General features: G+C 45.8%; 1 protein-coding gene and 1 long non-coding RNA gene across 2 annotated transcripts; one reads left to right on the top strand and one right to left on the bottom strand.

Annotated features, from left to right (window-relative positions):
• The first annotated feature begins 19,131 nt into the window (after positions 1 to 19,131).
• LOC127340452 (uncharacterized) lies at positions 19,132 to 41,926 on the top strand. Its single transcript, XM_071827688.1, has 2 exons — positions 19,132 to 19,402; positions 40,836 to 41,926. The coding sequence occupies exons 1-2, from the start codon at positions 19,132 to 19,134 to the stop codon at positions 41,924 to 41,926; spliced, it is 1,362 nt and encodes a 453-aa protein (XP_071683789.1).
• A 19,582-nt stretch (positions 41,927 to 61,508) lies between these two features.
• On the bottom strand, positions 61,509 to 62,068 carry LOC127338912 (uncharacterized). Its single transcript, XR_007874543.2, has 3 exons — positions 61,979 to 62,068; positions 61,757 to 61,885; positions 61,509 to 61,680 (listed from the first exon to the last, which is right to left on the bottom strand). It is a non-coding gene; the product is annotated as an uncharacterized lncRNA (long non-coding RNA).
• Between the last annotated feature and the right edge of the window lie 10,021 nt (positions 62,069 to 72,089).

Here is a 72,089-nt window from a genome sequence, read left to right as displayed (position 1 = left end):
TGCCCTCTTTATTTGTCAATTGCCCAACTGTAATTTGTTCACCCAACATGCTGTTTATCTTATGGGAGAGACACCTCTAGTGAACTGTGGACCCCGGTCCAATTCTCTTTACTGAAATACAATCTACTGCAATATTGTTCTACTGTTTTCTGCAAACAATCATCTTCCACACAATATGGTTAATCCTTTGTTACAGCAAGCCGGTGAGATTGACAACCTCACTGTTTCGTTGGGGCAAAGTACTTTGGTTGTGTTGTGCAGGTTCCACGTTGGCGCCGGAATCTCTGGTGTTGCGCCGCACTACATCCCGCCGCCATCAACCTTCAACGTGCTTCTTGGCTCCTACTGGTTCGATAACCTTGGTTTCATACTGAGGGAAACTTGCCGCTGTACGCATCACACCTTCCTCTTGGGGTTCCCAACGGACGCGTGTTGAACGCGTATCAAGAGACCTGTACAAATTTCTTACAAAGCAGGAACTCAAAAGTAAAATTCTATTTCCTTACCATTTTGGGTGAGTGTTTCTGTCTTGTGCACATTCTCTTTTGTTTACTCCATGTTATGTCTAATCGATGAGTTATGCATGATTGTGCATGTAACGTGTCCGCAGGTTCCACTGGATTCTGCTAATAATTCAATTTGACAACTCCAGAGTTGAAGTCATGGACTCTCTGAATATGGACCCAAAGCATTGGACCAACATAAGATTAATGCTGCAAAAGTAATTATTTTCAATCATTTGCGCACTATATCGGCCTCTTTCGTTCATTTCCCGATATCAATTAACTAATAACTCCCTTGTTCATTTAATTTCTTTGCCCTGCAGGGTTTGGAAACGGTTCAAAGATAACATAACCGGTGAATTCAAGGATCAGCTAACATTTAGAAGGTTAGCTAATGTTCCAACTCAACCAAAGGGGACCAATCTATGTAGATACTATGTTTGTGAGTTCATCCGGGGACACACCTCTGAGCGGAGGGCTCAGGATATCAACTTGCGGAGGAGTGACTTGCAGGATAAGCTTGATCCAGAAGCTCGCTTCCGACCAATTCAAGAGGAATTAGCAGGATTTTTGATGAGGGAGGTCCTCCATCCTAATGGTCAACACTATTACGAGGACGAAGAACTTCTAATGCATCTGACATCCACTTGAAAATTGTATATGGAAACTTGTTTGAAGTTGTATATGGTCACCGGCCCGAGATTGAATATTATATATTCCTCTTGAATTCTTCTTGTTTGAAATTTCTAACTTGTTTGAAATTGTATATTCATATGCATCAACATGTAACGTGTATATAGTAGCGTAGAATATGTGTACTGAAACTTCTTTGAAACTAAAATAAAACACAAAATAAAATATAAAAGAAATGAAAACACCCTAAAATAAACCCATATTTAGAGGTTTAAACCCTAAACCTGTAGAGACCTTTAGTCCCGGTTGGTCACACCAACCGGAACTAACAGTACTCCGCCCGACGCATGCCTGCAGTCCACGTGGATGGCCCTTTAGTCGCGGTTCGTAAGCAGGGGACTTTTAGTCTCGCATATTTATTCTCGGTTGTGAATCCGGGACTAATGCCCGTTAACAACCGGAACTAATGCCCCTTTTTCTACTAGTGCCTCTCGTATATTTTCTCCATCCGCTTGGGCAGTAGCGAGTTGTAAGCTGACGGTCATATCCCTCGTGTAAGTAACCTACAAGCCATGTCAAGCTAGTGCAATCTTCTTCTCTGGCCGAACACACAGACAAATGAGCATGTGTTGTGTAATGGTACTTCTAATACTAGAGGATACCCCGCGCATTGCTGCGGAAAATTTAGCGCTATACTTCGAAGAAATTATATTTAACTACACATAACTGCGTAGGAAATTTAACACTATACTTTGAAGAGATTATACTTGAGTACACATAACCAATATCAGTTTGAAGAGTTAAATTATTCTTTTGGTTCGCCTTGCATGATAATACGCATCCAGCCTCCGCAAAATGCAGGAATATCTGATAATGATCATAGAAATGTTTGCATTGTTCTAATATTCTTTATTAGGAGAATGGTCACAAAATCCAGGAAATCAACACATCGTGTTCGAAACGTTCGCTTGAGCAATACTTCATATGAGAACATTAGATGCCCTGCTTAGAAGCAAATCGACAGCAAGATGCAAATTAGATATTAGATGTTAGATATTTACGATATCTGAACTATTAACTGTACATCAACACACAAAAGAAAATATAATTGCCAGAATATTAAGGTTGACTTAGAGCGATGCATCCCAAATTGAGGTATATATGTACAAAATGGCAAGTCAATTGTTTGACCCTGCAAAGAGAACATTAATCAGGAAACATAATAGCAAGCGGCTACCTACTAAAAATCAACACGATGCAATGCGAAGCTACCTGGCTTCATGCCTTCACCTCCAACACAATATCAGTAGCAAAGCCAATTGTACCTGGACAGGTTCAGGTTTCTTGTGTGAGATAAATTTCAGGCTAACAGGGGCAAACACAGCAACACTTAAAATCCATATATTGAGGAACGAACATCAGAAATTGGTAGGGAATTATTAGATTTAAGATATCAATCTGTAGGTTTCTCCTTTCCCTCGATAAGAAGTCAGTGGATTTACATCATCTTATTGTACGCGGCGGAGGCTGGAAGACAGAAGCTTCGTTGTCCTTGTAGAGGGAGACTGGCAACTGCTAGGAGAGTGATGAGGATATCCCTACCGAACCACTAACTCCGTCATTGCAAGATGAAGAAGATGTTGCTGTGAAGCTCAAGTCCAATGAAGTCAGATTTGGACCTATGACAAGAGCTCGTGCGAAGCTATTAAAACAACAGGTGAACTTGTTCTTAAACGATACTTTGATTTATGAGAATTTTATACTACCTAAATCCTTTGACTTGTGTATGATCAGGTATGAGGATAAAGGAAGCATCGCACGAGGAGGACGAGAACAGCTGGACATGGTGCTGGACATGAAGACACCTCATGGACGCGCGAGGGAGGAGAGCGAGGCATGCGCGAAGGAGGAAGACGAAGTCCAGGCTGGCGCTACGCCCGACGCGACCGGCCGCCACGCCGGCTGGCCCGGTCCCACGCCCTGTCAGATTGGCTCCTACGCCGGCTGAGCCCAGCGCCCGCCGCCTCCTGGACCGGTGCCATCCGGACGGGTATACTGAGAGCCCCGCCCCTTGGCCCGGTCACAGCCCGGTCCCTGGCCCGGTCCAAACCGGACCGGCCGGTCCATGGCCCGGGCGACCGGCCTCCAGGCCGGCCGTGTCCGAGTCAGTCTCGACCAGATCCCGATCTGGGTCGGTTATTATTGTATTTTCTCGACTTCTGGTCGTCCTGAACCCCTATATAAGTGCCCAGGATGCCCCCAAATTAGGTTTAGACCACGTTTAAGATTAACCCTAGTTCATAGTTGATTGCTTTGCAACTCTATTGAATCTATACACCAATTCGCATCGATCTGGTGTGTTGCTACTGAAAGTCTTGTATGATCTGCTGTTCCATAGGGAATTAGATGGTTGCAATTTACCTCTTCGTGGTTGGCGGATACGTGCGCAAGTGTGTGGAGTTGCGAATATCTTGCAGGGTTGAGAGCTGTTGCATTGGTGGCAGGAATTAATCGAGAGACTTCGTCGGCGTCATACAAGTTATCTCCACCTCCTCATCGTGTTATCTCCGCTGTGTTCATCGTGTGTTCATCACCATCCACCGTGCTTACTGAGAAGATCGGGCAACCCCTTAACAGAGAGGGACATCAGCAGCAGGCAGCAGCACAGGATGGGGGGTCTCGGAGGTGATGTTGTAGACCATAGCCAGGTGGAGGAGAAGGTGTTGGAAAATTAGGCACAGTTTTCATGATTAATTCCAGAATATTAAGCATGATGATAGCAACTACTAACATGTGAAACTCGAACATACTAGATGCATTAATCAATACGAATAGTAGCATGGCAAACGGTACAACATCCATCGCTAAACAGATCGAGATATGTCGCACGTACCGATCTGGTGGAGGTGGCGGTGGCGGTGTAGCAGATGACGTCGCAGCAGTAACGTTGTTGATGACGGGTCGAAGTAGACGGTGTTGAAGATGACGATAGGCAGCACCGCCCAACTTGGACGGAAGGCGGCCCGTGATGAAGAGCTTGAGCAGTCGCGCAGAGCGCTTCCCAAAAACCTAATTCGCCCTCTCCCGTCCAGGATCGCAAAGGCGAGTGGTTCCGGAGACCTGCTCTCCCATTTGCTTGTGCATGCCGGCGGGCGGGATGGAGTAGGGTACAATGGCGGCACAAGCAGAGAGAGGTGAAAACACTAACTCGTGTATTAGATGTGTTTCTGCGGTAGCCGGGCAAGAGATTATATAGGTTCAGGAAACCCTAGGCAATGTGGGCCACGCCCACGTCGCACACATGTTTTCGAGTCGGTTACAGATAGCCCACGGTCCGAGAGTGACCCGAACCGACTACCTGCGACGCGTCCGTCTAGGACTCTGTTCGTTTTCCTGAACTGCAAAAAGAAAGGAAAGTCTCTGCTTGAGGCTCAATCCACTCACCACGATCGTGTCGTGTCGTGTCGAGTCGAGTCAAGTCGAGTCGAGACGAGACGAGACGAGCGAGCGAGGAGGAGGAGGAGCGCGCATGTACCACTCCTCTTCTCACTCACTTACTAGTGGTGGAACAACACACCTTATAAGGTGGTCTAACTTCCTCCCAACTTTCCATGTGGGACTAAACTTCCAACCTCGCCACTCCCTAGTGAGCTGCCACCAACTTGGGCTCAAACTCACAAGGCTGCAACTAAGTGGGCTTTGAGATTTATAGGGAAATCTGAAATCTAGTATGGGCCATTAAATGTGGGCCCAATATTTCAACAATCCCCCACCAGATCTCAAATACCCATTTAAAGATTTACCAATACTCGCTGCTTGTTTATATACCAGTGTTTCAGCAGAGACTGTTAAGTTGAACTTCTGCCTAGAACCTTAAGCTACATCCATTCACACCTGAACAATGGACTAAGCCTTGAATTGCAAGTTTTGCGTGAACGGGTTTCACTCAAAGCCATAACTAGTACATGGCTGCCAGTAGCCTACCCCGCGGGTGAAGCATATGCGTCATACTTCGTGGTCTCTTCATGAGTTTACTAGAGATCACCCAAATCTCATAGATTGCGACGTTTAACAATCGGACTCATATAGGTGTGTTCTTTCAGGAATACTCTGTAGGACATCATCTTTGCTAAAATAGCCAACATAAACACATTAAGGCTTGTTGCCAACCTGCCTTACAACAATTGAGGGTTGTGCATCTTCACATAGAGAGGGTTACATAATACTCTCCTCAATTAAACCACTAGTTTGTTCTTCCCATGTCCTAATTCACGGGATCTCCGATCACAAAGGTTGGGTTACCACTATGGTGTAACATCAATGGGTCTCAAACCATCTCCCTCGATGCACTTTCTATCACATTACGTGATAGTCCCTTTGTAAAGGGATCTGCCAGGTTTTTGTCTGTTTGAATATATGTAACAGTTATTACTCCGGAGTTTCGCAATTTCCTGATAGACTTCAAACGTCTTTTTACGTGTCTTGATGACTTCACGTTATCCTTAGAATTGTTCACCTTGACAATTATAGTTTGATTGTCACAATTCAAAAGGATTGCCAGAACAGGTTTTTCAACCACAGGCAAGTCCATCAAGAGCTCACGCAACCATTCTGATTCAACAGTGGTTGTGTTTAAAGCAGTACGTTATGCTTCCATAGTTGAACTCGTCAATATGGTTTGTTTGCAAGATCTCCATGACATTGCGCCACCTCCAAAGGTAAATACATACCCACTAGTGGCGTAAAGGTCAGCTACATCAGAGATCCAATTTGAATCACTGTCTCCCTCAAGCATAGTTGGGTGCCCTGAATAGTGAATCCAATAACTCATTGTACCACATAGGTAGCGCATGACCCTATCAAGTGCATGCCAATGATCAGTACCCGGGTTTGACATGAACCTACTCAACTTGCTAACAACAAAAGAGATGTCAGATCTAGTCGTGCTCGCTAAGTACATGAGTGAGCCAACGATCTGAGAATATCTCAATTGATCTATGGCAATCCTGCGATTCTTGCGTAGTGTCACACTGGGATCATAAGGTGTTGGAGAAGACTTGCTATCAATATAGCCGAAACGGCTCAAGATCTTCTCAACATAATGGGATTGCGTAAGAGTAATCCCACTCTCGTTCTTAATCAACTTGATGTTCAGGATCACATCAGCTTCTCCCAGATCTTTCATATCAAAGCTATTTGACAAGAAAGACTTGACTTCGTTGATTACTTCCATGTTTGTACCAAAGATCGGAATATCATCCACATACAAACATAATATAACCCCTTCGCCCCCACCATGGCGATATTAAACGCACTTGTCAGCCTCATTGACAACAAAGCCTACAGAAGTTAAAGTTCTGTCAAACTTCTCATGACATTGCTTAGGTGCTTGTTTCAGGCCATATAAAGATTTCAGTAACTTGCACACCTTTCTTTCTTCACCTTTTACTACAAACCCATCAGGCTGATCCATATAGATTTCCTCTTCCAACTCTCCATTAAGAAAAGCTATCTTTACGTCCATTTGATGAACGATAAGACCATAGGAGGCAGCCATGCACAGTAGTACTCGAATAGTGGTAAGTCTAGCGACAGGTGAATAGGTGTCGAAGTAATCTTCGCCTTCTCTCTGTTTGTAGACTTTCGCTACAAGTCGCGCCTTGTACTTCTCAATAGTACCATCAGGCCATAGCTTCTTCTTGAATACCCATTTGCAGCCCTCGGGCTTGCATCCATGGGGTCGTTCTGGTAGTTCCCAAGTTCCATTAGAAAGAATCGAGTCCATCTCATTATGGACAACTTCTTTCCAGTCATCTGCATCTGGAGATGCATATGCCTCTGCAATGGATGTGGGAGTATCATCCACAAGGTACACAATGAAATCATCGCCAAAGAATTTTTCAATCCTTCATCTCTTGCTCCATATAGGAGCTTCATTGTCATCCTTCTCAGTAACATTCTCATGTGATTGCTCAAAATACTCATTAGATGTACTAGATTCAGGAATTATCTCAGTAGAAATTCTAGCAATGCTATGCATATCTTTCATAGGAAACATATTCTCAAAAAATGTTGCATCAAGAGATTTCATAATAGTATCAACATGCATATCAGGTACCTCAGGTTTAACTACTAAAAATCTATAGCCTATACTCCGCCGAGCATAACCTAGAAAGATACAATCCATTGTCTTTGGTCCGAGTTTGCGCTTCTTAGTAATTGAAATATTGACTTTCGCCAAACATCCCCATGTGCGCAAATACGAAAGTGATGGTTTTCTCCCAACCCACTCCTCATAAGGGGTTTTATCTTTATTCTTGTTAGGAACTCTATTCAGAACATGACATGAAGTCAACAAAGCCTCCCCCACCATGTCTTTGATAAACCAGCAGTGGCTAACATTGAATTCACCAAGTCAGTCAGCGTGCGGTTTTTTCCTCTCGGCAAACCCGTTTGATTGGGGCGAATAGGGAGGCGTCCTCTCATGAATAATACCATGCTCCTCACAGAATTCATCAAAGATTTTGGGAAAATATTCACCACCATGATCTGACCTAAGACGCTTGATCTTTCTCTCTAGTTGATTTTCAACTTTGGCCTTATAAATTTTAAAGTAGTCTAAAGCTTCATCTTTAGTTCGCAACAAATAAACATAGCAAAATCTAGTCACATCATCAATCAATGTCATGAAATATCTCTTTCCACCTTTTGTCAACACACCATTCATCTCACATAGATCAGAATGTATGAGTTCTAGAGGTGCCAAGTTTCTCTCCTCAGCCGCCTTGTGAGGCTTCTGAGGTTGCTTTGATTGCACACAACTATGGTACTTATAACCTCTGGCAATGGTGAAATTTGGAATTAAACTTAAACTGGATAGCCGAGACATCAAAACAAAATTAATGTGACATAAACGAGAATGCCAAACACTAGTATCATCACTAACATTGCCACAAATATGGTTCACAGACTTATTACTGAAATCAGAAAGCGAAAAACGGAACAAGCCTCCGCACTCATAGCCTTTACCAATAAATTTTCCAAACTTGGAAACAACTACTTTATTCGACTCTAAAACAACCTTAAACCCATCTCTACATAGAAGGGAGCCGCTAACGAGATTCTTGTTCATAGTAGGGACATGCTGCACGTTCCTCAGCTGCACGATCTTCCCCGAAGTGAACTTCAGATCTACCGTGCCAACACCACGAACAGAAGCATGTGACCCATTCCCCATCAAGATGGAAGAATCCCGGGCGACCTGGTAAGAAGTGAACATGGATATGTCAGCACACACATGAACATTAACACCTGTATCAATCCACCAACATGGAGATTGAAATACCAAAAGAACAGTAAAGAGATTACCGTACCCATCAGCATTGCTAGCGGTCACCGTGTTGACTTGCCTCGCCTTTTTCTTGCGATCTGCCCTCTCTGGAAAGTCCTTAGAAAAGTGGCCAGCCTCTCCACAGGTAAAGCAGCTCAGATCTGCTTTGTTTATCATCTTCTTCTTCTTGAAGGTTGTAGTCTTCATAGGCTTATTGAAGGAGGGCTTGTTATCCCCTTTGTTCTTGCTGTAGGGTTTCTTCTGCACCATGTTGGCGCTAGACTGACCCTCTCCTTTCTCAGTAGTATCCTTATCCCGAGCTTTGTCCTCAACATCAAGAGACGCTATCAGATTTTCAACTGATATCTCCTGTCTCTTGTGTTTGAGAGTTGTGGCAAAGTTCCTCCATGAAGGGGGCAACTTAGCAATACTGCATCCAGCCATAAACTTGTCAGGTAAGGCACACTTAAGGAGTTCAAGCTCTTTCGCAATGCACTGTATCTCATGAGCGTGTTCGACTACAGAACGGTTGTTCACCATCCTGATGTCATGGAAGCTCTCCATGATGTACAGTTCACTGCCTGCATCGGTTGCACCGAATTTAGCATTCAGTGCATCCCAGAGCTCTTTACCGTGTACTATGTGCATATACACATCACATAGACGATCAGCAAGAATACTCAGAACGCATCCGACGAAGAGAGTATTGTCTTCTTTAAATTTTTTCTGACCTTGGTCAGATATAGTTCCTTCAGGTAAGCCATTACTAACTTCGAACACTTTCAGATGAGTAAGCCAGAGCGTGGCCTTAATCTTCCACCTCTTAAAGTGCACACCGGTAAACTTATCCGGCCTCAGTGCATCAACAAAACCAGCCATTGTTAACTCAGAAAATTGCCTACAATTAGGTTTTTGGATTGTTGGAAAATTAGGCACAATTTCCATGATTAATTCCAGAATATTAAGCATGACGATGACAACTACTAACATGTGAAACTCGAACATACTAGATGCATTAATCAACATGAATAGTAGCAGGGCAAACGGTACAACATCCATCGCTAAACAGATCGAGATATGTCGCACGTACCGATCTGGTGGGGGTGGCGGTGGTGGTGTAGCAGATGACGTCACAGCAGTAACGTTGTTGACGACGGGTCAAAGTAGACGGTGTTGAAGACTATCGTGGTATCATCACGGCATATGCCATGGGATGGCTAAAGTCGATGGTTCTGGCCAATGGCCCACGGCGGTTTCCGGATGCGGGTATGAGCACAAGCGACACAGCGACGTACCCAGGTTCGGGGCCCTCGTATGGAGGTAACACCCATACTCCTGCTCTAGAGTGTATATGATGAGTGAGATAATACAATGGTGCTCCTTGAGCTGTATCCGGCTTGAGAGAGGACTGGAGGTAGAAGAAGGCCTCTCTCCCGGGCGGTTCTGAGTATGAATGAGGGTTGGATCGATCGTCCCCCGCACAGGAGGGGTAATGTGGCTTATATAGTGCCAGTAACATTACAAAGAAGTCCCTATAGCCTACTGGCCAGGCCCGCCGGCTCCGGCTCCTCCGCTCCTTCCCGAGGCGCTGGCGTCATCGGCCGTTAGGGCCTGTCCGTTCTTCCTGTCGAGGTCAGCGGGGACACGACGTGCCGAGCGACGTGGGCTGGGCGGCCGTGGCCTGCGCCCGTAGCCTACGGCGCGTGACGTAGCCAGGCCATGATGGCCTGTCCGACGCGGGGCACTGTTGCTCTACAGTGCCCCCGCTTTACGGGATATGAGATCATTAGTGGACTTTTGCACCCGGATGACCTTTTCGGAGCCTTCTCCTGCAAGGATCACCAGCCTCGAGCCAGTCAGGGGAGAGCTAAACCCAGCCGGACATGGAATGTAGAAGCCGGCCCAGCCATAGCACTGCCGGCCATGACTAGACCAGCGTAGACCTGGAGTAAGTCGGCCACAAGGCAGCCGGCCACGGCTCCAGCCGGCTGCTCCTCAGCCGGCCTTTGCCGTGGGCTAGCCGGCCTCGAGCCAACTGTTCCCAGTCTTTTGCCATACCCGGGGTCTTCCCCTCGACATTAGCCCCTGAAGCTGGTGAGGTCCTGCGTAGAGAAGGACCTGGGCAGGTTTTTCCTGGCCGTTCGTGATTGATCCCATGGATCTTGCTGAAAAGCATTTGAGGGGCCGGCTGGGAATTTCTTCCGGCCGGCTGCGCCCTCCTTCGGCTTGCATCGTCCGGCTGTTCCCGAGCCGGATGCCGCTTCGGTTTTGCAAACTTTCTTCACATAAGTGCTGGAGATGTTTCCGCCTTGATGGATTAGGTGGCAGCTGATTCTGAGGAAACATGTCCAGCTTGAGCGGGGACGCTCCGAATTCAACGCCGCCTCGTGGCGCGAGCTGCGACTTGACCGGCTCTGACGGGAATCTCTGCCCCTGGCGCAGTGTACGGTCGCATCAGTGCCGGCCTCCGGATCTTCTGCGGTCGTGGCTGACGTGGCATCGTGCGGTACTGGTAACCGCTGGGGTAGTGGGGATCGTGGGCGCAGTTAATTGAGCGCCCCGTCTCTGCGATCCTCTCCCCGCTAACCATGTCTTCGCCAAAAGAAAACCGTTGCCTCACAGAAAATATCATCGCCGCAGCCGTCGGTCGTACACACTACCCACGACTCTCTCCGCGGGCGTCCGGCTACCCAGCCTCTCCAAAGGCGCGAGTCTCAGTCCTCGCCGGCAGAACGCACCTCTGCACCTTCTGGTCCACGAGCCCCTTCTCCGACGGCATGAGTTGCAGCAGTTACCCTCACGACCGCCGCGCTGACGAGGACTATCCACGCCTTCTCCATTGGCGATGCCCTCCCTCGTGAACCTCCGACCTGAACTTCGCAGGGCATGGAAGATGGAACCTCTTCCCGGCGAGCCGCCAGCGGCTTCCCCACTGGCACCCTGATGGTGGACTCCCCCGCGAAGCATCCTCCTAGGCGAAGCCTGCTCCGGTGGTCCACGCGCCGCCGCCGCCCCTATGCGACTCTGCTGCCCCAGTCCCCATGCCGGGCCAATGCCACTGCCCCATGGTCGCTCCACGAGACATCGACGACACATCGGATCCCCACGGTGAGGAGAATCTCTCTTTGATCATACTGCCAGATACAATTGACATTACTGAAATCACTGAATGCAATATGGACCAATTCGTTAAGTAAATATAATTGCATGTTCCTGCCAATAGCGAACAAGAGATTAGGCTCTCGGTCAAAGGTACATGAATTCATTGACCACCTCTATTTCAGGCTTGTTATACTTAAGGATGTGATTTGAGACAATATAAATTTACTCAAGGTGCAGATAATTGGTATACATTCTGTAACATATTAGAACCGCCAAGCTCACCAACAGTATGCGTGGTGATGACACTAAGAGATTATGAATGTCTGAACACATTATTCAATTTTGAGGTTCGGTGTAGGAGCTTTTCACACATAATTTTGTGCAATGGATACAACAAAAAGTTCAGGGAACTTAGATCATTTCTGAAAGAAGATCGGTACAATAGAAGTGTGTTTGAATACAACAAATATAGCTCAAATAATTAATATATGCATTAGTGCAAATAGGTGAACTTCCAGTCCAATTCAAAGCCTCACTTTTGTACAATAAACTGTAAATATGCAAATTAAACAGGTATTACTAACTATTTGACAAATTAGTCTCTTATATTTCTTTGTATACCCTTTTTATGTTTCTTTCTGAAGAGTTCAGTAGTACTTGCTGGAAGATCTCCGTTTACTAGTAGAAAAAGGGGCAACCGTCTGAGCCTTTAGTACCGGTTCGCTTACGAACCGGTACTAAAGGGGGCATTTATACCGGTTCGTGCGCCCAGGCGGGCGAGGAGCATCTGTACCGGTTCGTGAGGGGCTTTCGTACCGGTTCATGTTACGAACCGGTACGAAAGGTCTTCAGCCGAATTTCAGGTGCGGGTGGGGCCAGGGCTGGACCTTTGGTACCGGTTCATAACACGAACCGGTACTAAAGGGTGCCTCCCTATATGATCACAGCGCCCGGCCCCGATCCTGCTCTCATTTTCTCTTCTTCCTCTCACACTCTAAATATTTTGCACCTCTCACACTCCAATAAATCTCCATTTTTTCTCCACCATTTTAACAAGATTAACGGCATCCATCTATCCAAGGGTTAGCAATATCATCCTTTCTTCCGGCGTTCCTAATTTAGCTCATTTCTTTGCTAGTTTTAACTCGTATTATTTTTCTAGTGCTAGCAAGGTGTTCGATGAAATGCCTAAGTTAGGGATTACATTTTTTTATATGCAATTTGAGCTCAAATTAAAGTATGTTTTGTAGGTTTTAGTATCATTCCCGTCCTCACCGCCGTCGATCGCCAGCGTTGTCCCCTAGCCGGCACCGTACCACCTCGGTGAGCCTCTTCTTTTTTTTATAAAAAAACTTAGTTTTATGTGATGAACTTGAATATTAATTAAGTTGGTCACTAGCTCATATATCCATGATGTTGTGTAATTAATGATTTTTTATATACTTATATAATGCAGATGAATCGACAATGGATGTACGGTGACCGGTGCCATTCCGACTTCATTAATGGCATGCATTATTTTCTAAACGTGGCTGAGGCAAACAGGCGGTCGAATGGTTTCATTTATTGTCCATGTAGTTCCTGTAAGAATATGAAGGATTACTCTACCTCAAAGACCCTTCACGTCCACCTGCTTGAGAACGGTTTCATGCCCAGCTATAATTGTTGGATCAAGCACGGAGAAAGAGGGGTTATATTGGAAGACAACGAAGAAGAAGAGGACAGTGACAACTATCCTATGTTCACTGAAGACGGTGATAGTAGAATGGGGGAAGACGAAGCCGAAGAAGAGCCCATTTTTGATGAGCCGATTTTTGATGACCCCGATGACAATTTGGGTCGGGCCATTCTTGATGCGAAGATAAACTGCGGAAGTGAAAAGGAGAGGTTGAAGTTGGAGAAAATGTTAGAGGATCACAACAAACTGTTGTACCCAAATTGCGAAGATGGCCAGAAAAAGCTGGGTACCACGCTGGAATTGCTGCAATGGAAGGCGAAGAATGGTACTTCTGACAAGGGATTTGAAAAGTTGCTGAAAATAATAAAGAAGATGCTTCCAGGGGAGAACGTATTGCCCTCTAGTACGTACGAAGCAAAGAATGTTGTCTGCCCTCTAGGATTAGAGGTGCAGAAGATACATGCATGCATCAATGACTGCATCCTCTACCGCGAGGAGTACGAGAATTTGAATGCATGCCCGGTATGTAGTGCATTGAGGTATAAGATCAGGCGAGATGACCCTGGCGATGTTGAGGGCGAGTCCACCCCCTGGAAGAGGGTTCCTGCGAAGGTGATGTGGTATGCTCCTATAATACCACAGTTGAAACGTTTGTTCCAAAACAAAGAGCATGCCAAGTTGTTGCGATGTCACAAAGAGGACCGTAAGAAAGATGTGATGCTGAGACACCCCGCTGACGGGCCGCAGTGGAGAAAAATCGACAGAGAGTTCAAGTCATTTTCAGATGATGCAAGGAACTTAAGATTTGGTCTAAGTACAGATGGCTTTAATCCTTTCGGGGAGCAGAGCTCCAGTCATAGCACCTGGCCAGTGACTCTATGTATCTATAACCTTCCTCCTTAGTTGTGCATGAAGCAGAAGTTCATTATGATGCCAGTGCTCATCCAAGGCCCGAGGCAACCCGGCAACGACATTGATGTGTACCCGAGGCCATTGGTTGAAGAACTTTTACAGTTGTGGCGTGAAGAAGGTGTACCTGTGTGGGATGAGCACGAACAAAAGGAATTTAACCTACGAGCATTGTTGTTTGTAACCATCGATGATTGGCCTGCTCTTAGTAACATTTCAGGACAGTCAAACAAGGGATATAATGCATGCACACACTGTTTAGGTGAGACTGACAGTACATATTTGGGAAACAAGAATGTGTACCTGGGGCATCGTCAATTTCTTCCAAAACAACATCACGTAAGAAAGAGAGGAAAGCATTTCAGAGGTGAGGCAGATAACCGAACGAAGCCTACCCGCCCTACTGGGGATGTTATATATGATATGGTCAAGGATTTAAAAGTGATCTTTGGAAAGGGTCCTGGCGGACAATCTGTTCCGCATGATGTTGACGGACACGTACCCATGTGGAAGAAGAAGTCTATATTTTGGGAGCTACCCTACTGGAAAATCCTAGAGGTTCACTCTGCAATTGATGTGATGCACGTGACGAAAAATCTTTGCGTGAACCTGCTAAACTTCTTGGGCGTGTATGGGAAGACAAAAGATACACCGGATGCACGGCAGGACCAGCAAAGTATCCACGATGGAAACAACCTGAATCCAGAGAAGTATCAAGGTACTGCCAGCTACGCTCTTACCAAAGAAGAGAAGGAGATCTTTTTTGAAGTCCTGAGTAGCATCAAGGTCCCGTCTGGCTTCTCGTCGAATATAAAGAAAATAAAAAACATGTCAGAGAAAATTTTTCAAAACCTAAAGTCTCATGACTGCCACGTGATTATGACACAATTACTTCCGGTTGCATTGAGGGGGCTTCTGCCGGAAAATTCTCGAGTAGCCATTGTGAAGCTATGTGCGTTCCTCAATGCAATTTCTCAGAAGGTGACCAATCCACTAACTCTACAAAATTTACAGAAGGATGTGGTGCAATGTCTAGTTAGCTTCGAGTTGGTGTTCCCACCATCCTTCTTCAATATTATGACGCATCTCCTCGTTCACCTGGTCGAAGAGATTGGCGTTCTCGGTCCTGTATTTCTACACAACATGTTCCCCTTTGAGAGATTCATGGGAGTCTTAAAGAAGTATGTTCATAACCGTGCTAGGCCAGAAGGAAGCATCTCCAAGGGCTATGGAACAGAGAAGGTCATTGAGTTTTGTGTTGACTTTATTCCTGACCTTAAGCCGATCGGTGTTCCTGAATCGCGCTATGAGGGGAGACTGCATGGAAAAGGCACGCTAGGAAAGAAAGCAACAACGTGTATGGACGGACATTCTTTCACTCAAGACACTACACAGTTCTACATAATTCCAGCTTGGTGGCTCCGTACATAGAGGAACACAAGGATATCTTACGCTCTGAATACCTGGAGCAACGTGAAGATTGGATTGATGGAGAACACATGAAGACTTTCGACGGTTGGTTGCAAACACGTCTCATGAATGTCACTGATGAAGAACAGCTATACTTGTTGGCCAAGCAACCATCTTCGACTATATCGACTTTTCAAGGGTACGAGATTAATGGGAATACATTTTACACGTTCGCCCAAGATAAAAAGAGCACCAACCAAAACAGTGGTTTCCGCTTTGATGCAGCAGAGGACAATGGGAAGAAGGTCACATATTATGGGTACATAGAGGAGATATGGGAACTTGACTATGGACCTAATTTCAAGGTCCCTTTGTTCCGGTGCAAATGGTTCAACCTGAATGACGGGGTACAGGTAGACCCGTAGTACGGAATGACTACAGTGGATCTCAAGAATCTAGGGTACGACACCGAACCATTCGTCCTAGCCAGTGAAGTGGCTTAGGTTTTTTATGTGAAGGACATGTCTACCAAACCAAAAAAAAAAAAAGGCAAGAGGACACATCATACGATGAGCCAAAGCGCCACATAGTTCTTTCATGAAAAAGAAACATCGTGGGAGTAGAGGACAAGATAGACATGTCAGAAGATTATAATAAGTTTGATGATATTCCACCCTTCAAGGTAAAAACTGACCCAAGCATCATCTTAAATAATGAAGATTGTCCATGGTTGCGTCGCAATCAGAAGAAAGGGAAACACACGAAGAAAACTCAGAAGACTAGATAGGGATCATAACTTGTGTATCTCAATATGGAAATCACTTTTGTGTAATGATGTTACTGTATGTAAGATATTAACAATGGAGATGGTTGGCTTGTTTTACTAGTTAAGTAGCTTTCACGGGCTTCCGAAGATGCCGTAGGGCGTGTGCACCAATGACATCTTTGAGAAGCTCCGTCACGGGAGATTTCCCAACCCTTTCCCCATTACTGTTAGAGGAGATGGAGTCTTTCACGGGCTTGCAGGGAAATTTTTCCGAGGCGCAACTTCCGAATATGCCGTAGGGCGTGTGCACCAACGACATCTTCGAGAAGTTGCGCCATGGGAGATTTCCCAACCCTTTCCCCATTACTGTTAGAGGAGATGGAGTCTTTCACGGGCTTGCAGGGAAATTTTTCCGAGGCGCAACTTCCGAAGATGCCGTAGGGCGTGTGCACCAACGACATCTTCGAGAAGTTGCGCCACGGGAGATTTCCCAACCCTTTCCCCATTACTGTCAGAGGAGATGGAGTCTTTCACGGGCTTGCAGGGAAATTTTTCCGAGGCGCAACTTCCGAAGATGCCGTAGGGCGTGTGCACCAACGACATCTTCGAGAAGCTGCGCCACGGGAGATTTCCCAACCCTTTCCTCCATCCATGGGGATGAAACTCTCCCTACCTGTTAGGTTGGCTTGTTTATCTGCTTGCCAAGGCGTATCGATGCTCCTTTTATAGGCATGGCACCGCTTCCACTTTGTCTTGTTCCTTCGACAGGGCGTCCACCCACGCGTCCTTATCCTGCCGACAGCTTTAGTCTCGGTTGCACCCACCAGCCGGTACTAAAGGTCACCCACACGTCCTTATCCCACTGACAGTTTTGTTAGATGACACAAAAACCACCTTTAGTCCCGGTTGCACCCACCAGCCGGTACTAAAGGTTACCCACCCCCCAGATAAGGCCCTCCCAGATAAGCCTCCCCCAGATAAGACCCCCTATCTTTTGTCCCGGTTTGAGCCTCCACCCGAGATGAAAGTTTCCCGCGCCATTGCGTTCCCGCCTATTTTCTTCCCGCGCTTTCCACCGGTTTCCGCCTCTGTCTTCCCGCCATTTTTTCACTATATATATGTAGGCTTGGCCTCCATTTACATATCACATCTAGACTCATATCTGCAAACCTCATCATTCTGTCCCATGGCTTCCATCGTATCTCTAATCCCCAGGGAGGCGGAGGCGCTTTGCGCCTCGAACTACTACTTCGAGCTCACGCCAGAGCAGCGGAGGAATCCCCAGTGGCATCCCGACTACAGCCCGACTTGGGACAGCTTCTTCATCAATCGGCGTGAGAGTGCGCTTGCCAGGCACGAGGAGGACGGCCCGCCTCGTTCGAACTTCAACGAGGCCGGCCGTCGGCTGTGGTGGCGCGGCCGGACTCTCCAGAGCGTCATGGCCTACCGTGGCCCCCGCCTGCGCTACCTTCAGTCCCAGCCCACACGTGCTCACCCGCCGAGGTTCGACTACCGCGACCCCGATGCCAGCGACGACGACATCAGTGACTACGACGACTACAGTGGTGACGTTTATAGGGCTAGGCACGACTATGACTGAATGACTCCAACATTCGAATCTGGCCATGTATCTTAATTTTCAGTTGAGCTATGTACTTTAATTCGAGTTCAATCGTAATAAAATTTTATTCCCGCCCATTATTTCCCACCCTTTTCCTCCCGCGCGGCGTCGTGGCGGGAAACTTTCCCGCGCGGACGGCGTCGTGGCGGGAGTAAAGAAAAGAAATAGAAAAAGAAACAGAAAAGAAATAAAAAAAAGAAATAGAAACAGAAACAGAAAAGAAATAGAAAAAGAAATAGAAAAAGAAATAGAAAATAAATAGAAAAAGAAATAAATAGAAAAAGAAATAGAGAAAAAAAGAAATAGAAAAGAAAAGAAACAGAAAAGAAAAAGAAAAAGAAACAGAAAAGAAAAGAAATAGAAAAAGAAACAGAAAAGAAATAGAAAAAAGAAACAGAAAAGAAATAAAAAAACAAACTGAAAAGAAATAGAAAAAGAAACCGAAAAGAAATAGAAAAAGAAATAGAAAAGAAATAGAAAAAGATATAGAAAAAGATATAGAAAATAAATAGAAAAAAAAAGAAATAGAAAAGAAAAGAAACAGAAAAGAAAAAGAAACATAAAAGAAAAAGAAACAGAAAAGAAAAAAGAAACAGAAAAAGAAAAAAAACAGCAAAAGAAGAAGAAAAAAGACCTTTCGTACCGGTTGGTGGAAACAACCGGTACCAAAGGGGTTCGTCCTCGTTTTCCTTGGCCGCGCGTGGCCAATCGAACAGAACAGCGCCCGCGCCCATAGAACAGAGCCATCACAGAACAGCGCCCGCGCCCACGCCGTCGCCGTCTTCACCGCACAGCCGACGCGCCGTCGCCCACGCCGTCGCCTTCGCCATCGCCCGCCGCTCGATCCGGCCCCTCTCCGCGCCGGCAACCCAAGGTGAGCGCGCCCGCCCCTTCTCCCCTCCTCCTCCGGCACCGTCGCGCGGCCTAGCCCCTAGCTGCGCCGCCGCCGCGCTCCACGCCGCGCGCGCGCCACCGCGAGACCAGGCCGGCCAGGGCTCTGCAGGCCACCACTCCGGCCTGCTCCCCTCCGCGCGCGGGACCTCGCCCCTAGCCTATTCGACCAAATGCCAGAGCGGCGTCCGACGCGATGCCGAGTGCTGGTGGTGTGCTGCTGCGTGCGCCGCGTCCTGGAACGTCGTCATGGCGCTGCACGCGCGGCGCAAGGACTGACGCGAGTGTATGGAGGCCGGTGTTCGACGCGATGGTGGTTGCGGGGGATGCCGCGCTGAACGAGAAGACGTTCGTGAGCGTTGGCCTGCTGCTGCGTGCGCCGCGTCCTGGAACATCATCCTGGCGCTGCACGTGCGGCGCAAGGACTGGCGCGAGTGTATGGAGGTGTTCGACGCGATGGTGGCTGCGGGGGATGCCGCGCCGAACGAGAAGACGTTCGTGAGCGTCGGCCTGCGGTGGCCTGGACGACCTCGAGAAGGGGAAGTGGGTAGCAGGAAAGGTCAGCGGCGGCGTAGGTGGCGGGAGTGGTGGAGCCATGGCAGGAGTTGCCCATGCATCATCGATCGACGAGGTCATCAGTGGTGGGAGTGGTGGAGCCATGACACGGTCAGGGAGTGATGGTAGGTCTAGCTTTGGTAAGACGTGCGAGGAAATTGTGGTTACGGCGCGTAGGGCCCGTAGAGGCTGAGGGGACAGGGTTGCTGGCAGGCGAGTCGTAGACGTCGGCGTTAACCGGCACCGTCGCCTTGATCGCCGACCCGTGCTTGATGTTGACGCCGCTGTCGAAGTTAGGGTTAGGGTTAGGGTTAGAGTTTGGGTTATGGTTAGGGTTTAGGGTTTGTCCTTGAGCAGCTGGCGCCCGAGTACCTACAGTCCGGAAATGCCGCCGAGTGTTTGCGCGAGAGTAGACGAGGGAGGTAGCGGAGAGAGGGGAACAACGGCGTTTGGAAAGAAAGAAAAAAAGGCAGGAGGATCTGGGGAGCCGGGATTGTTGAGGGTCGATGGGCGCCACCCTCAGCACCTCGCACACTCTCTTATTCTTGTGTTTGGTTATTGCTTTCTTCACTTGAATTGTTATCCATCTAGCAATCTGTTATGATCATGACATGATGAATGAAATAATTGCTTTCTTAATTTTGTAGTGACATTGAGCTATGGAGGACGGCACCTTCGTCCGAGATGAGGATCAAGAAGAAATTGTGCAGAAAATGATATATGAGAGTGCCCGTGCACCGGAACCCGATAGAGAACCCGTTGTGGATGAATATGAGTTCTCACAATTTCTGAACGATGTCGGTGAGGGACTTGAGTCTGAAGAAATTAGAAGAGACAACGAAGTGTCCATAACAAACTCCGGTGAGGTGTATATTTATATATCAAGTCTATGTTCATCACTAGATGCATTCATTTATTTGTACTTGCACTTATTAATGAATCATTTTCTTTTAGCCTTCTGGATCATCGAGCAAATCTGTTAAAAAACAACGAGGCCTGACGCAACGTCTAAAGGGCGAGGGTAGGTTAGCCCTCACCGCATTTAAGGATAGTGGTGAACCGGTGGATCCCAAAGAGCACTACCGCAAATTTACAAATCAAGCTGGAGTTTTTGTTAGGGACCATGTACCGATCAGCATTCAAGAGTGGCATAAGCCGAAGAACGCGGGCCCTGAAGCTAGTTATGTCAACGATACTCTGAAAAAATTTCTTTGGGACAGTATACTGACACACTTCAGCCTACCGGAAGACATGATGGAAGGCCTGAAGAAGAAAGTAAAGGAATGGACTGTGAAGAAGATGGCCACACAATTCCAGACCTGGAAGAAAAATTTATAGGACAAATATAAGCATGAAGATCCAGTATTCAATGAATGTCTAGTGAAGATAAAAGATCACTGGCCCGCATTTAAGAGGTATAAGCAATCGTCTACTGCTGTGTCCCGATTAGTGATAAATATGAAAAATGCTTCAAAGAAGGTACATTTCCATCATCTGGGGTCAGGTGGCTACAAGACTGCCATTCCGAAGTGGACATCATTTGAAAATAAACTGATGAGGGTAGGAATCACTCCACAGACATGGGACTGGCCCGAACGGTCCAAGTTCTGGTTGTTCGCGCATGGGGCAGGGTTGGACCCAAAGACAGGGCTGATCGTTGCGCAGGGAAAATGGAAGGAAAAAATTGAAGCAATCACGACGCAGCTTATAGATGCAATTGAAAAGGTTAGAAAGGGAGAGTACATTCCCGATAGAGAGAATGACGAGCTGACACTCGCTCTGGGGAATCCTGAACACGTTGGATGGGTACGAGCCCTCCCAGGTGTCACCATGAAGGAAGCGTGGCCGGAGTGCGCTGACACTTATAGAAGCCGTTTGAGAAAGAAGAAGAAGGAGTCAGACATGTTAACGGAATTGTTAAATAGGGTGGAGGCGCTTGAGAACAATTAGAGGGCACCTGATCAGCCGCTGTTTCTACAGGATCCTCAAGCCGATGCCGCCCCATCTCAGCGAAGAAGCAGTGTGGGTTCCTCGCATCTTGACGGATGTGGAGGAAGCTACCCCATGGATTATGTCACGGAGAAGATAGATTGCGAGCTACATATGTTATTCAGGAACGCATCCGTTAAGGTGGCGGTCGGCTATGTTTACCCAAATGAAGATGGAGCAACGCACCATCATATGCCCATTCCACCTGGCTATGTTCGTGTCGGGGTGGATGAAGTTGTTCCGGCTTTTGAAACAGTGGAGCTTGATTTTCCTGGAGGTGACGATGAGAAGACACTTGCCGATGTCAAGCACGATTTTCCTGGAGGTGACGATGAGAAGACACTTGCCCAAGAAATACATCGTCCTTTTGCAAAGGCCACCAACTCCTTCTGGTAGCAGTCCACATGAGCAGCAAAGTCCACACCTACCTGAGAGGGACCCCAGCGTGAGTCCACCATCTCGAGATCCTCCGCGTAAGACATCGCCCGTTAAGCGGAACGGTACGCCGCCTAGGAAGAGATCTAGAAAGGAGAAACCACTGCCGCCTATTGAGAAGTTACCTTGGGAAAAAACTATCGAGGAAAACAAGGAAACCTGTGAGTCCGAGCTGAAAGCCTTTTTTGCTAAGAAAGTGCCAGAGATACCTTTTGAGAAGACACCTAGATCCGGTGAAAGTTGTGCGCACCGTTGAGAATCTATATGACCATGTACCATCGCCGCCATCTGACTATAGGCGTTCTATTGAAAGGTCGTATGACGAGATGATGGAGGCGAAAAAACCCAATCAATCGGGTGTCACGGCGAAAAAAAGGAAACAACAAGTCTACCAGCTCGGAGAACAATCCGTTCAATCGCCCCCCCCCCCTCTCAAGGTGTTTGACGAGAAGGCCGTTGAAAGTTCTCGACAAAACACAACCGATTACCCCATCGCTGAAGTAGCATATAAATTTGTTCAAGGGAAAGATTTGGTCGAGAATCTCAGGAAGCTACCAACAAGTATGCGTAACTTGCATACGTGGTGCAGTAATGCCACAAAGAAAGGGATCGAGACTATCATGGTGCGAGTTAAGGAAGAGCACTACTTCCAAGAATACTCTGTGAGCGTTGACTTCTGCGAGCTTTTCCAGTTATACAATCTCCGGGCCCTCGACAAATCTATCGTCAGTTGCTATTGTCTGTAAGTGATTTATTTATGTAATTTGAGAAGTCTTTAGCTCAGCTCGTTCATTGTCTGCAAATTATAATCTTTTGTGCGCTATATTATGCAGATCGAAGATGCTCGAATGCAAAAGGGATGAAATCACGGACATTGGGTTCATTGACCCGGACACAATGCATGTTAGAACCATAGAAGAACCCGTCTATAACAGGGATACACCGGAGACTTTGCTAAGGTTTTTGAAGCGACAACGTGACTAAAGGACAATACTTTGGCCTTACAACTTCCAGTGAGTGTTACTGTCTTATAACACATTCTATTTTGCTCACCATATGTTAAAATTTTAACTGATGACTTATATATATGACACTGCATATTTAAACGTGCGCAGGTTTCACTTTATTCTTATCGTCATTAAAATGTACGATGGAGAAGTTGAAGTCTTTGACTCACTAACAAAAGAGCCTATACTATACAAGTATTGTTTTCTTATGCTCAAAAGGTAATTTTAATTCTTATCGGTTTTTTTCGTTAATTTCCTGATATCAACTAATTGATAACTCTTTTATGCATTTTCTTTTGTTGGGCAGCGTATGGGAAACTTTCATCAAGGAAGATCAGTCCCGTGAATGGCCACCGAAGCTGACATGGCGTGCGAACAAAGTAAGTAGTACTACCTAGGTCCACACACCTTTATCATACTTGATTATTGTTTGATTGAATTATATTCTTGTACAGAAATGACTGAAACAACCACTGGGGACTGATCTATGTGGATACTACGTTTGCGAGTACATCCACAGAATTGTCAGCGAGAGAACGAATAATCAAAGAAATAAAGAGGTACGAAAACAATATTCACAAATTTATTTTGTTACCATAAGTTGTGCTGAGTTTCAGTAATAATTGTTTGATTGTGATTTGATATATATATATACACATACACATAGCTCATGTATTCATTTGTATCTTATTCTTTTACAGTTGGCAATAAAGCGGGACAAGCTCTCAATCGAGGACCGCTTCAAAGCAATTGGCAAGGAATTGGTGGAATTTTTCCTTCGGGATGTCATACCACCATTCGGAGAGTACCACTATGCATGAAGATCTACATGTAACATATAGTTTGACTCGGAGAGTACCACTATGCTACATGTAATAGATATATAGTATGCCTTGGAGAGTACCACTATATATGCATGAAGATCGATCTTCATATGCATGTACTACTTAATTTGCGATCTTATGCAATTACATGTGTTATATTATATGCACCAAGTTGATATGCATCACCTTGATCTTCATGTACTACCTAAACCCAAACGCGTTTCTGGTGCATCGACGAAATGGTCCGATACCCCTAAACCCCTCGAAAAACCCTAAACCCTGAATTCTCTGCCGCGGCAGAGATTTATGCATTTTCTCTGCCGCGGCTGCCAACCTTTGGTACCGGTTCGTATTACAAACCGGTACCAAAGTTCGCTCGCCCTGCGCTCTCCTGGTGGCCCACGTGGACCCCCCCTTTTGTACCGGTTCGGGGAACCGGTACAAAAGGGGGGGGGGGCTTTTGTACCGAAGCTTTTGTATCGGTTAAGCAACCGGTACAAAAGCCCCTCTGGAACCGGTATTGTTGCCCCTTTTTCTACTAGTGGTTTGTATCAACTGTGAGATTCATGGTCCTACATGCCCGCATGACAAAATTCTTTACGGAACCATCAATCCAGATATCATACATTGCATGGCAACTAAGTAACCAGTGCACCAATAATTTTGCACCTAGAACATTGGCAGAGTGTATACATTCTTTTCATGATTGGCAACCACTGCTCCGATGGTTAGGGAGCCCCAGAGTTTTTGAACTAGACTATAAACCATATACTGCTTCTTGATACTGTTTTGCAACATTACCATATTTTTATTCTCTTTTGCAACAGATACTGGTACACGAAGGCTCAAGATACTTTGTGCAGGATATTCGATGGAAATTAATTCACTTGGAATATCATACTCTATTGGGTTTGTACTACACTTGTGTAAGTGCCCTTTTCATCTAAAACTATGCATATTTCTTATTTTGTTGGACGGGCCGCCAAATATGGATCATTAGTAATGTTTCACACATCTATAATGTTTAGCCATGGTAGAAAATGAATCTTGTAGTGAATCTTTTGAGGAAGGTATGTATTTAATCGACAGTTGTTGCAGTCCATATTTGGTAGTAGAGCCTACACCATTGTATTAATTATTGTTGTTCTTCAATATATTGGCTCAGAATGATGTCTAAGTCAGAGCTGCCGAAGCAACTGAATGTACAAGGATGTCGCCTAGAGGGGGGGGGTGAATAGGCGGGTTATAAAAACTTCTACTTGAGGGCTTAACAAGGCGGAATAAAACTAAGGTTTACTTGTTAAGCACAAAGCCTATCAACTAGGGTTTGCCTATGTGCACCAACAACCTATGCTAAGCATGATGAGCAACAAGGTGATAGCAAACTAGATATAGAACATCAAGCACGAAGGCTATCACAATGAAAAGCGCATAGGTAAAGGAGCTCGGGTTGAGAAGTAACCGGTGCACGAGGAGACGACGATGTATCCCGAAGTTCACACCCTTGGGTGCTACGTCTCCGTTGGAGCGGTGTGGAGGCACGAGGCACTCCAATGAGCCGCTAGGGCCACTGTATTCTCCTCGAGCCTTTCCACCAAAGGGAAAGCCTCGATCCACTAAGGGACCCTTGAGGGCGGTCACCGAACCCGTACAAGCTTGGGGCAAACACCCAAGTATCAAGCTTGAGGCAACTCCACAACACGGAGGCTCTCAAGTACAAGACCACAAGGGCTACAACACGCCACACCGGCAACAAGGCCACAAAGACTCCAACGCACCACAACCGGCTCCATAACCACAAAGGCTACCACACTCCACAAAGGCAACAACGCCGCAAAGGCTACTACGCCACAAAAGCAACAGGGCCACAAAGGCTACAACACCACAAAGGTGACAAGGCCACGAAGGCAACAACACCACTAAGGTCAACAAGCCCTCTAGGGTTCCAAGAACCCTAGAGGGAACTCACACGAGACCGAAACCCCGGAGAGAACCCAAACCGATGCACCTAATGCAATGGCTAAGAACACCACTAAGATTCCCAAGTCTTTCTCTCCCAAATTCCAAAAAAGCTACAAAAGCTATTGGAGGAATAAGGGAGGAAGAACAAAAAAGGAGGAGGAACACCAAATTACTCCAAGATCTAGATCTAGCAAGATCCCCTCACTTGGAGAGGGATTCACTTGGTGGAGCACTAGATCTAGATCTCCTCTCTCCTTTCCCCCAAAAAGATGCAAGAAATAGTGGGGGGATCAAGAGGAGGAACAAGCTCTTCAAGGTCAACAATGGAGGAGAGAGAATAGATGGGAAGAGCTAGTGTGGACGGAGGTGGGAGAGAGGTATATATAGGGGCCCCAGAAATATGACTGTTGGGGCTGGAAAACGGTCAGATTCGTGCCCGAACCGGTACTACCGCTTGTCGAAGCGGTACTACCGCTCGCGCACAAAAATGTGCAGAAAACAGGTAAAAAGCGGCCCAAACCGGTAGTACCGCTGTGCAGAGTGGTACTACCGCTTGTGCCAAAAATCAGAGCAAAACTATCTGCAAATGAGAGAGAGAGAGAAAGCTGGCAGAAGAGAGAGAATGGGGAGCAGCTAGCGCGCGCAGCAAGCAGGTTGGCAGGCAGCATGCAGGGCAGAACGGCACGGGCGGGAGCCTGCGCGGGGCCAGCTACCCGACAGTCGAGGCGCGGGCGGGAGACCCGTACGGGTCAACGCTTCCACGCTCGAACGAGCGGGAGCGTGCGCGAGCAGGGGGCGAGCCGCTGGTGGGCCGACTGGGCGGCGGCCCAGTGCGGGCGAGGAAGGGCGGCTGGCTGGGTGCGGGCTGGAGTGGTAGTTGGGCCGCGGCCTGGTGGCGGCCTGGTTCACTGTGGAGGACTGTGGAGGTGGAAGAAAGGATGGGCTGGTATTTCTGGACCCGGTACCAGTTCGGTACCGGTCCGGATCCAGGGGCTCGCAGAGGCCTGTGCGGTACTGGGCCGGTACCCACACAGAAGTACCAGCCGGCCCAAAAACCTTTTTTTCTTTTCTTTTTCAAATATGATGCAACTATAAAATCCATAACTTGAGCTAGGAAACTCCAAATGAGATGAAACCAATTTTACTGGAAAGAGGGTGACAAGAGCTACCTCCACACATGGTGAAAACAGGGAAAAGAGTGAGGGATGATTTTCTCATGAGAATAGAGGTGTAACCTCTCAATATGGTAAACCGGGAAAATCACCCAACTCGAACATGCAACATGCGAGGCATCCGGAATCCGTTTCCGATGAGTTAGAGCTTGTCATGAGAATGAACACAAGCTCAAAAACATCTCATGGATAAGAACCAATAAAAACCAAGAAACACGATGCAATGCATGCAAGGTTTGAGCTCTCTCCGATGATGCGACCCACTATCCTATCGAGCACAAACCTTGTCCTTGCGCGTGTTGGAGATATGCCCAAGAGGCAATAATAAAGTGGTTATTATTATATCTTTGTGTTTATGATAAATGTTTCCATCCATGCTATAATTGTATTAACCGGAAACATTGATACATGTGTGTTATGTAAACAGAAAAGAGTCCCTAGTAAGCCTCTTGTATAACTAGCTTGTTGATTAATAGATGATCATGGTTTCCTGATCATGAACATTGGATGTTGTTAATAACAAGGTTATGTCATTGCGTGAATGATATAATGGACACACACCCAAATAAGCGTAGCATAAGATCAAGTCATTAAGTTCATCTTGCTATAAGCTTTCGATACATAGTTACCTAGTCCTTCGACCATGAGATCATGTAAATCACTTACACCGGAAGGGTACATTGATTACATCAAACGCCACTGCGTAAATGTGTGGTTATAAAGATGGGATTGAGTATTCTGAAAGTGTGAGTTGAGGCATATGGATCAAGAGTGGGATTTGTCCATCCAGATGACGGATAGATATACTCTGGGCCCTCTCGGTGGAATGCCATCTAATTAGCTTGCAAGCATGTGACACGGTCACAAGAGACGACATACCACGGTACGAGTAAAGAGTACTTGTCGGTAACGAGGTTGAACTAGGTATGGAGATACCGATGATCGAACCTTGGACAAGTAAAGTATCGCGTGACAAAGGGAATCGGTATCGTATGTTAATGGTTCAATCGATCACTAAGTTATCGTTGAATGTGTGGGAGCCATTATGGATCTCCAGGTCCCACTATTGGTTATTGGTCGGAGAGGAGTCTCGATCATGTCCGCATAGTTCACGAACCATAGGGTGACGCGCTTAAGGTTCGATATCGTATAAGTAGATTCGGAATATGAGATGGATACCGAAGTTTGTTCAGAGTCTCGGATGGGATCCAGGACATCACGAGGAGGTCCGGAATGGTCCGGAGAATAAGATTCATATAAGGGAAGTTGATTTTTAGGTTTCGGAAAAGTTCGGGATTTTTCCGGTGGAAGACCGGGAAGGTTCTAGAAGGTTCCGGGGGGTCCACCATGGGGCCCACGACCCTAGGAGGGCCAACATGGGCCGAGGGGGTGCTGCCTTGCCCTAATGGTCCAGACGCACCAAGCCCTCAAGGCCCAGGCCGGCCACCCTTAGGGTTTCCCCAAACCCTAAGGGGGGATCAACTTGGGATGGAAGAAATTCCCTCCCCCCTCTTGGCCGCCGGCCCTAGATGGGATGGGGGTGGAGGGGGGCCACCCCAACCGACCTCCCCCCCTATATAAAGAGGGGAGGGGGCAGGGGGCGCAGCCACCCCTTCATACCAAACCCTGGCCGCCCCCTCTCTCCTCCACCATAGTGCTGCTCCGGCTTGGCGAAGCCCTGCAGTTTTTATCCTCCACCACCACCACCATGCCGTCGTGCTGCTGGGATTCCGAGGGGATCTACCACACCTCCGCTGCCCGCTGGAACGGGGAGAGGAAGGACATCGTCGACACCGTACGCACGACCGAGTACGGAAGTGCTGCCGAATTGCAGCACCGGACGATCGACTACATCAACAACGAGATCTGATCTCGTAAGGCTTTGGATCTTCGAGGGTTAGTCTCTCATACTTCTCGTTGCTTCGATCTTTGTAGATTAGATCTTGCCTCTTCCTAGATTGGATCTTGGTTTTTGCTCATGTTCACGGTAGAAATTTTTTGTTTTCCATGCAACGAACCCATCAGTGGTATCAGAGCCGTGTCTATGCATAGATCTGTTGCACGAGTAGAACACAATGGATTTGTGGACGTTAATGCTTTTGTTGTCTTTAGTTATGTGTACTTTGCATCTTGCAGGATGGTGGGATGAAGCGGCCCGGGTTAACTTTACATGACCGCGTCTCATGAGACTTGCTCCACGCTTGACATGCAACTTGTATTGCATAAGTGGCTTTGCGGGTGTCTGTCTCTCTCACCATAGTTAAGATTCAATTTACTATTTCTATTGACAACACTAGTATCACCGTTGTGGTTCATGTTTCGTAGGTAGATTGGATCTTACTCGAAAACCCTAAACCACGTAAAATATGCAAACCAAATTAGAGGCGTCTAACTTGTTTTTGCAGGGTTTGGTGATGTGATATGGCTATAATATGATGATGATTATATTTGATGTATGAGATGTTCATTATTGTATTATGGCAACCGGCAGGAGCCTAATGGTTGTCTTTAATTTTGTTAAGACCTGCGTGTCTATTCATCATGTAATATCTTTATTTCAAGTAGTTGTTATAGTAGCTATAAGTGATGGACAACCATGAAGCGGCGCCACTGACCTTGACGCCATGCTGGTGATGATGGAGATCATGTCCGTGCTTTGGAGATGGAGATCAAAAGCACAAGAAGAAAGGCCATGTCATATCACACATTATGAATTGCATGTGATGTTAATCCTTTATGCATCTTATTTTGCTTAGATCGCGACGGTAGCATTATAAGATGATCCCTCTCACTAAATGTCAAGATAATAAAGTGTTCATCCTTAGTATGTACCGTTGCTAAGACTTGTCGTTTCGAAGCATCACGTGATGATCGGGTGTGATAGATTCTACATGTGCATACAACGGGTGCAAGCCAGATTTGCACATGTAGATACTAAGGTAACCTTGACGAGCCTAACATGTACAGACATGGTCTCGGAACAAGGAATACCGTAAGGTAGAGCATGAGTCATATGAATGATATGATGAACACTTTGAGTGTTCGCCTTTGAAACTACATCTTTTCTCGTGAAGATCGGACTTGGTGTAGTGGATTTGGTTCGTGTAATCACTAAGACAACGTGAGGGATGTTGTTTTGAGTGGGAGTTCACCTAGTTAATTTAAGAATTAAATTTGAACTCAATTTATCATAAACTTAGTCTAAACTCTTTGCAAATATGTTGTAGATCATGGCGGCCCCCACCATCAATTTTAACCAGTTCCTAGAGAAAGAGAAACTTAAGAACGATGGAAGCAACTACACGGATTGGATCCGTCATGTGAGGATTGTCCTCACTGCCGGAAGCCTGCAATATGTGCTCGATGCACCGCTGGGTGCCCCACCTGCAGAAAATGCTCCCGATGAGGTGAAAAATGTTTACCAAACTCAGAAACATCACTACTCCCAAGTTCAGTGCGCCATCCTGTACGGCCTAGAGGCAGAGCTTCAAAAGCGTTTTGAAACCCACGACCCCTGTGAGATAGTCCGTGAGCTCAAAGCTATTTTTGAAACTCATGCGGCCGTGGAAAGCTATGAGGCCTCGAAACATTTCTTTGGCTGCATGATGGAAGAGAGTAGCTCCGTTAGCGAGCACGTGCTCAAGATGTCTGGGCACGCGAAGAAGCTCAATGACTTGGGAATTGTGATTCCTAACCAGTTGGGTATTCATCGTGTCCTCCAATCGCTGCCACCTAGTTATAAGAACTTCGTGATGAACTACAACATGCAGAACATGAACAAAGAGTTACCTAAACTCTTCTCCATGCTGAAATCTGCTGAGGTGGAGATACAGAAAAAGCACCAAGTGTTGATGGTCAACAAGACCACCGGTTTCAAGAAGCAGGGCAAGCCTAAGAACAAGGGCAACTTCAAGAAGGGCGACAAGAAAGCTGCTGCGCCTCCTAAGAAGCCCAAGGCTGGCCCTAAGCCTGATACTGTGTGCTTTTACTGCAAGGAAGAAGGGCATTGGAAGCGCAATTGCTCCAAGTACCTGGCTGATCTGAAGAGCGGCCACGTCGAGAAGAAAGGTATATTTGATATACATGTTATTGATGTTTATCTTACTGGTAATCGTAGTAGTGCCTGGGTATTTGATACTGGTTGGGTTGCTCACATTTGTAACTCGAAACGGGAACTGCAGAATAAACGAAGACTAGCAAGGGACGAGGTGATGATGCGCGTTGGAAATGGATCCAAGGTTGATGTGATCGCCGTCGGCACCCTCCCTCTACATCTACCTTCGGGATTAGTTTTAAATCTGAATAATTGTTATTTGGTTCCTGCGTTGAGCATGAACATTATATCTGGATCTTGTTTAATGCAAGACGGTTATTCGTTTAAGTCAGAGAATAATGGTTGTTCTATTTATATGAATAATATATTTTATGGTAATGCACCTGAGATGAATGGTTTATACTTGTTAAATCTCGGTAGTAGTGATACACATGTTCATAACATTGATGCTAAGCGAATTAAATTGAATGATAATTCTACTTATATGTGGCACTGTCGTCTTGGTCATATTGGAGTGAAGCGCATGAAGAAACTCCATTCCGATGGACTTCTTGAATCACTTGACTTTGAGTCACTTGATAGATGCGAAGCATGTCTAATGGGAAAAATGACTAAGACTCCATTCTCTGGTACAATGGAGTGAGCTACGGACTTATTGGAAATCATACATACCGATGTGTGCGGACCAATGAGTGTAGCATCGCGCGGTGGTTATTGTTATGTTGTAACCTTCACGGATGATCTGAGTAGATATGGGTATATTTACTTTATGAAACATAAGTCCGAAACTTTCGAGAAGTTTAAGGAATTCCAAAGTGAAGTAGAAAATCAACGTAACAAGAAGATTAAGTTTCTGCATTCAGATCGCGGAGGCGAATATCTGAGTTATGAGTTTGGCATGCATTTAAAGAAATGCGGAATACTTTCACAGTTGACACCGCCGGGAACACCACATCGCAATGGTGTGTCTGAACGTCGTAATCGAACTCTCTTAGATATGGTTCGATCTATGATGTCTCTTACCGATTTGCCGTTATCGTTTTGGGGCTACGCATTAGAGACAGCCGCATTCACTTTAAATAGGGCACCATCTAAATCCGTTGAAACGACACCGTATGAATTATGGTTTGGTATCCTTAAAGTTTGGGGCTGTGAAGCTTATGTAAAGAAGTTACAACCTGACAAGCTAGAACCCAAAGCGGAGAAATGCATCTTCATTGGATACCCTAAAGAAACAATTGGGTATACCTTCTATCACAGATCCGAAGGCAAAGTTTTCGTTGCTAAGAACGGGTCCTTTCTTGAGAAGGAGTTTCTCACGAAAGAAGTGACTGGAAGGAAAGTAGAACTCGACGAGGTTATTGAACCTTCTCTCGGAGATCAGAGTAGCGCAGCACCGGAAGATGTTCTTGTGCAGCCTGAACCGATAATAGAGGAAGCAAATGATGATGATCATGAAACTTCGAACGAAGAAGCTACTGAACCTCGCAGATCGACGAGGGCTCGTACCACTCCTAGTTGGTATGACCCCTGTCTAAATGTCATGATTGTGGATGACAATGATGAAGACCCTGCGACGTATGAGGAAGCAATGATGAGCCCAGATTCCAACAAATGGCAAGAGGCCATGAAATCCGAAATGGGATCCATGTATGATAACAAAGTGTGGACTTTGGTAGACTTACCTGATAGCCGCAAGGCTGTCGAGAATAAATGGATCTTCAAAAGAAAAACAAATGCTGATGGTAATATTACTGTCTATAAATCTCGACTGGTCGCGAAGGGGTTCCAACAAATTCAAGGAGTTGACTACGATGAGACTTTCTCACCTGTAGCGAAGCTAAAGTCTGTGGGGATTTTGTTAGCAATCGCTGCATTTTTCGATTATGAGATTTGGCAGATGGATGTCAAAACGGCGTTCCTTAATGGTGACATTGAGGAAGAGTTGTATATGGTACAACCCAAAGGTTTTGTCAATCCTAAAAATGCTGACAGGGTATGCAAACTTCAGCGTTCCATTTATGGACTGAAGCAAGCATCCCGGAGTTGGAACCGACGTTTTGATAAGGTGATCAAAGACTTCGGGTTTATATAGACTCATGGTGAGGCGTGTATTTACAAGAAAGTGAGTGGGAGTTCTGTAGCATTCCTAATATTATATGTAGATGACATATTGTTGATTGGGAATGATGTAGAACTTCTAAGCAGTGTTAAAGGTTATTTGAATAAGTGTTTTTCAATGAAAGACCTTGGAGAAGCAGCATATATTTTAGGCATCAAGATTTATAGAGATAGATCAAGACGCCTAATAGCGCTTTCACAAAGTACATACCTGGACAAGATTCTAAAGAAGTTTAGAATGGATGAAAGCAAGAAAGGGTTCTTGCCCATGTTGCCAGGTAAGGTCTTGAGTAAAGCTCAACGTCCGGCTACGGCAGAAGAAAGAGAGAGGATGAACAAGATCCCCTATGCCTCGGCAGTAGGCTCTATCATGTATGCCATGCTGTGTACTAGACCGGATATCGCACATGCTATTAGTTTAATCAGCAGATATCAGAGTGATCCAGGAATGGAACACTGGACATCGGTCAAGAATATCCTGAAGGACTTGAAAAGGACTAAGGATATGTTTCTTTGTTATGGAGGTGACCAAGAGCTCCCTGTAACCAGTTACACCGATGCTAGTTGGAACACTGATCCTGATGACTCCAAGTCACAATCTGGGAACGTGTTTATATTGTATGGTGCTGCAGTAAGCTGGATGAGTGCCAAGCAGAGCGTGGTGGCGAAATCTTCAACTGAATCTGAATACATAGCGGCTTCGGAGGCTTCATCGGAAGCGATATGGATGAAAAGGTTCATTACTGAGCTTGGTATGGTTCCTAGTGCATTGGACCCATTGACCATCGATTGTGATAACATGGGTGCCATAGCCAATGCGCAAGAGCCAAGGTCACACAAGAAGCTGAAGCATATCAAGCTACGTTTTCATGTGATTCGCGAGTATGTCGAAGATGGTGACATAAAGATTTGCAAAGTACACACAGATCTAAATGTGGCAGATCCGTTGACTAAAGCTCTCCCTAGGGCAAAGCATGACCTACACCAGAACGCCATGGGTGTTAGGTATATTACCATGTAATCTAGATTATTGACTCTAGTGCAAGTGGGAGACTGTTGGAGATATGCCCAAGAGGCAATAATAAAGTGGATATTATTATATCTTTGTGTTTATGATAAATGTTTGCATCCATGCTATAATTGTATTAACCAGAAACATTGATACATGTGCGTTATGTAAACAGAAAAGAGTCCCTAGTAAGCCTCTTGTATAACTAGCTTGTTGATTAATAGATGATCATGGTTTCCTGATCATGAACATTGGATGTTGTTAATAACAAGGTTATGTCATTGCGTGAATGATATAATGGACACACACCCAAATAAGCGTAGCATAAGATCAAGTCATTAAGTTCATCTTGCTATAAGCTTTCGATACATAGTTACCTAGTCCTTCGACCATGAGATCATGTAAATCACTTACACCGGAAGGGTACTTTGATTACATCAAACGCCACTGCATAAATGTGTGGTTATAAAGATGGGATTGAGTATTCTGAAAGTGTGAGTTGAGGCATATGGATCAAGAGTGGGATTTGTCCATCCCGATGATGGATAGATATACTCTGGGCCCTCTCGGTGGAATGTCATCTAATTAGCTTGCAAGCATGTGACACGGTCACAAGAGACGACATACCACGGTACGAGTAAAGAGTACTTGTCGGTAACGAGGTTGAACTAGGTATGGAGATACCGATGATCGAACCTCGGACAAGTAAAGTATCGCGTGACAAAGGGAATCGGTATCGTATGTTAATGGTTCAATCGATCACTAAGTTATCCTTGAATGTGTGGGAGCCATTATGGATCTCCAGGTCCCACTATTGGTTATTGGTCGGAGAGGAGTCTCGATCATGTCCGCATAGTTCACGAACCGTAGGGTGACACGCTTAAGGTTCGATGTCGTATAAGTAGATTTGGAATATGAGATGGATACCGAAGTTTGTTCGGAGTCTCGGATGGGGTCCAGGACATCACGAGGAGGTCCAGAATGGTCCGGAGAATAAGATTCATATAAGGGAAGTTGATTTCTAGGTTTCGGAAATGTTCAGGATTTTTCCGGTGGAAGACCGGGAAGGTTCTAGAAGGTTCCGGGGGTCCACCATGGGGCCCACGACCCTAGGAGGGCCAACATGGGCCGAGGGGGTGCTGCCTTGCCCTAATGGGCCAGGCGCACCAAGCCCTCAAGGCCCAGGCCGGCCACCCTTAGGGTTTCCCCAAACCCTAAGGGGGGATCAACTTGGGGGGGGGGGGGGGGGAGAAATTCCCTCCCCTCTCTTGGCCGCCGGCCCTAGATGGGATGGGGGCGCAGGGGTGCCACACCAACTGACCTCCCCCCTATATAAAGAGGGGAGGGGGCAGGGGGCGCAGCCACCCCTTCATACCAAACCCTGGCCGCCCCCTCTCTCCTCCACCATAGTGCTGCTCCGGCTTGGCGAAGCCCTGCAGTTTTTCTCCTCCACCACCACCACCACGCCATCATGCTGCTGGGATTCCGAGGGGATCTACCACACCTCCACTGCCCGCTGGAACGGGGAGAGGAAGGACGTCGTCGACATCGTACGCACGACCGAGTACGGAAGTGCTGCCGGATTGCAGCACCGGACGATCGACTACATCAACAACGAGATCTGATCTCGTAAGGCTTTGGATCTTCGAGGGTTAGTCTCTCATACTTCTCGTTGCTTCGATCTTTGTAGATTAGATCTTGCTTCTTCCTAGATTGGATCTTGGTTTTTGTTCATGTTCACGGTAGAAATTTTTTGTTTTCCATACAACGAACCCATCAGTGGTATCAGAGCCGTGTCTATGCATAGATCTGTTGCACGAGTGGAACACAATGGATTTGTGGGCCTTTTATATTGATATAGAAGGAGCTAACAGAGACATATATCACTAAGATAATTTGTCAACCCATGACATTTTGACGATAAATCACTATTTTCCCCTCATTTAACATGTAACAAGATTATACTATTATACAGTGTGATTTTTGGAGATGCTGAAACAGGTCTGCTTGGTTTAGTTTAGCTGTCCATTTTGAGAAATCTTGACATACAGAGACAAGAGATGAGTAGGTGAACAAAAATGCTATTGTTCATAAGGATAAGATTCAATTTTCTCTCAAAAGATATTACTCATAACAAGATTCTTGGTTCTCTATTGGAGCAGTGGCTAAGATCTCTAACGTCAACGGTGGAGCAAGGGAGCATGAAGGTAGACTGGTTAGGTTTTGGCTGTATTTCTCTTTGCAGTGTTGGCTTTTGAATGTACTTCATGTGTTAATACTAATAAATGCCTCCAGGTTTTCCAATGGTACAGAGATATTTGTTCTACTCTTGCATTCATCCTCTTTGTTGGGCCAACCATTGTACACGCAGATCTAGGATTGCAGCGGTGCCGGATAGGCCTAACTTTACATATTGTGGTGTTCTTGATAAAATGGACCACATAGCTTATGTATCTCTCTCCTGAGTGTTCTGGATTATGGATTGTTTCAGACAAGGCCAGATTATTTGTGCTAGCCTATAAGTGTCCTCTGTAATCACTACAAGCAGTGGCTTTGTTAGTTTCACGTATCACTTTCCTTTAGCTATTTTTGTTCACCCTCCTTAGTCCTTATTAATGCTATACCTTTCAAGCATTTTAGGATTGATGCTACAACTTTAACACGACATTTCATTTTTCCAATATCTGAACTAAGCTCATAGTGGTTGGTGTTCAAAGATTGGTAATCTGAGATTTTGCAGACATAACATATTCTTCCTATATCTTATCAACATATAAACTTACTATCGACATTTAATAAAAATCTGGTACGAACGATCTGCGTCAAGTAGATGTTCATAAGTTCCTTTGCATTTGAGCATTACTATATGCTTGGCTATGTTTTTTTACTTTCCTCATGGATGTGCATTCTTTGTCTCCTTATGATGCCTGTTCTTTTTTCCCTGTAGGTACCCTAAGAGCGTTCGTGGCTCCATCTGTTCCTATATGTTGATGCTATTATGGGTGAATCTCTTCCTTTTTAGGTGCTATTATGGTAATCTCTCAGAATCTACTTTCCTTCGTTATTTCTATTAAGGGGCACAAGTTCAGAGCTGACCACATAGAGCCCAGATACATCATGTCAAGTGCAAGTGTCCGGTAACCTGTTCCTACAGGTTGATGCCATCGGCGGTGAATCTCTTCCTGTTTAAGTGTTGTTATGGCAATCTCTCAGATTCTACTTTCCTTCATTATTTCTATTAAAATGCAGAAATTCAGAGTTGACCAAATAGAGCTAACTGCAGGTTTGAGGTCGTATTCACTCGCTTATGTAAAAAAATGGAGCCCCTGTTGATGGTTATTCGGTTCAAAAGCTATGTGCAGAATTCTGCTGCAAATTATTTTGCAAATAAATATACTCTATTTTTATGCTTCTGTAAATTTAAAATATATTGACCAATGAGGATCTTTAAACAATTGACAAACCAATGCATTCCCATCAATCTTGCTAATGTTGTATTGTTTTATTGTTGATATTTACTTGAGTTCATTTTCTTTTATTTGTTGGTCGATTACCCTTTGGAGTTAAAATATGATAATGTGGCTTCTAGATTCTTGATGATTAGTTCTCTGTATATGCAGATCTAATCAACTGTATAATTATATACATTCTCGACTCGTGTTGGAGCCATTGTCACACCATTGGAAGCTGAGTAAAGATTTGCTTGCCAAAAAATATAAATATAGCTTGTTTTCCTTTTAGCGATGCTCATTGTGTTTCAGGCAAGTTCATTTCAGTTCAAAATCTCATATCAAAGTCTTGGCGTGCCATGATTTTTCATATACTTTTATGTGCCCTTGTTAGTTGTTTTTGAGATCTTTAGATTCCTTAATTAATGTCTAGCATATAGGGATGCCTCAGTTTTTCCTTTCATAATGGTGGCTGCATTGCTGAACATCATCTACGTCTCCGTCGAGGCGAGATAATCTTCTGTGTGGTTTGTATAGCCTGTTACTTTTGTTTGTCTCATATTTTTACAAATTATAGTATTCACAGTAAGGCTCCGTTTGGTAGCGAAGTATATTTGAAGTATCTATGAAATACTGCATTTTTTAAAAATACTGTGGTTTCAAATACTTTGTGGTGTTTGGCTGGAACAGAAAACTGCAGTTTCAATACTTAAGTATTCTCCGAAACAAAGTATTTTTACAGTATTAGAAAAAGAGATCTGCACCTCTTTTTCCCAAAGCTGAGAAACGCTAGCAAAAAAGTCCATCCAATCTGGTCGTAAGCATCTGTAGGGACCTGCTGAAAGCATAATAGCTAGATATGTGGTTCTACAAGATCAAACATTTGGTCTTCCTGGTGATGATAATCTGACATATATATGATACTATGGAAACACCAACATGTAGCAGAAATGGTTTCTCTTCTGCACATGGTTGCTATTCCTCTTTGTATTTTTCTATATGTTTGATACATTTGTCCCTCTTTGTAGTTAGAAAATTGATGACATTTACTTATTTGTTTAGTTCAAATTTATGTTGGTTGTATAAATTAAAAGGAAGTGACTGCCTTTTTGAGTCTGGTGGATGCCTTGACTTCTCTTTGCTTATTCCATTCTTAATTGTTGTGTTAAGCAAAGATTTGTTGCATCATATAAATAAGGTGGGTTACTACTGTTTTTATAAATTGGTGAGAAGATCAATCATGTAGTTGCTAATTTTAGATACTCCGTCCAATATATTAATTCTTTCGCAGTAATTTTATTTTAATGCTTATTTTCTAGAGGTTGATGAATGGTTATTCTGTTTTGTTTATAGGAACCTTTGTCCTCTTTAAGGAAGTTTACATCCTTTTTGTTAGGACACTGATAATAAGTATAGGGATTTGTGATGCTGGCAGGAACCACAATTGAGAGCAATATTAGTGGGTTGATTGACGTGCTAGGAATAGACATACATGAGCTATTGTAAAAATATTCTTTTTATTTTCCTTTGAGTAAGGGTGTAGTTTATATTAGAGTAATATTTGAATGAAAACATGCTTATATGGAATGAAGAAGGTTGAAGGCGTTTTATATAATTTATCCGTGTGAGAAACATGCCTTAGATTCAAAATGGTATGTTCTTAGATTTTGAATGCGATCATATCTTTTCTACTCATGTTAGGTAGAGCTTCAATTATAATACTTTTGTAATGATACATACTTGCGTGTATTCCACATCTATACAAATTGAAACGTGCATTGCACGTGCACACTTACTAGTAATAATTAATAATTAATAATAATATAAAAAGGCAGAGAGAGGCAGGTCCAACCAATCTCAGCCCTTAAATCATGTTAATCGAACGATCCAGCTTTCTCCAATGTTGAGCATCAAACGCGTTGAGCGCCGTAAACAACCCACCTCAACGTCTCCAGCCGTCCCGCTAACCACGCCACGATCCCGCAGGCAGTTCCCTCGAAGCGCCCCTGAAACGTCCATTCCTTCGTGTCGTCGCTGCGCCAACAGCACCAGCACCCATTCCCGCTCACGATTTTTCCGCCCACCGCCGACCGGAGGAGCGGCCACGCGCCATGGGCGGATCCAGGCACAAGCCCAGGGGGGTGAATGCTCCCACTCGATTTTTTGGCCTCCTTATACCTGGCCCATAGTACAGGGAGTTGCCCCCACTCAGCCCAAAATATTTGCCCCCACTACTTAATGTTTCTAGTCTATTTGCAAAGCCCGTGTATGGAAAAGTACCCATTAACTTCTCATCTTGGCCTGGTGACGTTACGAGTTAGCGCGGAACTTGTACTGGCATCGATCAGCAAGGAAACGACCAGAAACAAAGCGACGGAGGTTTCGAGACAAACCAAGGGACTGGCGGTCTCCCGACCCGACGCCCGCCTCCGTCCTCCGGCAGCCACCGTCGCCGTCCGCGGTCCGCCGTGCACGCCGGCCGGCCGGCCGACTGACCACCTGTCCTTCGAACTTTGAAGATCACTGCCTCTGCCCTCTGGTAAGCCCCAAGTTCTTCCCCAAGCGTCTTCTTAATTTCTCAAAACTTCTGATTTCTTATTTATTGTCTCCTTCTAATTCTATGTCAGCTTGATTGAACCTAGTTTATTTCACATTAATACATGAATACATGATCAATTACTCAAAAGAGAAGTTTGATGTTCAGATCAATTTGCACGTACTGTTAAATCTGAACTCTGATTCTCTGAACCTCAAGTGTTCAGATCGATTTGTATTGCTGTTTGAGTATTTGAGAGTAGAAGAAATATATATCAATTGCTGTTTGAGTATTTGAGAGTAGAAGAAACATATATCATTTGCTGTTTGAGTATTTGAAAGAAGAAAATCTATATGAACTCTGAATTCATGTATGACAAATTTATTTTGACATATGCAGAGAAGCTATGGAGCGATTTTATCCAAAATCTACAAGTGGCAACATGCCTGAAATGATTGATTTGAGCAAGCTTCCTCGGGATCCATCTAAAAGGAAGAGAATTATAGATTTCCATCCCAATCAGCATGAGGACATCAGAAGAAAGTACTTGACATGGGGGCCTCATCAACCTCGTCCATCCAAGTTTAAACTCAGAATGATTGGAAAGAGTAAGAGGTATTTTATTGCTGATTGGTATGATATGCATGCCAATTGGTTAGAGTACAGTGAGGCAGAGGACAAGGCATATTGCCTGTGTGTTCAGGGACAATATTAAAGGTAACAAACATGGACATGATGCATTTGTGACAGAGGGCTATGTCAATTGGAAGAAGGGACCAGAGAGATTTTCGAAACATGTGGGTGACCGTGATAGTTTCCACAACAAGGCACTCAAAAACTGTGAAGATCTGATAAATACTGCTCATTCAATCCCTGAAGCCTTGCATAAACAAACTCAAATTGAGAAGAATGAGCATCTTATCCGGTTGAATGCTGCAATTGATATATGTAGATACTTGCTGCATCAAGGACAACCTTTTCGTGGCCATGATGAGTCAGAAGACTCAACAAATAAAGGAAATTATCTCGAGTTGAAGGATTATACTATGATGCAAAATGATGTTGTAGCCAAGGCATTCAAAAATGCTCCACGCAATAATCAGTTGGTGTCTCCAACAATTCAAAAGGATATTACTCAATGCTTTGCGGAAGAAATTATGGGCAGTATTTTGAAGGACATTGACAATGGCGTGTTTAGTTTATTGGTTGATGAGTGTCGTGATGTTTCTGACAAAGAACAAATGGCAGTTGTTCTACGCTATGTCAACAAATGTGGGGTGTCAAATGAGAGGTTTGTTGGTGTTGTTCATGTAGAGGAGACAACGGCAGATTATCTCAAGTCTACAATTGATTTTATGTTTGCAAAGTTTGGTTTGAGTCTACAACAAGTGAGAGGACAAGGTTATGATGGAGCAAGTAACATGGCCGGTGAGTTTAATGGCTTGCAGGCCAAGATTATGAGAGAGAACAGTTCAGCTTATTATGTACATTGTTTTGCTCATAAGCTTAACTTAGTTGTTGTGTCTCTTGCAAAGAAGATAACTGATGTTGGTGAATTCTTTGATATGATATCATTATTGGTTACCGTGGCTGGATACTCTTGCAAGAGAAAGGATAAACTTAGAGAGTATCATCAGGAAGAAGTTAGGAAAGCCATTTGCAGGGGAGAGCTTTCTACAGGATCTGGATTAAACCAGGAGATGTCTCTCCAAAGACCAGGAGATACTAGATGGAATTCTCACTATACAACTTTGTTGAGTTTGTCGAAGATGTTCCCTTCAGTGGTTAAAATACTAGAATATGTGGAGGAAGATGGAAAAGATCCGTACAAGAAACGTCAAGCCAATGGTCTTCTAAAATATTTTCAAACATTTGATTCTGTATTCTTTCTACACATGATGATGATTATATTTGCTTGGACAAATGGGCTGTCAAAAACATTTCAAACAAAGGACATGGATATGGCATAATGTGACATTATTATCTTATAACGAAATATTGTTGTCGTCAGCTTGGTTTTTTTTTTGTCACAATGTTGTCGTCAGCTTGGTTTTTTTTTCGCCCCCACTCATTTTCCATCCTGGCTCCGTCCATGCCACGCGCCCCATCCCTACGCAGAACGCGCCTGACCGCCGTTCAATAACCATTGTGCAGATCCCCCGAGCGTCACTACCGCCGCCACCCCTTGTCAATATCGTTTGTGATCCGTCCGCTTGATCTTCCTAATCTGAATCACATGGCCATGAAAGGCATGAATCACATGGCCAGAGCAAGGTCAGCTCATTTTCTAATCGGTTATTGATTAATGCGCATGTGCCTATTCTTAGATTCTATATAGATCGGGGATTGGAGTTAAGCCATGGTGAGCTCGTGGCTGCAGCTGACTGTTTGTAGATTACAGATGGAGCGGACCAGATTCACATATGCACTGTCGAATGGTTGAAGCGCCCTTCCTATGTTTCTAGACTAAGAATAGCCATGTGTTTTGTATCCCGCTACTTATTCTGAAACTGATGTATTCGACAGTTGAATTTTTTTAGCAATTGAACTTGATCCCGGTGGAAGAACTAAATTTGGAAGGCATGAAGCCAAAAAATAATTAATTGAATGATGGAGCACGAAATTTCTTCTAAATAAAAAATGTTCCATGGAAGTGTTCGATTTACTATCATAGTGAATGGTCTTTATGGAATTGATCTATTCTAATGGAGGCGCTTGACTTCCGTAGGGCATGTATTTCCTCTTCTTTGTTTTTGCTAAAATAGGGAACCAATCTACGGAGTATTATAATTGGCTGTGAACAAGTATATCCCCACTCAAATTAGTACTCCGTAGCTAATATCTTAAAATTTACGTGACTTTTGGCCTACTCAAATGGCCTTCTATTGATGCGAAACATGTGTGTCTATATCTCTGTCAGCTTGGCGTTAGCTTTCTGTTCAGACGTGATGACTATTATTTTTTTGATATTGGTTTACCTGGTTTTTAATGATTCTTGTGGAGATCGTGGTGGTTGCAGAAAAACAGGCAATTGTATGAAGGACGCGGCTGGAGATGCTCTTACAAACGCATGCCCGTCTGTCGCGGCAAAATTTTAACCATTAATTTTACTTCAGACATGGATAGCGACGACGAGATGTTTGTCCGACTGCTGGAGGACGAGCAAGCCTTCGACGACGACATTCGGGAGTTTTAAAATCTTTTGGTTTTGCTTCAATATTTTTTTCGAACCGAATATCTGATGATGCGTAAATATTTATGCACTGCTGGATCAAGGACATGAAGTTTATGATGGTGAAGGATGTGCAGCCATAAACTTTCGACTATCGATTCAGTTAAGGACCATTTTGAGAAGTAGACATTAGTAAAGCTTGTGCACGTTAATCCCATAACTCAATAACTGATGCGAAGTTTTAGATCTGCTCAATACTTTGCTCCTCCTCCTAGTTCTGCTTGTTTCTAGCTGCCTGCCTTACCGGTATCTTTTTGTATTGGATCTTGTGCACTAAGAAGCTAAGTTGACTAGACATAAGTTGCACTATCAAGTTTATAAAGTTCAAGTCTTTGTTCGCTGTGTGAAATCAGCTTCTTGGTATTTACTTGTAATGGATGCCAGCTTCTTGGTATTTACTTGTAATGGATGCCTAATATGACAGAGGATGCTAATCCCTAGATCTTAATATGTTTATTTTTTATTTTTGGGTATTTCCTTGTAATGGATGCCTATGAGATAATATATATTAATATTTCTGTTGTTGCTTCATCGTTGATTTATTATGTTACCCTTCGTATGTTGCATTAGCCATTTCCTTGCTTGTGGAGTGAAAGTTGCCAATAGATGGCATGTCCTCATTTCCTCTTGCTAGTACATCAATAAGTTTCATCATCTGGTCAGGATGCTAAACTCCTCTCATATCATCTATGCAGCTAGTTTTCTCATCATCAGCCATTGTCTACGGTTGGCCCAAGGAAGTGCCTTTGACAGAGGAATTCCGCGATGAACCCTTAAGGATGAACAAAGGTAGTACAAGCCTGCCATACCCTGTTTTGATCGATGTTTGCACAGCTGGTTATCAACGACATTGAATAAATCTTATCTGATTATCTATCGATTTTCGTGCAGCTCATCATTGAGGGCATCTGCTGTGACCTCTAGTGCTGGACCCTGATTGGAATATCATTGTTGGCCTATGGCTGGGAGGCCGACGATCTTCCCCTCCCCGGCGCAAACTTGTCACTGTGGCGCCATCTCGACATGTCCAAGCGTCCTCCTCAGGTAAGAACAATTCGTTTCTCTAAGACTCTAATCACTGGTTTCCCAAGTTGCGGTCCATATACATGTTTCCTTCTCGCTGAGTTGAGATGGTGGATACCATGGATGACCAAGTCCAGAGATGAGGCGCTTCAAGATTGTTTTAAAAATGCCCAATGGCTAGCTTTTTACAAAGCTGAACTGATAGTTTTATCAATTTGTAAAATGCATTCTGTATTGTGGCGAGACTTTTCTTGCATATGTATCCCTACAGGTTTGTGGCATGCAAGCTGCATTAATCATTAGTATTACTTTCACCAATTATGTTCAAGCTATTAGGTGTCCCCAAAAGTCTGATCTGGCGAAATTATGTGGTATGGTTTGCTTCTGAAAACCTGAGATGGCACGTTTAGCAAACAGATCCAATGCTGTTTGTGCACAAAGTAGACTAATATCTCTCTGATCTTGTTTTTTCTTTGAATAAAGCAACGTAATATGGAGAAATAAGTTCGCATGTCACTGAATCGGTAAAGCTAGAACTCTTGCTGCGACTATTTTCATGCTTGTAAAGATTAGTTTTGCATGTTGGGGTTGACGCAACATTCTGATGACTATTGCATGCATTTGCAGTTACCTGGAGATTCAGTTCGGTTAAGTGGACTAGACTATTGATATATTGAAGTCTTCCTAGACAGAAGCTTCAACCATTTGCTCATGAAGTTCATGAATTCTGCTGAGATCTTGTACAACATTGGTGAGTCATCCGGAGTAGTGTGTACATTGTTTTGTTGCTTAAACTTTATTTCTAGGCAAATACTGTTACTTATTATGTAACTGGGATGTGATAAGTTTGGTTCAAATGCTTGCATGTGTGAAATTTCACACGGATACTAGTCATGTAAATAATTGGAAATCCTTCCCGTGTTGCTGCAGTGGATGCAATGAAGGCACGATGACCGGTGGGGCTGATGAATGCAAAGGTGGACACGTAAATGCGTGTGGTGGCTGGGCATGGCCGAGAGCCTGTTTTCGGAGCTGAAGGCGACGGAGGCTACATCCTGTGACTGATGGAGTTGGAGCTGGGAACCACTCCGAAAACAGGTCGAATCCTACTCTATAAGTAGGAGTCGGGGTTGAGCGAACGTGTGCATCGCGTGTGACGATTTAGACTTTGACTCTCTCCGCCCCTAAATACTTGGCACATATATAGGCAAAATGTAGGGTAAGATATGCCTTGATTCATTAAACCAGTGACATGTCTAGCGGGATGGTAGATTCAGCCGTAGCTATTCCTATCCGTGATAACAGGAAACGAAACTCATTTTCGTGTACTAGCTGGTTGCATGTTTAGTTGTATGTTGTGAAACAAACGCGGAGCACTAAATAAATTTGTATAGATGTTCAAGTTAAAAAAATTACTATTGCAAAGTGTATGTTACGAGGAATCCTGGTTTGGAAGTTTGCTGGTATTAGAAATTTCACCACCTCTTGTTCGTGTTCCAGTGCATGTCAAAGTTCTATTTACAATAGTAGTAAAGTTGCATTTTTCTTTTCTTCCGTGGAGCAAGGAGCCGTACTAGTCGAGCTTTTAAAAGAGTTAAGATATTGGAAGTATATGGTTGGTGGCTTGGTGCCTGCGGTTGTGCCTTGTGGATCGATCGATTGAAAAGCTATGAAATTATAAAATGATTTTAAACAAAATTTGGTTGAGTGAACAATAAAATTAAAACATATAAATTCTTCTTCCTATTGGTAGTAATCTTGTACAAAATAAAATTAGTACTCTCTCTAGCCCTAAACACTTATATAGGCAAAATGTAGGCTAAGATATGTCTAGATTCATTAAACCATTGACATGTCTAGCGGCAAAGGCGGACCCATGATTTTTGTGAAACCTGGGCACACAACAAAGTTAGAGTCTAATTGAAAGAAAAAAAATCAAGGCAAGATACAATTTTAACCAATACGTCCAACACTCAACAGGGATGTTGGGTCCTCCCCTGTCCAGCGGGATGGTAGATTCAGCCGTAGCTATTCCTATCCGTGATAACAGGAAACGAAACTTACATGTAGAGGTGAAACAGGCATCTATATATATTTTCGATAAAGGGAATATATTAATATCAAAAGATACCAACTACACCTAGCCTCTGCAACAACGCAACACCCTAATGGCAGTACGGATGCACACAGCCAAAAAAAGATAAAAGAAAAGTCCCGCTATAGTATCCCATGCCTAGCAACAGTAATACATCCACCCCCTAGACAACACCTGAAATACAGACTCTCCAAAAGCGACGCCTCCAAGAAGAGAACATTGCACCACGCCGTCGTCGCCCGATCAAAGATCTTAGGTTTTCACCCTGAAGATAATTCCCGCTCTCAAAACAATGCCTCCAACAAGGTCATTGCCAGGCACAACCAGTTAAGGCCAGATCTTGGGTTTTCACCCTGAAAGGTAGGACTCTGAATTTCACATGTGCTGCCACCCCCACTTTCATACCACTGCAGCGAATCCCGGAACACCAAGCAAGTTCCTCAACATCGCGGAGACTTGAACCTTCTTTAGCTAATCCCCCAATCCCGCCTTCATGAAATTCTCTATTTCTGACTTCACCATGGACCAAAAGTCTCTTCATGTCAATACAGAACAGAGCTTCGCGCCGCTCCCTTCGGAACCAAACGGTCGGAATAAAAGCATGGGTGCGTGTGACCGAATACCACCCGATCATGTGAACTCCACACAAAAGATGCACTGTTCCATTCGCTGTCGGAGCCTTCCGAAACTCATCACTCTGGCTCGATGAAGAAAGATCGGCATCCGGAACGTCTTCATCTTCGCGAAAGAAGAACCCTAGGACCATCACCATGAAAGCCGGAACGGCCGGCCCCCACGCCGCCGCCATGGCTGGGAACCGCGGTCCATCTTCCTCCTCCAACCCGGCCAGTGGAGGTCAGCAGCGATCCCGCTGCCGCCCTTTCCCCGCTGAGTTCCGCCACACCACCGCATCTCCCGCCATGATCTAGGTGAAGTACCCGAAGGCCACCGCCACCAGACCCGCCGTCCACCGTCGCCGCCCCCTGGAAGACCCCGCCTCCGCGCGAATGGGAGTCCATGGACGCGCCACCACCGCCCCCTGCCTTTGGCAGCCAGACGCGGCCGCCACCGCTAACCCCGACGGTGGCATCGGCCAGGAGGAGGAAGATGGGCTGCTTCCTCTTGGGTTCGGATCGTCGCCCGGGGCGAAGGTGGGAAGGGAGGAGAGGGGATGGGAGGGGGCGGTGGTGGAGGGAGGGAGGGGCGGCAGCGGCGCTGGGAGGGTGGAGGGGCGGCGGCTAGGTCAGGGAGTTTCCCTCACGTCCTCTAGAATCAGGGAAAGAAATCAGCATGCATGTGCATTAATTCCCGGACGTTTGGCTTCCACCTGGCTACTCAGCTCATCGATCTCCCAGCCCTCCAACTCTCCCAGCAATCAACGAGGATGAAAGTTTAGGTCCGAAAATTTAGTCTTCTTCCCGCCCTACCTTTTTCCCTCCACAAAATTCGAATTACTCCAAAGACAAGTCAAATCTTTCTCTATATATGGTGAAAAGACAATAATGAAGGAAGGAATGATCAATTCCTATGCTTTCGCCCAGCAGAGTAGAACACAGCTTTGTTGGTCGTGATTCCCGCGTTGATTTCATCATTTGGTAGGGAAAGAAACAATATATTTCATCATGCATGGGCATTAACTATCAGACGTTTGGCTTCCACCCAGCCTCGACATCGATGATTGCGGATCCCAGCGCTCCATCTCTCCCAGTGATTTACTCTGTATATTTGGAGAGTCCTCTAGAATCAGGGAAAGAAATCAGCATGTGATGTCTACGCACGCTTCTATTTTTGTAGACAGTGTTGGGCCTCCAAGTGCAGAGGTTTGTAGAACAGCAGCAAGTTTCCCTTAAGTGGATCACCTAAGGTTTATCGAACTTAGGGAGGTAGAGGTCAAAGATCAACCCTGCAATTAAGATACAAGAAGTCTCTTGTATCCCCAACACACCCAATACACTTGTCAGATGTATAGGTGCACTAGTTCGGCGAAGAGATAGTAAAATGCAAGTGATATGGATGAATATGAGTGGTAATAACAATCTGAAATAAATATGGCAGCAAGTAAACATGCAGTAAAATAGTAAATAAACGGTGATTCGATGTTTGGAAACAAGGCCTAGGGATCATACTTTCACTAGTGGTCACTCTCAATAATGATATGATAAAGGAATATAAATATAAGCACTTCACTATGCTACTCTGAACTACTCTCCGGTTGGATAATGAACACTAATTCACCGCGTAGGGCTGCAAAAGCAATCCTTAAAGATGTATTCCCAAGTACTAATGAACACCCCACGCTGTCACTTTGAGCATTCATAGGAGGTACTAACACACCACAATTTCATAGAGACATCCAACTCAAATCATAATTCAGTGAACAAGTATTCTGTGAAATATAGCCTAAGAGACCCACAAGGTGCACACACTGTCACCTTTACACACGTGGGACAAGGAGTCTCCGGAGATCACATAAGTAAAACCCACTTGAATAGCATAATGACATCTAGATTACAAAGCTCATGATCACATAAAGATCACACCATGAGAGAGAGAGAGAGATAAACCACATAGCTACCGGTAGAGCCCTCAGCCCTGGGGGAGAGCTACTCCCTCCTCATCATGGGAGTCAGCAATGGCGATGGAGATGGCGCTGGAGTCGATGGAGATGGCTCCGGGGGCAATTCTCCGTCTCGGCAGGGTGCCGGAACAGAGACTTCTGTCCCCCGAATCTTATCTGCGACGGCGGCGGAGCTACGAAACTTTTCGTGGATGGAGGCCGATTGATTTAGGGTTTTTGCGTCGGGAGCTTTATATAGGCGGAAGGGCGAGGTCGGTGGAGGCCTGGTGGCCCCAGACCACCCCTAGGCACGGGCCAGGGCTAGGCCGCACCTAGGCATGGTCTGGCCACCCTGTGGCCCCCCTTCGTCTCTCCTCCGGACTTCGTCTTTGTTACGAAAAAATAAGATCTTCGGCATTTGTTTCGTCCAATTCCGAGAATATTTCCTGTACAACTTTTCTGAAATACAAAACAGCAGAAAACAGGGAACTGGCACTGTGGCATCTTGTCAATAGGTTAGTACCTGAAAATGTATAAAAGTGCAACGAAGTATGAGAAAAATATATAGGAATTGGTGTAAGACAAGCATGGAGCATCAAAAATTATAGATACGTTTGCGACGTATCAGCATCCCCAAGCTTAACTCCTGCTCGTCCTCGAGTAGGTAAGTGATAACAAAATAATTTTTGAGGTGACATGAAGCCAACACAATCTTGATCAAGTTATTGTAAAAGTATTGTGAGCTGGGATCAAAGTACTCTAAACATAGACATGATAGATACAATTCTAACAATAGAACTTAGCAACTATGTTATAACATGAGAAGTAACTCAAACAAAGGATCATGAATAATAGTGCATTGAAAGCAACTGTTTATTTATGAGCATAAAGAAAACATAGCAAAGTGGTACTCAGCATGTCCTTTATGAAGTAGCAAAACATAAATGCTAGGACACCTTTAAAGTTCAGAGGGTGACTAGATACAAGTAGTTCAAGAATAAGCAATAGTCATAATCATGAATCAATCAATAATAATTTTGGGACTACGCACATTGAATTAAGAATGACAACTATGCTCTCTTAATTGGTTCATAAAGTAGAAAATGAAGACTCAACATAAAAAGTAAAAGAGAGACTCTTTGCAATGTAAGCAAGATAAACAAGTTTTATAAACCTTCCAAAAAGTATGGTACTTATTAGCTTTGAGCTCTCATTGCCCCTATCATAAGCATCTTGAATGGTTAAAGTTAATGTGAATCAAATATGAGCTATATGCTTGCAAATCACAAGTTGAAAATCTCATGCCCCTTGAATGCGAGTACCTAAACCTCATGCTACTCAACTTAGGTCCCAAATAAGTTCTTATCATTGTAAGTATACATGTATCATTGAGAACCGCCAACGGGGTACCTCTTACCCCGATGATATGGATATACTCTTGTAGGAGCAATCCCATGCCAAAATGACAAGACAAACAGACAATGAGCATCTCAGCAATTTTTTATTTACTATGGGTATAGCTTTTTATTGAAAATGCTTCATATAATGCTCACTATGGTTCGCTGTAAATTTCCACCATGAATGATGCATGGCTTAGATTAGCGGCCCAGGCGTTTCTCTAACTCATATACAAACTCCATGGACTTACAAGTTTCCATTTTATTTCACACCGCTAGGCATCCATAAACAAAAGAACATGACATCAACTAAATATAAGTGCAATGTCGAAAGTGTTCCCCATGAAAGCATGGTTATACTAACTCCCAACTTGCAATTTGCAAACATATAAACTTCATAAGATAGGCACAATGTGTTGGAGATATGCCCAAGAGGCAATAATAAAGTGGTTATTATAATATATCTTTGTGTTTATGATAAATGTTTGCATACCATGCTATAATTGTATTAACCGAAACATTGATACATGTGTGTTATGTAAACAACAAGGAGTCCCTAGTAAGCCTCTTGTATAGCTAGCTTGTTGATTAATAGATAATCATGGTTTCGTGATCATGAACATTGGATGTTATTAATAACAAGGTTATGTCATTGGATGAATGATATAATGGACACACACCCATATGAGCGTAGCATAAGATCAAGTCATTAAGTTCAACTTGCTATAAGCTTTCGATACATAGTTACCTAGTCCTTCGACCATGAGATCATGTAAATCACTTACACCGGAAGGATGCTTTGATTACATCAAACGCCATTGCGTAAATTGGTGGTTATAAAGATGGGATTAAGTATTCGGAAAGTGTGAGTTGAGGCATATGGATCAAGAGTGGGATTTGTCCATCCCGATGACAGATAGATATACTCTGGGCCCTCTCGGTGGAATGTCGTCTGATTAGCTTGCAAGCATGTGACTAGGTCACAAGATATGACATACCACGGTACGAGTAAAGAGTACTTGTCGGTAACGAGGTTGAACTAGGTATGGAGATACCAATGATCAAACCTCGGACAAGTAAAGTATCGTGTGACAAAGGGAATCGGTATCGTATGTAAATGGTTCATTCGATCACTAAGTTATCGTTGAATGTGTGGGAGCCATTATGGATCTCCAGATCCCGCTATTGGTTATTGGTCGGAGAGGAGTCTCGACCATGTCTGCATAGTTCACGAACCGTAGGGTGACACACTTAAGGTTTGATGTCGTTTTAAGTAGATATGGAATATAGAACGGAGTTCGAATGTTGTTCGGAGTCTCGGATGGGATCCAGGACATCACGAGGAGGTCCGGAATGGTCCGGAGAATAAGATTCATATATAGGAAGTCACTTTCCAAGTTTGGAAATGATCCGGTGCATTTATGGAAGGCGCTAGAATGTTCTAGAACCTTCCGGAAGAAATCACCATGGAAGGTGGAGTCCCGGAAGGACTCCACCAACCCTAACCAACCAACCAAGAGGGAAGGTGGAGTCCATGGTGGACTCCACCTCCTTGGCCGGCCACAAGAGGGAAGGAAAGGGAGGAGTCCCTATCCCCCTAGGTTTCGTCCATATGGAAGGTTTTGAATTGGGGTCTTATTCGAATCTTTGGGCAAACCCTAGGGGTTCCACCTATATAATGAGGAGGAGAGGGAGGGGGCCGGCCACCACACCAGCCGTACCACCCAGGGCACCCAAGGCCGGCGCCCTGCCAAGTGCCCCCTCTCCCCAAACCCTAGCCACCCCCCTCCTCCCAATACTCCTGCGGTGCTTAGGCGAAGCCCTGCCGGAGATCTCCACCACCACCGCCACCATGTCGTCGTGCTGTCGGGATTTCGAGGAGGATCTACTACATCCGCTGCCCGCTGGAACGGGGAGAAGGACGTCGTCATCAACACCGAACGTGTAACCGAGTATGGAGGTGCTGCCCAATTGTGGCACCGTCAAGATCTTCTACGCGCTTTTGCAAGCGGCAAGTGATCGACTACATCAACCACGAGATCTAATCTCGTTAACGCTTAGCGATCTTCAAGGGTATGATGATCTTCACCTCGTTGCTACCGTCTACTAGATTAGATCTTGGCTTGTTATTCATTCTTGCGGTAGGAAATTTTTCCTTTTCTATGCTACGAATCCCATCAGTGGTATCAGAGCCGTGTCTATGCATAGATTGGTTGCACGAGTAGCGCATAGAGAGATGACCTGTTGCTTTGTTGATGAAGAGGGGATGCCTTGGGCATCCCCAAGCTTTGACGCTTGTACCTCTTGGATATTTCTTGGGGTGCAGGGGCATCCCAAGCTTGAGCTTTTGTCCATACTTCATCTCATCACATCATTCTTCTCTCCCTACAATTGAAAACTTCCTTCATACAAAACTTCACACAATTGCAAATAGTGACAGAAATCTATCAAAACAGAACATTAGGTAAATATCAATTTTTCCGAAAATCGTCTGTTGCTCATCTCGAAAAGTGGTCAACTAACGAAAGTTAGATAATAGTCTGGGACATATGCATAAAAAATGGCAGCTCAAAATTCTGCTATGGCTATTTGTACGAATTTCTATGGTAATAGCACAGAATCTGTTTTCGGGACAGCAACTTTCCCAAATCTTACTTTCTTCCTATTAGAGGCTATTCTTGGCATAAAAAATGAAATAAAAATGATAAGGAGAGGTTATTACAGAGGTAATAACTTCCAAGACTCAACAAAAGAAAAATTACAGAAATAAACATAGGTTATCTCCCAATAGTGCTTTTCTTTAACGCCTTTCAGCTAGGCTCAGTAATTTGAGAAGATGCTCACATAAGAAATATGAATTGAAGAAAAGGAGAGCATCAAGGAGCAAATATGAAACACATTGAAGTCCAACCCACTTTCTATGCATAGGAATCTTGTACACAAATAAATTCACAAAGAACAAAGTGACAAGCATAGGAAGATAAAACAAGAGCAGGTTCAAAACTTTCAGCATATAGAGAGGTGTTTTAGTAACATGAAAACTTTTACAACCATATTTTTCTCTCTCATAATAATTTTCAGTAGCATCATGAATAAACTCAACAATATAACTATCACATAAAACATTCTTATCATGAGCCACACGCATAAAATAATTACTACTCCCAAAATAAGCATGGTCATTCTTATTAATTGTAGTGGGAGCAAATTCAACAAAATAGCTATCATTATTATTCTTATCACCATAATCATCAAATATAGGAGGCATATTGTAATCATAATTAATTTTCTCCTCAATAGTAGGTGGACTGAAAATAACATAATCATCATTGTAATCATCATATATTGGAGGCATAGTATCATCATAGAAAATTTCCTCCTCAAAAGCTGGGGGGCTAAAAAGATCATTTTCATAAAAACTAGCTTCCTCAAGCTTAGACTTTTCCGTAGCATTAGCAATAATGGTGTTTAAAGAATTCATACCAATAACATTACTATTAGCATGCAAATAAAGCTCTATAGGTTTTTTGATTTTCTCTTCAAACACCTTATGTCCTAACTCAAGATAAATACTATAAAGCTCTCTAATTTTGTTGTTGTTTTCCATTAAGCCTAACTAGTGAAAATAAAAACAAGAAAAAAAAATATATAATTGCAGAATCTAAAGGAAATAACTTCGAGCACTCACCAGCAACTAAAAGACTTAGTAGCCAAAGGATGTGAGTACATTTTACCTTACCTCCCCGGCAACGGCGTCAGAAAAGAGCTTGATGTCTACGCACGCTTCTATTCTTGTAGACAGTGTTGGGCCTCCAAGTGCAGAGGTTTGTAGAACAGCAGCAAGTTTCCCTTAAGTGGATCACCCAAGGTTTATCGAACTCAGGGAGGTAGAGGTCAAAGATATCCCTCTCAAGCAACCCTGCAATTAAGATACAAGAAGTCTCTTGTGTCCCCAACACACCCAATACACTTGTCAGATGTATATGTGTACTAGTTCGGCGAAAAAATAGTAAAATGCAAGTGATATAGATGAATATGAGTGGTAATAACGATCTGAAATAAATATGGCAGCAAGTAAACATGCAGTAAAACAGTAAATAAACGGTGATTCGATATTTGGAAACAAGGCCTAGGGATCATACTTTCACTAGTGGTCACTCTCAACAATGATATCATAAAGGAATATAAATATAAGCACTTCACTATGCTACTCTGAACTACTCTCCGGTTGGATAACGAACACTAATTCACCGCGTAGGGCTGCAAAAGCAATCCTTAAAGATGTATTCCCAAGTACTAATGAACACCCCACGCTGTCACTTTGAGCATTCATAGGAGGTACTAACACACCACAATTTCATAGAGACATCCAACTCAAATCATAATTCTGTGAACAAGTATTCTGTGAAATATAGCCTAAGACACCCACACGGTGCACACTCTGTCACCTTTACACACGTGGGACAAGGAGTCTCCGGAGATCACATAAGTAAAATCCACTTGAATAGCATGACGACATCTAGATTACAAAGCTCATGATCACATAAAGATCACACAATGAGAGAGAGAGATAAATCACATAGCTACCGGTAGAGCCCTCAGCCCCGGGGAGAACTACTCCCTCCTCATCATGGGAGTCAGCAACGGCGATGGAGATGGCGGTGGAGTCGATGGATATGGCTCCGGGGGCAATTCCGCGTCCTAGCAGGGTGCCGGAACAGAGACTTCTGTCCCCCGAATCTTGTCTGCGACGGCGGCGGAGCTACGGAACTTTTCGTGGATGGAGGCCGATTGATTTAGGGTTTTTGTGTTGGGAGCTTTATATAGGCGGAAGGGCGAGGTTGGTGGAGGCATGGTCTGGCCACCCTGTGGCCCCCCTTCGTCTCTCCTCCGGACTTCGTCTTCGTTACGGAAAAATAAGATCTTTGGCTTTTGTTTCGTCCAATTCCGAGAATATTTTCTGTACAACTTTTCTGAAATACAAAACAGCAGAAAACAGAAAACTGGCACTGTGGCAACTTGTCAATAGGTTACTGTCGGAAAATGTATAAAAGTGCAACGAAGTATGAGCACAACATATAGGAATTGTGTAAAACAAGCATGTAGCATCAAAAATTATAGATACGTTTGCGATGTATCAGCATGCATGTGCATTAATTCCCGAACGTTTGGCTTCCACCTGGCTCCTTAGCTCATCAATCTCCCAGCCCTCAAACTCTCCCAGCAATCAATGAGGACGAAAATTTAGTCTTCTTCCCGCCCTACCTTTTTCCCTCCACAAAATTCGAAATACTCCAAAGACAAGTCAAATCTTTCTCTATAAGTAGAAGAGGGGGTGGAGCCAACGCGTGCGTCGTGTGTGACGACGTAGACTTGGACTCTTACGAGGAGAGGAGAGGAGAGGCCGCTCTGCTCCCAGATGGATTTGGATGCAGGCAAGGCATGGCGCGACGGCCGGCTTTTCTGCTCCCAGATGGATTATGATCATTGGTTCCTTGATGTGAAAGAGAAAGAAAAGTAAAAAAAAGCAGAAAGAAAGAAAGAGAAAAATAAATAATAAAAGGGAGTACAAAGAGGAAAAGAGTTGCTCGTAGATTTCATGAAGAAAAGCTAACTTCATGATTCTATGATATGTAGATAAAGTAGTCTTCTTATGTACTATCAAACCTCGAAAGGTGTGGAGGCCTCTAAGTCATTTGAGTATGAGAATAGTATGGTGTTATTCATGATCTAGCTCTTCATACGATGTTATAATCCTTGTTCTTAAAAATGCCTTATTTGTTTTAGTGACTCACGCTTCATGAAAAAAGATGAATGTGTACATTAAGCTTCTATCTTGCTCGGAGACGAGAAAGAGTCTAGCTTGGGGAAGTTGATGAGTGCATTTTTAGCGTGTTTTTATATCTTTATTTCATTAAGTTATCGTTGAGTAGTATTTCACCGCTACCGCACCCTTTTATGCTTGTCTACACAGGATCTTGAAATAATAGGTCGATGATGAAATATCAATGAAAACTGTCATTTTCTGGTATTTTGACGTGGTAGAAATTATTTTAGCACTTAATTATGCACATGCGCGAAAGGACAATGCGATGACAAGTTCCAGTAATTTTAACGGGCATTAGTATAGGCAAGGGCCGCCCGTACCGTTCGCCCGTACCACCTGCCATAAGCACCGCCTCGTCAAATAGTTTCACCTCCCGTAGATGGATCTGAGATCCAAGAACGTACGCGACCAGAAACACCGGAACACCGTCCCAGAAGAGATCTGAAGAAATATCAAGAAGGGGCCTCATCCAAGTTGCTACCCGGATCATTGGAGGACAAGGCATCATCACCTTCATCATCATCCACAACGAAATCATCATCTCCATTCCTTCCATCCTATTAGATTGTAATCTCCATTGCCATTGTGGGTTTGTACTTGAATTCACACCGTTATTCCTATTACATTCACAAGATTATGATGATGTTCTTGATTGTTTCCATGTGTGAGTAGTCCACCCCGTTCTTGGGGAGATGGAGAAACCTTAGTAGTATTATAATATGAATGAAGATAATTTATAGCTTTGTACTATGATTGTATGTTTATTTTCTCTTGTATTGTTGCATGAAGTCGACCATGTAACATTTGCCTAAGGGTCACATGAGGAAACTACCTTCGGAAGTTCGATAGTGTATACGGCGGGAAGTGACATACCGTATGTGGTGCATTATTGTACGGAAGAAGGGGATAAGAAGGGACTCACAATACCTAACAAATAACCACGGGGTAATCCCTTAATTGTGATGGATCAATAGGTGGCTTGCCGAAGGTCATTGCGGTGGTTATTTAGGGATATGTTATGAGATACATATTCCAACTTCGAGTCTTTCCCACATACAACGAGGGCTAAGATATGAATTATCTAGTTTGTGTTCTTAGTTAATACTAGAGGTGGAACCAACAACCCCAAGAACATTTTTAGTATTATTGCAGTTCAAACGTAATCTTTAGTTGTATTTTTATTCTTTAATTTCAGTTATTTACTCTACAAAAGCACCCTATAAAACTCAATTAAGTTAAAACCTCGTTGAGATTTGAGACAGCTTAAAGTGATTATAGATAAATAGCAACAAGGGGCATTAAGATCACTACTAGTACCTTCTCGTGGTTCGATACTCTTATTTCGAAACTAGCTACATCCGATATGTGTTTTTGCAGTTATCATACGTCTGTTTATAAGTTTAAAAAAATCTAAATATAGCCAATGATGTAACCTACAAGCATGCAAAATTATTTGTATCGTGGGCTCCGCATAAATGAAAATATCTAATGAAATTTCAAGGTTCAAAAATATACATACTCGGACTCACACGTTTGTCATTTTTTGTGTAGCTTGAAATACAAATTATTTGAAATGGACATTTTACATTTTTGTGGGATAAATTGGTGGCCAAATCCAGATTTTTCTTGAAAGTCGTAAATATGATTTTTGATCTAGAGATCACTTGTGCCCCAGAGCGAAAAATCTCTACGCTACCAGAAACATACTACATTGTAGAAAAGATCGAGCTAGAGCCGTGGTTGATCGATTTCTCGCTGATCTGTGTGCAATCGTCGTCTCGAGGACTCAGGCTGGATCTGTCACTAGCGGCCAGTTTAAGTGCAACATGTGTGCTGCTGGTGCAACGTCTCCAGCAGAGAAATGTCGCCCGACCCAATCGTCGGTACATGCCAGTGACAGGAGACAGGAACTGTATGTATGTGTACTTAATGGTTCTGCATAAACCACTCAACATTTGTCTCGTATAGCAGCCACTAGCGACGTCACTGTTTATGCTTGATGTACGATGTGAATGCATAGACGGGCAGGTTGTGTAACGTCTTTTTTTTAAACACTAGGCATTAGCCCTGATAACGTCTTAGCGGCAAGAACAAAATGTTGGAAGATCAGCTTACATGCACCACACACCACAAGAAAAGAACCACAAGAAACACAGCTTGAAGGTCGAGGCCTTCGTCCATCTGCTTGATCACACATTGGAGAAGACACACCGAGAGGGTGCGCCAAGAGAATGAACCAGGCTTCGTCATCGCATGGCTTGCCGTCAGAGTATAAGAATCCGCCTCCGCAGAAGGACCCTACCTTCTCGCCCAGGATCGAGGGCGTCGCGCCGTCGAGAGGCAGAGAAAGTTCCCCCTAGAGCACGGAGATCACACAGGACGTTTTGCTCAGAGCGGGAACTAACACCGAGAACACCTCCGCACGCGAACCTGCAAACACCGTCATCGACCGCCGCCATGACCTCCCACCAAGACGTAAGATTTAGCACTCGAGTCGACGAACGAAGACACGACAAAAGCCTCCATTGGCACCCACCAGGACACACAGCTCGGCACCCATCCTCCCACCCAAGACGGCGCCTTCAACAAGGGAACGGCGCCACCACCGCCAAATCTGAAGATTTGGGTTTTCACCCGAGGGAGGAGGGGGAAGGAAGATGGACCTCATCAGCGCCTCGAGGGAGGAGAACGACGCAGAGCGTCGTCACCGACATGATCGCCACCATCGGTCATGGGTTTCCCCGGGCCAGAGCTCCCAAATCTCGCCTCCTCAACATCGCAGACCCGGCGAGGATGCCCGGCACCAGCAGCATCGAGGAGGGAACCACACGCAGGGTGGGCGCCGTCTTCAGATCGCGAGCAGCAGCCTCCGCTCCCTCGCCCCCCGTGCGGCCGAGAAGAGCAGCCCACAACACCGGCAAGCGCCCCTGCCACCGGCGACGCCGCCCTCACCACCCAAGGCCACCGCCTTAGAAACCCGAGCTCCCACCGGGGAGAGCACCCGCCGACCACGACCCTGGACCGAGGCCGCTCCAACCAGAGGTGATCGACACTGGGGGCGCCAGCAGAGCGTCCCGCGCAGGTACATGCGAGCTCTGCGCGGGGGTGCTCCACCTATGTCCATGCAGGAGGGCCGAGAGCCTAGATCCCCGCTGCCCCCTTCACCGGCGTCGCGAGCTTGGCCGGAGGCGTCTCGGGGCGCGACGAGGAGGCGGTTTGGCGACGGTGGAGCTAGGGTTCCGCCTCCTCGGTCGCCTGGAGGAAGCGACGCGAGGAGAGCGAACCAGTCGGATCTCTCTCGTAACTTCTTTCCCTCGCGTTACCGTTTGGGATCTTCTAGTCTAGCTAAATCTCCCACCCTACGTTGTTCATTCATGCATGTACCAGTAACTTTGGGACGTGTGGGTCCTCCATGTAGAGAGCCCACACGTCACCTCAGTGAATCAGCACTCACAGCGAAGCGAGCAATATCATTTCGACAGATGACCTCTATCAGAAAGCGTAACGAAAAATTAGAAAAAAGGAAGTTAAATGTCACCAGTCCGTACGTTGAGAAACTTGAACGATCCTTACTCGTGATCGAGTCGTTAGTTATTGGCCACTCGATGTGTATAGGAGTGGTATAGTTTACTTTTTTTTGTTGTGAATTAGTGGTATAGGTTACTTGGTTTCTCTGTTAACAGAAAGTTAGTTAGTACGTGTGATTGATGTCTCGAACTCTCTATCAGTACTTCTGTAGTATATAGTGGACTCCGTGTGTGTTGGTTGCATGTCGTTACAAAAGACAGCTATTTCGATGTGAGTTGGGTTCTACTCTTCTTTCTGTAGATGATCGCATGTTCATGTAGTACTTTTCAAAGGCTAGCTACGACTGCTTTCCGATGTACAGCAAGCCTTTCAGACGTGACGGTACCAGCTGAAAGGGTCAGACGACATCCACGACCTTGACCTTCACGCATCTCGAGCCACCATCGAACGGTCACAGGATGGCCACGCACGTATGGACGGGGTGGTAGGCCCTAACTGTATTATCTGTATCGGATCGAGACGGCACAGAACGTATTGTTGTACTCCTAGCTTGTAGTCCCAACCACCCAACCGATCGAATCGAGTCTGCGTTTTGCGTTTTGCATGGCATCCACCACCGAAATGATCGATCGTAAATTTGACACTACTCCGGCTCTCCGCAAGCAGTGGTGCATGCATTCAACATGTACAATCATATATCCTCATTTCGCTAAACACATTTAGTCATTTACCATGCTTCTTTTAACAACCAGACAAGCTTCATTGTTAAGACATGTTAATTTGGACATTTCACTACGGGAACCAGCCGAGGGGCCGACGGCCGGCGGCCGTCGGCACAGCATCACCTGCCGTCGGCCCACGTCTGTGCCGACGGCCGCCGTCGGCACACCGCCGTCGGCACAATATCGCCTCGGCACAGACTGGGTCGCCGTCGGCCCAGCCTTTGCCGTCGGCAGAGACTCCAGCCCGACGGTCAAACGACGCCGTCGGCACAGAGGCCGCAGCCAACGTGGGGCCCGAGGAGCGTCTAACGCCGTTAGGTCGTAGGTATCTTGTGCCGACGCTGCCGCCGCCCGGCACTGCCATCGGATGACCAGCGGCCGCCACGCGTCCAAGCCCCTGCTGTTGTGCCGACGGCCAAGCCGTCGGCCCATCAACTGCCATCGGACGACCACGGGCCGCCACGCGTCCACGCCCCTGCTGTTGTGCCGACGGCCAAGCCGTCGGCCCATCAACTGCCATCGGACGACCACGGGCTGCCACGCGTCCACGCCGCTCTGTGCCGACGGCCAAGCCGTCGGCCTGCACCCTTCGGCCCGCACGCGCTGCCACCCGCTCCGCGCTGCCGCTGGCGCAACCTTCCTCCGCTCTGTGCCGACGGCCAAGCCGTCGGCCCAGACCCTTCGGCCCAGACGCGCTGCCACCCGCTCCGCGCTGCCGCTGGGCGCAACCTTCCTCCTGCTCCTGTGCCGACGACCAAGCCGTCGGCCCAGACCCTTCGGCCCGGACGCGCGCCACCCGCTGCGCGCTGCCGCTGGGCGCAACCTTCCTATGCCGACGGCATAGCCGTCGGCACAGCCCCTGCCATTTGGCACGTCCAGGGGGCTATGCCGTCGGCACAGACCATACCATTTGGTTTCCCGCTGCATTTCCTGGCCCAGCACAGCACGCACAGCATATATAGCAGTAATATACATTCAAATGCATCACAAATGTTGCACAACACATAATCATCATCAAATGTAGCAACAACATCATCGTGATACAAATATGTGTCATGTAGCACACACAATCATCATACATCGTCGACACATGGCACACACGATCGACGCACACCCGCTAGACACCTAGCTAAGGGAAACTAAGATCCGGGGGGCCACCCAAGGTCCCGACTCGTAAATTCAGGCGTCCGGCCTTTGTCGAGGTAGACCGAAGTAGAACCATGGCCTGAACCATCGCCAGCAGGTGAAAACCCTGAAGCACCGGGAGAATGGCGGCCGGGGTGCATCGGTGTGCCCTCGCGCGACGAACCAGGAGAGGGTCGGTTCCGCGAACTTCCCGTGCCCTACATGTTTGACAAGAGTTAGCATCTTACACATGGGAAAGGAAAGCGGTGAGAACTGGTTAGGCACAGGACTTACCGGAGTCCGTGCGTAGTATGTGGCCGCGAAAGCTTCCCTCGATGGGCACACTGGAGTCGGCCCCGGCCTAGCTGGCTCCTCGGCCGGAAGTGCGATCCTCTCTCCAGTCAGGAAGAACGTCCTGACCGCCTGCAAGATAGTTTAGATGTCAAGCGCCGCAGATATAAAAAAAGGGGAGGTGGGACTTGTCATGTCTTCGAACCATAAAAGATTGGAACTTACACGACTCGTCGCCTCCTGGTACTCTTCCCAAGCCGCTCTCTTGAGGTCCCACTCTGCTACAACCGTCAAATACTTCTCATAAGCGGCCGCGTAGGCGGCCTCAAAGTGAGCCTACAATTTCCAAGAAAAGGAGTCATGTCAATTTAGCCATTCAGGGATGAATGTTGGAAAGAAGATGGAAATGAGAAAACTTACATCCGTACGACGGTGTCGAGGAGGCGCGACCGGTGGGTCGCCGGTGGTGAGGGTAGACCTGATCTGCGTGAGGGTCCTCTGCGGCTTGATCACCCCACTAAGAAGCTTCGTGCGGCCATGCTCCGCGCCGCTCCCCGCCACCATAATCGCCGTCAAGTCGGTCTCCTGCTCAATAGGATCATCCACCTCCGGATGAAGACCCTTGAACACCGAGCAGTACTTCTCCAACTCCTCTTCGGCATAGCCGAAGTACTCGGGCAGCGAGGGCTGAGGCTGGCTCAGATCGGGCTGCTTCAGCTTCATCTTCTGCCACCCTCCCACCTCGGTGAGAGGCTCCCCGAGTTCCGCCTCCTGCACAGCAAGATAAATGTTATGTGTATCAAGTAGTAATATGAGGGGAAATAAATGCAAGTTGTTCCATGTATATATGTACCTTGTGCTTCCTGTAGCGCTCAGTGCGGCGGCTTCCTGCACTGTGTGTTCCTCCAGTGCCCCGGTTTGCCTTGTTGCGCGCGCTCTTGGCGTTGAAGTCGGCGTCTTCGCCAACCCACCTCGCTACCAAGGCCTCAAATGCGTCTTCCTTATTCTCGCACCATAGGGGCATAACCTGAAAAACCAAAACTCATTTGAAGAACACATAATGCAATCCCAACTATGCAGCAACATAGAGTCTCATTGAATATTTACTTACCTTCAAGTAATCTTCCTTTGTCAGCTGAGGATCGTCCCTGATATTGTCAGCTTTCTTGACGCTCGTGCCCTGCTCAGCCTTGAAGTGCCCGATGCAGGTATGCTTCTGATTGTACCACTGTTGCCTTGTCAACCTCTGACAAGCCCTAGTCAGTACCGCCCTCCCTTGCTCAACCATATCATCAGGCACCTTATAATGGGTCTGCAATCATGCATAAGAATAATTGTGAGAGAGACATGAGTTAGCATAGTGTGGTCATCAACTATGAAGTAAACTCGAGAAGCATGCTTTACCCAAAACTTGGTGTACACGGCGTCAGAAGCTGTCCCAAAGCCCGGGCAAGGAGCTGCCTCATAGTCCGCCCAAGTCTCGGCTAGCTTCTTCTCGCCGCCGGGGACCGGAGTGTAAAAGCCCGGCCGCATCGCCTAATAAGAGCTCCAATCATGCTCGACGGCTGGCGAACCCCCTTGTCATATGTCCAATTGCTGCACAATAATCAAAACATTAGTATGCCAATCAGTTATGCACAATAATGAAAACATTAGTACATAGCAAAATGAATCTAAATGTTCAAAATTAAACTTACTCTTTTTCGTTCGGGATGATGAGGGCTTTCGCATCCTGGCTAGTAGGCTCCCTCCTCTCATCAGGGACTTGCGCTTCACCACGAATGCGCAACTTCTTCGGCGCCATCTCCCTCTCGGCCTCCTCGTCCTGCCCCTCCACCGCCATCTCCACCTCCATCTCCACCTCCATCTCCCCCTCGATGGCGTGTGTGAGCGGACTGGGAAGCCACGTCGCCGTAAGCGAGGGTATGTCACCAAGGAAAGGTCCACCTCCACCTCGTCCTCGTCCTCCACCTCCACCTCGTCCTTGTCCTCCACCTCCGCCTCCGCCTCGTCCTCCAGCTCGTCCTCCACCTCCACCTCGTCCTCCACCTCCACCACGTCCTCCACCTCCACCTACACCTCCACCTCCAACTCCACCCGTGTCATCGTCCGCGTAACGCGAGCTGGCACGCGTTGGTCTTCCACTTCTAGTGGTCCCGGTGAACTTCGTTGGGTCATACTCTTCAAAATGGAGTTCATGGATTGCTTGCTTCCGCTCATATTGATCAATCACCTGCATTGACAAAGAGTAAACAAGTAAGCATTCATGCCTTAATAAAATGTAGACACTAAGCAAAAAATAGATACTAAGCATAAGAAGCATATTGAAAAATAGATACTAAGCATAAGAAGCATATTGAAAAATAGATACTAAGCATAAGAAGCATATTGAAAAATAGATACTAAGCATAAGAAGCATATTGAAAAATAAATACTAAGTATAAGAAGCATATGGAAAAATAGATACTAAGCATAAAGGCATAAAGGACCCTCACCTCGAATCATCACTATCATAATGAGGCATTGGGTTCTCATAACGAGGCATTGGGTTCTCATTTTCACTATCACTATCAGTATCATGTGAGTAATGAGGTTGGGTGGGAATGTCCGGTGGAGGCTCATCATTGAACCCATTGCCCTCATGTAACTTGGTGAGCATTTGTATGTCCTTTAGGTCCACCACCTGCTTCACCATGAAGATGTGCCTCGTTCTGGAGGTCCTCAAGACCAATTTCTATTTCGAAATCCCCAAAGTTCTCTTGCTCTTGATAAAAAATTCCCTCGTATGTTACAGTGGTCAATGTTGTTGTAATCCTCGTCGGAGGGCATGGGTAGCTTACCATGTGGTGATACCTTGAACACGACTTCCCAGCCTTTGAGGTACTCCTTTTGACATGGGTAGGGCAAATAATAAACTTGCTTGGCTTGGTGAGCCACAACAAAGACATCGGCTCCGCTATAGCAGGTTGAAGGCCTAACTTCCACTAACCCAATGGAAGGAGTGCTTCTCATCCAACTTGTGGGTCGAACCGGTGGCATTTGAACACAACGAGATTGAGTTGTATGTTTGTCCTATTGAATGTCACTCGTATACATTCTCTAACCTTCCGTAGTATTCTATGTCATCGGATCCTTTGGTGAAGACCCCAGTATTTATAGTTTTTGGGTTAGGCCGATTCTTCTGGTGATACTCTGTATGGAAGCGATACCCATTCACATCGTACTTCTCATACATTGAGATTCTACGGTTGCAACCCTGGGAAACACATCTCAGCTCATCCGTCATCTCAACGTTGGGATCACCTCCCTACAAATTCAGTTCAAATTGTTTCTTTGCATTAGTTACGTGTAATAAGAGGGACAAGTCACGGATTGCAAAAGTATTGGCTAAAAGGGACTTGTTAGAAATTACTTTTTCGTAGAACCAATCCAGGAATTTTTTCTTTCCGGGACGACTCTCTTTCAAAAGAATCTCCATCTCCGCATCAGAGGGATCCATCGATCTCGTCCAATATTCATCCTTGTATTGGCTAAAAGGGAGAAAAAACGTATTAGACCAAAATCGAGTTACTAATAGCAAATTAATTTGTTCACCATTTTACCTTATGAATTTGAGCACTTCTTGCATGTTCGTAACCACATAAAACATTATGCAATCTTTCTCTTCCTTTGTCAAGATGCCCTTTTTAGAGGCACCAGCCTTGCCACCGTGACATTTGAAGAGGAGGAGCTTGGGGTCATGCTTGGGCTCGTCGATATTGTACCGAGATATCGGGTTATGCATAGTGGGAACATCATCCGCATAGTACGTTGTCGTGGCGTCTGCCATCTCCCGGAGGATAGTTGCCTCAGCTATGCATGCTTCAATCTTATTTTTGTTGCCACATTTGTTTCGAATATACTTGAACTCTCTCTCAATACAAAACTGCCAACGATACTGCACCGGTCCACCCAAGAGTGCCTCGTTCGCAAGATGCACAATGAGATGTAACATCAGAGTAAAGAAACCTGGTGGAAAGATCATCTCTAACTTGCATAACAACTCCGGCACTTGATCATGCAACTTCGCAATCACCGACTCACATATCTGCTTAGCATAGACCGTGCGGAAGAAATGGCTCAACTCCGCAAGCACTCGCCAGACATGCTCGGGGAGATACCCTCGAACCATCACCGGCATCAGTCGCTCAATCCATATATGATAGTCGTGACTCTTGAGCCCGTTTACTTTTCCTGTTGTAAGATTGACTCCCTTACTCATATTCGAACAATAGCCATCTGGGAACATAACGGCGTATTTCAGCCACATCATTGCCTCCTTCTTCTGGAGACTATCAAGCACATAGTTGGCATGCGGCTTGACCCAATTTTTTCTATTGCCCTCAGGAGGATGCATGTGTAGTCTTTGCCTGTCACAAAGATTCTCAACATCGACTCTAGCCTTGACATTATCCTTTGTCTTATCAGGAATGTTCAGGACGGTGTTAAAAACGGACTCCCCCACATTCTTTTCGGTGTGCATCATATCGATGTTATGGGGAAGTTCGAGATCCTTGTAATACTCGAGCTGCGTTAAGCCTGGCACGTGAGTCCAGTTGTGTGTCTCACCATATCCCACATATGTTTTGCCGGGTTCTTTACTACGCTGGAGAGCACGTAGCTCACCATCAATAGTTTCACCATTGAACTTTGGTATCGTTTCTTCTTCACGCACAACTTTGCCCTTTGTGAAGTTCTTTTTGTCTCCTCTGAACCGATGCCCTCTTTTGAGGTACTTTCCATGTTTGTCAAATGCGACATATTTGCGACCCGCATTCAGCCAAATGAACTCCAATCGGTGCCTGCACACTGGGCATGGAAACCTACCAGCTGTACAATGCCCGCAAAATAGAGCGTACCCAGGTAGGTCGTGCATGGAATATTGGAACCAAACTTTCATGACAAAGTTTGTCTTCGTTGCTCGGTCGTATGTCAAGGTCCCATCGTGCCAAGAGTGGTGCAAATCATCCACAAGCGGTTGCATGAATACACTCAAATTCTTCCCGGGTAATCAGGCCCCTGGAATGATCATCGACAGGAATATGGTCTTCCTTTGCATAAGGACTCCGGGAGGGAGATTGAGCGGAATAACAAACACGGGCCAACAGCTGTACGCGGATGCTGACATACCATATGGATTGAATCCATCGGTTGCTATCGCAATTCTGACATTCCGAGCATCATTTGCCTTATCAGGGTGTTTTGCATCGAAGTTCTGCCATGCTTTACCATCAGATGGGTGCCCCATGTTTAGTCGTCCCTCCGCGTCCTTGAATCTCAACCCGTTCTTATGCCACGTCATCTGTTTGGCTGACTCCTCGGACATGTAAAGCCGTTGGATTATTTTTATGAACGGGAGATAACGAAGAATCTTCACGGCGACTTTTGTCTGCACCTTCTCACCATTAGCTCTGGTTATCTCATGATACCTAGAGGACCCACACTTGCTACAATATTTGTCATCCGCAAACTCTTTCCAAAACAAAAGACAGTTTTTGGGACAACAATCATACTTCACATAATCCATGCTGAGCGCTTTCAACATTTTCTTTGCTGCATACATGGTTTTAGGCAGACAATGGCCTTCGGGCAACATGTTACCAACAGTTACCAAATTTTTTTCAAAGCATGCACGGGTGTCATCGAACTGGGCCTTGTCGGCTAGTACTTGCGCGATGGCATCGAGCCGAGAAATTTTGCACCCTCGTATAGAGGCCTCTTAGCCGCAGCCATCATATCATAGAAGGCCTTTGCGGTAGGCTCGGGTTCCTCCGGTTCTGGCGGTTCCTCCGGTTCTGGCGGTCCCTCCGGTTCTGGCGGTTCCTCCTGTTCTGGCGATTCTGGCATGTAGGCATCGTGGAGATCATCTAGCAAGTATCTAATCCCATCGTCCTCATTGCCATCGATTCGCTGCCTCATCACCTCACCTCTGTCACGTTCGTACTGAGCAAAGTCGACACACGTGACGTAATCAGGCATATACCCATTCAACCAAAGATGTTTAGTCATATCATCCTTTCCGTGACGATGACGCCTCTTGCAACGAGCGCAAGGGCAACTTGGACGAACGCCTGACTTTGAACCACGCGCTAACTCCTTCACTAATAAATTGGTCTTCCATACCCACTCTTCTGTCATTTCAGTCGAACTAGCACGGCCACTGTACATCCACCCATTATCAGCCATCCTCTGCTTGATTGGGAGACAAACAACAAATAGTACCATGAAATTAAATGCATCATATTTTTATTTATTTTACCGGGCGAAACGCATGTATCAACCTACATCTCTACTAGGTGGGCTCCTAGCAGCCGCCGGATCCGTAGTTGGCTACGTTCTCCATGCTCTACCCCGGTCCAAGTCAGAATTTCGGCAGCACCTCCCCGCTGCTCTCCCGATACACGTCTCGGCAAAAAACCGAGAGGATGTGCATCCGGAGAACAACGGGGAGGCGCCACCGAAATCCTGACTCGGACCGGAGTAGAACATGGAAAACGTAGACAACTACGCATCCGCCGACTGTCCCGTAAATGCCGCAAGCATTACGGTTGAAAATATGCCGACCACTAATGCATATTTACCCGCGTAACGCTCGCGGACGGGAAGTGACACCTAGGTTACGCAACTTTACTTGAAAAATGAATCTAGTGATGTAAAAATATGGAGGAGGTGGAGTTTTAGCTCACCCTCGGCGATGTCGGCGACCGTCTCGAATCGCGTCAAGCAGCAGGGACCCGGGGTCGTCACGCCATCGGCCTAGTTTAGACAACAACAAATTCAAATTGTTATTTTCCTATTTTCAATTTTTCATTTCTATTTGCTATTTGCTATTTTCCATCTTTGTTTCTATGTGCTATTTTCCATTTTTGTTTCTATTTGCTATTTTCAAATTGCAACAATTACTATTACTAAAATGAAAAATAAAATTGCAACAATTACTATTACCTAGTGGAGGAGCAGGGGAGGCACGGGGTGGAGGCGGCCGTGGGAGGAGGGGGCTGTCGGCGGGGGGGGGAGGAGGGGGCTGTCGGCGGCCGGGGAGGAGCAGGGGCGGAGGCGGTGGAGGAGCAGGGGCGGAGGCGGCCGTGGGAGGAGGGGCAGGGGAGGCGGCCGGGGAGGAGAGGCAGGGAGGCGGCCGGGAGGAGCGGCAGGGAGGCGGGGGCAGGGGAGGCGGCGGGGAGGGGCGGCAGGGGAGTCGCGGCGGCGGGGAGGAGCGGGGGAGGAGCGGCGGCGGCCGGGGAGGAGCGGCGGCGGGGGATGAGCGGCGGGCGGGAGGGGCGGCAGGGGAGGAGCGGCGGCGGGGAGGAGCGGCGGCGGGGAGGAGCGGCGGCGGAGAGGAGCGCAGGGGAGCGGCGGCGGCCGGGGAGGAGCGGCGGCGGGCAGGCGCGGCGGCGGCTGGGGCAGGAGGTGGAGGCGGCGCGAGTTGGGAGGAGGACGAGCGGGTGTCAAGGGCACGAGCTGGAGGGGTTAAGTCAAACCCACCTAACCCTACCTGTGCCGACGGCTAGGCCGTCGGCACACTTTTTTTTCATTTTTTTTATTTCTATTTCTATTTCTGTTTCTATTTTTTTCTTTCTATTTTTATTTTTCTTTTTCTTTTTTCCTTTTTATTTCTTTATTTACTTTTGCAGTGGTTGCTAGGAGCTGAGCGCGCGGGGTGGAGGAGCTGAGGGTGGCGACACATAAAATGACGCCACGCGGTTATTTTTATTTCTATTTCTTTTTTTCTTTTTATTTCTTTATTTTTCTTTTGCAGTGGTTGCTACGACACATAAAATGACGCCACGCGGCTCCGCTCGATTTTTTGGCTCCGTTTGCTTTGCCAACTGCGCAAAACGGGGCCGCCGGGACATGCGGTATGGCCGTACCGGGCGCGCGGTTGCACCCGTCCGCCAACGCGCGAAACGGAAAACATTTAGCACATAAAATGACGCGTCATAGACCTAAAACCATTTTCCCTCCATTTATTGAGCGAAGGAAAGTGTCGCCCCAGTTCAAATCCGGTCAGTTTCCAGCGGATTCGGCGGGGCACCGCAGGAAGCGGGTGGGATTCCCAGATGGCTTCCGCGCGCATATGGAATGTGATAGGTGGTGCGTAGGAGGTATCCTACCGCTGCGCGGAGGTCCCGCGCGATACTGAAATGCGCACCATGTAGCTGCTTCACAAAAAAAAGCCCTTCCGGCACCCCGAAAATGGAAAAACCGTCGCCCGTGGTTCGGATTGGAAATCCGCGACCGGGGCCTTGCTTCCCATCCTAGGGCCCACGCACGTGCCAAATATGGCCTCGTTCCGACAAACTATGTGGTGAAACGGGCCGTTTCCTACTCATTTCCCCTAAAAGCCATAGAACTCCGGACGAGATAGCCCTGTTCGTGAAGGGTTCTCCAAGATAATTGCCGTATCCCAGTTCCGTCTTTTGCAGTGGTTGCTAGGACACATAAAATGATGCCACGCGGCTCCGCTCGATTTTTTGGCTCCGTTTGCTTTGCCAACTGCGCAAAACGGGGCCGCCGGGACATGCGGTATGGCCGTACCGGGCGCGCGCGTGCACCCGTCCGCCAACGCGCGAAACGGAAAACATTTAGCACATAAAATGATGCGTCATAGACCTAAAACCATTTTTCCCTCCATTTATTGAGCGAAGGAAAGTGTCGCCCCAGTTCAAATCCGGTCAGTTTCCAGCGGATTCGGCGGGGCACCGCAGGAAGCGGGTGGGATTCCCAGATGGCTTCCGCGCGCATATGGCATGTGATAGGTGGTACGTAGGAGGTATCCTACCGCTGCGCGGAGGTCCCGCGCGATACTGAAATGCGCACCATGTAGCTGCTTCACAAAAAAAAGCCCTTCCGGCACCCCGAAAATGGAAAAACCGTCGCCCGTGGTTCGGATTGGAAATCCGTGACCGGGGCCTTGCTTCCCATCCTAAGGCCCACGCACGTGCCAAATATGGCCTCGTTCCGACAAACTATGTGGTGAAACGGGCCGTTTCCTACTCATTTCCCCTAAAAGCCATAGAACTCCGGACGAGATAGCCCTGTTCGTGAAGGGTTCTCCAAGATAATTGCCGTATCCCAGTTCCGTCTTTTGCAGTGGTTGCTAGGACACATAAAATGACGCCACGCGGCTCTGCTCGATTTTTTGGCTCCGTTTGCTTTGCCAACTGCGCAAAACGGGGCCGCCGGGACATGCGGTATGGCCGTACCGGGTGCGCGCGTGCACCCGTCCGCCAACGCGTGAAACGGAAAACATTTAGCACATAAAATGACGCGTCATAGACCTAAAACCATTTTTCCCTCCATTTATTGAGCGAAGGAAAGTGTCGCCCCAGTTCAAATCCGGTCAGTTTCCAGCGGATTCGGCGGGGCACCGCAGGAAGCGGGTGGGATTCCCAGATGGCTTCCGCGCGCATATGGCATGTGATAGGTGGCTTCCCTACATCACACTTGTGCACATATGCTAGGGACATATGCAAGTTTTTAAGCGGTTCCGACGCTCCGCTGATCTGTATCTTCGGAAACCCTAGGGCGGGGACCCCGCAGATCTACCCCTATAGCTTTCTCCGTGTGACGGTGTAACAATGGATTTTTTTATTTGCTTTGGTTTGTTTAGGACATATGTACATGGGAAACCATAGGTTGGGCTTACTTTACCATAAAATAGGCTCCATTTTAGTCGTACCAGGAGTTTGCACATACAGATCCTGGATTTTCACCAAGTGCTGGCCCATGTCTGCGAAAATCGTCAACGCCGGGTACATGCAAGGTTAGCCAAACCCTACATCACACTTGTGCACATATGCTAGGGACATATGCAAGTTTTTAAGCGGTTCCGACGCTCCGCTGATCTGTATCTTCGGAAACCCTAGGGCGGGGACCCCGCAGATCTACCCCTATAGCTTTCTCCGTGTGACGGTGTAACAATGGATTTTTTTATTTGCTTTGGTTTGTTTAGGACATATGTACATGGGAAACCATAGGTTGGGCTTACTTTACCATAAAATAGGCTCCATTTTAGCCGTACCAGGAGTTTGCACATACAGATCCTGGATTTTCACCAAGTGCTGGCCCATGTCTGCGAAAATCGTCAACGCCGGGTACATGCAAGGTTAGCCAAACCCTACATCACACTTGTGCACATATGGTAGGGACATATGCAAGTTTTTAAGCGGTTCCGACGCTCCGCTGATCTGTATCTTCGGAAACCCTAGGGCGGGGACCCCGCAGATCTACCCCTATAGCTTTCTCCGTGTGACGGTGTAACAATAGATTTTTTTATTTGCTTTGGTTTGTTTAGGAC

Source organism: Lolium perenne, chromosome 3 (assembly GCF_019359855.2).
Source record: "Lolium perenne isolate Kyuss_39 chromosome 3, Kyuss_2.0, whole genome shotgun sequence".
NCBI classification, from domain to species: domain Eukaryota; kingdom Viridiplantae; phylum Streptophyta; class Magnoliopsida; order Poales; family Poaceae; genus Lolium; species Lolium perenne.
Note: the sequence above shows the minus strand (reverse complement) of the source record. Positions and strands in the feature narration are given on the sequence as shown.

What these genes read in the sequence shown, in the direction of transcription:
- LOC127340452 (XM_071827688.1), top strand. Translation starts at nt 19,132, where the DNA reads ATGGAGGCCGGTGTTCGACGCGATGGTGGTTGCGGGGGATGCCGCGCT. An exon ending in GGAAGTGGGTAGCAGGAAAG is followed by an intron (nt 19,403 to 40,835) that starts GTCAGCGGCGGC and finishes CAATCCCTGAAG; the next exon opens with CCTTGCATAAACAAACTCAA.